The following is a 72089-nucleotide window of genomic DNA, read 5'->3' as shown; positions in this document are numbered from 1 at the left end:
CCTGATCAAGTAGCAATCTCCTTCTTTCTATCACATCCTCTACTCAACAGTAACAGCTCCACATTTTGTTTGTTTCTTCTTTTTCTCACCCTAACATCAGTCTTCTTTACTCTTCTTCGTCTCTAAATAAACTCCCTCCAAGCAAAGCGATCACTCGCATTTTCATCCACTATTACTACACTACTTGTAAGCCATTTCGAGTCAGGCCTGAAGGAACGCACCACGGTCACAACTCTATTGTGGAGGTAAGTTCAACTAATTTTTGTTTTTTATTTATTTTTATTTTTTATTTGGTATTTTACATTTTTTTTTTCTTTCTCCTCCTCTCATTTCTATTGTGTATGGATGATTATCCAACTTTCATCAATGTGTTCGTAAGGTTTATCACATGTTTTTTGATTTTTTTTATTCAAAAATCTCGTACATAGATGGAATTTTCAATTCGTTGTTTTTCCACGTGTTCCTAAAGTTTTGATTCGAAAATTTTGCATCTATGTATGAATATCAAACTCACTGATTTTGGTGCAAGTGGAAACTTAAAAGTCGAATTTCTTTTTATTTAATACATGTGATTTGACTCGGCTATTTAGATGCAAGTGGCGCACAAAATATCATTTTGATTTCATAAAATGGCTAATGAATTGATTTATCAATTTTTTCGCATGGACTCGAATTAATTTACCAATAGATTTATGGGTGCATATCTCAAGGACTTATTTGAAAATTTATAAATTGCATGTGTTTCGGAATTATCTATTCATATTTATATTTTCTATTTTTTGAAAATCCATATTCATAAATTTCTAAGTTAGAAATTTCACATTTTGATAATTTTTCAATTTAGGAATTTTGCACTTTTCTATTTGGAAATTTCATATTCATGGAAATTTATGATTTTCTAATTCGAAAATTTTACGTTCTTTTGGAAATTTTCAATTTTGAAAAATTCGTATTCGTAAATCTCTAATTTGAGAAATTGTTATATTGGTAATTTTCTATTTTGAAAAATTCATATTTATAAATTTCTAATTTGAGAACAAATTATATTTATAAATTTTTAATTTAGGAAATTTCTAACTTCTAATTTAAAAACTTCACAAGTTACCATTTTAGAAATTTCACAATCCTAATTTTTTAATTTGTAAAATTTTCATAAATTCTTATTTAGTTGATTTGGAAAGTATTTGTATATGTGAATTTTTAATTGAAAAATATTTTCATGTGAACTTTAGAACGTATGATATGATTTAGGTTTTTTTTTTTTTTAAATCATTTTGTGCGAAATTCAAGAAATCATGTAATGATTGAAAAATTTTGTCGTAAAATTTGTTTAACAAATCCGATATAATTTGGTGATGATTGAACCTTACCCATTTCTCTTATCCGTAGACCGATCTAGATCCATTTGGAGTTATTTTTTATTCTTAGACTTAAATTAGGTGGCGATTCTTATTTTTCAAAAAATCCGTAATTTACCAATTGGACTCTTTTAAACTATTTAGTGAAAAAGGGTTGAGACGATTTCAGTAGAAGACCTTGATGGATAGGAAACCTATTAAAAGAATTAATCTAAGCCCTCAACCTTCATCTATAAAAGGGATTGGCTAGCCCTATATTAGAATTTTGTTGGAAGGACACGAAACGTGAAAACGTTGAGATAAAAAAAGTGATATCCATCAATCACAAAAACTCAACCAATCCAAATAGAAAAAATGGAGAAGATGAGTCTAGAATAAAATACCAATCTGATTGAGGTTTCGCAAAACACAAGGAAATAGGAGATTAAAGGTAAGTAACGATAACTTGAACTAGATTTTTGTTCATAAATGATTGTTTGAGATATATATTTGATTGATTATATTAGGACAAAATAATAGTCATGTTGAGATTTGATGTATAAAATAATCAATAGTTTCATGATAGATCAATGAGTTAAAGAAAAATAAATTGTACGTATGTATGTGTGTTGTTCGGACTTGTAATAGATGTAAATATGAACAAATAATAAAAGAAATTTTGGTGAGTAAGATTCATTTCACAAGGACAATAGTGATTCAACTTTTCTTTCAAATTGAAATCAAAATAGATTTTTAAAATAGAATAGAAAATTTGCAACTAAGAAATCAATGAAATTGATGCAAGAATAGAGATTAAAACAAGGTAAAAAGCTAAAAAGATCAATTCAACATTCGCAAGCCATCTTAAAGGAAATTATTGAATGATTATAATTCTAACTCAATCCACCTAACAAATCATTGTTCGTAGATTGAGAGATAAATTAATTAACTTTAATAGATGACTAAAAAATTTAAATGTGAATCTTGAACTTAGAAGAGATTATCCAATTTATATCTCAAATTTATCACAAAGCATGATTAAATTTGAACTCATGTAAGCATGAATCATTAAAGCTAGAATAATATGGTACAAATTAGATGATCTCACCTTAAAAGACTTCACAAAGTACAATTAAAGTAGGAACAATAGAATTAATTCAACAATACTAAGATGAACTCGCTCCGACATCATTGACTTCTCTAAGGAGAGTCTAGTCGATCGTCATGAGGAGTAAGTTGCAACAAATGAAATAAAATAAATATGGTGGAGAAGAAAGTGAGATAATCAGTGTTGTACTTTCATTCCAAGCTTTATGATCTTACAATGGAGTTATAAATAGAAAGTAAAGAACCAACTCTTGAGTTCTCATTCTACAAGAATTCTTTCTCTCAAAGAAAAATCAGAAAATTACAGAGAAATTAAGAAAAAGAAGAGGGACCCCTTCCTTTGGGACAACCCTTCAATTTATAAATTTTCTATTCGAATTTTCAATCGAATTTTTGTTTAAGTTGATTCGAAAAGGGTCTTTAGTTTCAATGACCAAAGCATCTGGAATGTTCAACTCAAATCTCGATGCATAATTCCTTGAGATAATCATGACTCATTACGAATCTACCGCGGTACGGTGACGTGGTAGCTTTTGCTGTTGAGTTTTGGCTGGCTGCTCCCTCTTGGCTTATACATTGTAACAAAAATTATTACAAAAATATTTGATTTCGAACTTTGCCCTTTTTACCTACAAATAGTAAGAAAATCTATTAGTTTCAATTCACCCTATTGCAAGTTATCATGTATAAAAAGGGAATATGTCAAGATAATCAAGTTTAAAAAAAAAAAAAAGAATATTACCCTTTTTGTATAGTTGTCGAGGTGCGATGACAAAAATTGAATTGAGTAGTTGCTAAGATTAAAGCTACTGGAAAAAAAAAAAATGTATGTTAGATGCCATACTGAGCAACATCACAAAAGGAATATAAAAAAAATCCCAAAATAAGTCTAGGGGTCATGGGTCTATAAAGATTATTATATCGGCAATCCAATTTTAAAATTGAGATGCAATGCTGAAGAATAATCTCTGTTTTCAAAAATCTGAAAATTTTGTGGTGTCAATGAGGAGGGAAATTCATACCTGCAATTAAGAGGGTGGTATTTCAAACAAAAAAAAAAAAAAAGGAGATTCAAGGAGTTTAGTTCCTTGAAAATAGATCGGCTCTTAGATACACTAATACTGTCGTCTTCATTATCTTCTCATCTGTCAAGCAACTAGCCCAAACCTTGCTGCTGCCATTGATGTGGATAGTTAGTAAAAATTTTAAAAGAAAGAAGATGAAGAGAAGAAGAATTCTTCTTGAAAAAATCTGTTGTTGTTTGAAACAAAGTGAAAAAAAAAAAAAAGAGAGAGCTTCGTTGAATTAAAAAAAAAAAAATTCAATCGATCTACAGCAACTGCGTTTTTTTTTTAAGGAGAAGAGTTCTTCTTGAAAACGACTGCGGCTCTTTGAAGCGAAGTGAAAGAGCGGCAATGAACAAAAGATTTGTTCAATCGGATTCTATAGGTACCAAAATTTTGGTGCTCTGTTTTCTTTTAGAAGAGAAGAAAGTAAAATTAGTAGAGGAGAAACCCGAGACTCCTTCCCCAAATGTCGTTCAAAAAAAAAAAAAAAAAAGAGGAGAAGAGAAAAGGAAAGAATGGTGTACGTGTGTGCATCTGTGTATGCTGGAGGCAGTCCCTATTTTTCAAAAAAAAAAAAAATAGAGAGAGAGAGAGAGAGAGAGTAGAAGAATACCTGTAGGTGGCTGCAATTAGGATGTGAGTGGATATGCCTGTTGTGAAGATCACTCCAACGAAATAATAGCCAAAAAGAAGAAAAAAAAAAGAGGAGAATGAAATAAATAGGCAATAAGAAGTGGAATTGGAGAAGGAGTAGGAAAGAAGAGGTGAAAGAGGAGTGGGATTCTACGTGGCTGAACGCAGTAGAGGCGTGAAGAAGAAGGAGTACAGAGGCGTGAAAAAAAAAAAAAAGAGATAGTAAGCTAGGCTTACTAACTTAGTAAGCCATTTTTCTCACCTTTGGCCCAATACATCTAAAACCCAAATAATTGCCCACATTGAAAGTAGTTGAGGTGGCCCAATACATCTAAAGCCCAATCATTGCCCACATTGAAAGTAGTGGCCCAATACATCTAGCCCAAATCATTGCCCACATTGAAAGTAGTTGAGGTGAGAATACGTGCCTCTTTGTGATAGCTGGAATGGTAAAAAAAAAAAACAAAAAGTCAATACAGAAACATTTTAATGGGTTTTAAAAATAAGAACTCAAGGGCTTTGATTGCATACTTCTCCTGTACGTGGCATACCCAACCTTAGAGGATTAAGTAATTGGGTACAAATAACATTTTAATGGGCTTAAGCGAATCTAAGTCTAATTCTTATATGACACGTACCTACTACCAAAGCAATTTTCTAAGCCAAATTTGTGATGGGCCCTAACCTTCTACGTGTAGGTTCCGAACTCCAAACTATTTGTTTCAATGAGACTCCGTCATCATTCCTTACCAAATATATCCCATGAAAAAAAAGAAAAAAGATTGAGCTTCTCAATTGTCCAAACCGAACTACAAGTTCTTAAGCACATACGGTAGTTCTAAAGCAAAATTTCAAGGACACGTGGTTGGGGATGCTCTCCAAATTTTAGCTATCAACATAGTCAAGGATGTACCATCTTCAACTACGTTTTCAACAACACATCCTTGAGGAGGCATTTGTAGGCACCAAAATTTTGAGGAGGCCTTTACAAATTTTATAAATAAAAATTCCTAAATTTATTAATGGGCCTCAGATCCAAATTGAGTCCATTAACTGGGTACGTGCTCCCTACAAACTCGGGTTTTGGGCTTTCGCAGATAAAGCCCATAATCTAACAAATTCAAGTGATCCACACATTAAGTATTGGGCTTGACACCTAAACAAATGAGTTTGGCCCAATAATGATCCATAATATCCTTAAAATGGGATTTGGACAAATTTAGCCTTTTAAACAAATCAATTAATCCTCTTTAAATTGAGGTATAATTGGAAAGCTAAATTATTTTAAGTCTATAAATACAAGAGCCTCTCTCATTGAGAAGGGATCTGGATCACTTTCTCTCAGAAGACAGAAGCTCTCCCTCTAGAGAAGAAGAAGCTATCAAGCTCTCCTCCAGAGACAAAGCAAGGTTCTTCAGAGATCCGAACTCCGACTAAAGAGAAGATCAAGCATAAAGCCCTTCTCCGGAAGTCAAAAAAATATTCTCAACCGATAAAACGCGAAGCTCGGAGAGAAAAGATCTACAGAAGCCTCTACAGAAGATCAAGCACAAAGTAAAGACAACGTAAAAGCATCCTTCTCAGTCGATAAAGCGCGAAGCCCGGAGAGAAAAAAAAAAGCTACATACATCGTCACTATTTTGTATTTGACTGTTAATCAGAAGAAACACTGAGATCTGTATTCACATTTCATCAAAAATCAATAAAATCATTTGCGATCTTATTTCACGAATCTTGAGGTAGATCCGTAGAAATTTATTGTCGACACTCATTCTCTAAGAATTTTTTTTTCCACTATTCACAAACACCTTAATTAAGGTCAATAATCCATTATGAGATCTAAAATGAATTATATTTCTCATAATGGATTATAAGAATGGTTACGAAACGGCCCTAAAAGTTTGATTTAGTAATTTATGTTTTTGAAGTTCATTTATATGGAATGAAGTCAAATTTTACCAATAATTCATCAATTAAAAAAGTGGAATTGGTTAAGGGGGTTAACTTAATTAATCTTACATTTTACAAGTGGGTAAACTTAACATCACCAATTTCACGGGCATATGACTAAATTACCCTATTTTTTATTTAATTCCTTCAGATTTCTGGTGTATAAAAAATAGAGTGATGTTAAATGCACGTTGTTTTTGGTCAACGCCCTTGACGCCCTTTTCTCTCTCCTGCCCATAGTAAAAAAAAAAAAAAAAACAAACAAACTTTCTTCTTTGATCACCTTGTGAAATTCAAAAACATGACCAATGCAATGTAGTTGTGAAAGACAAAATTATATGAACTTTAAAAAAAAATTAAAAATAGTTAATTTTCACCGTTGAATTTTATTTTTAAATTTGAGTGCTCGGCGACTGTCCATTTTCAATACCTTGGATCAAGTTCGAAAAATAATTTTTTTTTTTAATGTGAATATTTTCATGAAATCTAAAAGACTGTATTGTTGGATTGTCAATGTAATCATTAATGTGGGCCCAACAATCTTTTTTAAGATTTGAAATCTAAAAAAATAAATATATAGGCAATGGGCAAGAGAGAGAAACTCTCTCTATTGCTTATGTCATTGCGCCACATGTCCAACATTTGTTGGGCTGTGAGCCAACACGTCATAGGGCATATGAAGCATTGGCCAAAAAACGGCGTCCATTTAACATTTCTCTAAAAAATATTATTATACAATGATACTAAAATTCCTTATTTTTGTTATCAAAATTCTAACTATTATTAACAAAAAAAAAAAAACACTAATGACAATGCAAAACCTTAGATTTCATTTTGTACCAGTTAAAATGTCACATTAGAGGGACTGTCTAGTGCCATCTTTTAAGGATGGGTCACGGGTGGTTGTATTAAATGACCATCACTAGAGATTTCCTAAAGAGAAGGGTACTGTAGGCCATACAACGGTTGCCGTGCTAAGTTTAAAATAGGTGGGAAAGATTCCAACAATCTGTGACAATTTGACTCTCGCAAGGGCCCTTTATTAGGTCACATGAATCACATTGGACCACTTTAACCTTTGATGTCTTATGGATCTACACATTGGTTAGTCTCTGCTATATAGCCTAAAATGTGCAGCTCTGAAGTCACTTTGTTGATATCTTTTAACTTTAGGACTTAAAATTAACTTGGCCATAGATTCCTACTCACTTTCTTGACTTGTCAACCTAAGGTGAAGCCGACGAAGACTTTGGACTACATAACAAGAGTCTTGTGAACTTGGGCTGTTCTCTCCCATTGATAAATTTGATTATTTGGTATTCTTTTTCTTATAAAATATTTGAATATCTTTGTTTTATTCTATATTTTACTTTTGTTATCATCATCATCTTCGTCATCTATGCATGTTCTAGATATTTTACATTTATTGCTGATTGGCAGGAGTTCTAGAAGATTAATTTAATATTATAATTAGTGACAGGGATTTGTTCCCTTTGATCCTTTCATTGAAATTCAATACTAACTTATTTATTACCCATTGAAAAGTTTTTGTGGAGTCAAGGCATGCAAGTCCCGTCCCAAAGAGTAAATTGTGCCACCAAATTGCATTAGGCCATCCATTTTGACGGTCTTACTTAATAACAAAAACAAAATAATCACTCTTATGGAAAAAAGGATTAATTCTTAAGAATTTCTCAATTGAAGAATGTCACAACCAACCACGCTTTGCATTCATTCAATGGTCCTTAAGACAACAGAATGCTAGCACCATCATTCCCTACACTTGGCATTGGCTCACGCAGTGTTGAATAGGGCAGCATGGTTGCTTAATTGCATGACTATGCCAATATTGGCCAGTTTTTTGACTTGTCTACTCTAATTTATTTATTTATTATTTTCAGTAATTACAAATTTGTGGAAATTTTAGGACTGGTTTGGAATCCAATTATCAAGAATAGGGATTAATTGATGTTGATTCTAATATGAACTTTTAAATTACCATTGTTAAAGGTTTATCCAAAAGATTTGGAAATGTGTTTGTCCATTTAATTCTATAAGAAATCAAATCTTGTGTTATTAGAAATGTGTTCATATTGACTTTTACTATTTCAATTAACTTTCTATTGGGTCTTCCTCTCTGCCTTTGATAGTTAAAGTTATTATCGACCTCCATTGAATGTGTTCAAACCATTTCAATCAAATTTTTTCTTAATTAATCATTTATTTGATTATAATTTGAACCTTTTATATCTTGTTCAGTGTTAGTTTCAGGCGGACAATTTGGATCTCAATTAATAATTTCTCATCCTACTATCACAGCTATTTTAACTTTTTTTGAAGCACATTTTAAAATGGAACCAATTAAAAAAGAAACAATAAAAATAAACAAAGGCCTTTCTTTGGTCAATTTGCATTTTAAAGTGGATATTTTTCTTATGAGCCATTTAGTGGGCCCAATCTCATACAAGTCACAAAGGATAAGGGCCCATACTCTCCAACGTATTGCTGACTCCAAAGTCAATGGCAACAAAGTAGGAACCTTCCAACGTATTGCTGAGTCCAAAGTCAATGGCAACAAAGAAGGAACCTTCTCTCTTTAAGAAGTAGGACCCTACGTTGTACATTTCAACATGTAATGTAGGTGGTTCGCACTACATGCTGTTGGACTTCCCCACTGCCCCATATGATTTATTAAAATAAAAGGCTAATTTATTCACCATAGTAGAATCAATTATATGTTCTTTATCGTCCAATTAATTGACTAATACCTATTCTATATTCAGGATCAGTTTGTATTTGAGCTATTGTCCCACATTACACCCAATGCCATTTGTCACACTATTTCTGATCAAAGGATCTTTAGGGAAGTTATGGGCCCACCATTCGATGGATTCTACACACAAAAAATTGATTAATTTGTGATATTTAGATGTTGATTTGCGAAATCCTTGATTGCTTTGTACTACCGATATTGTCCTATATTACTCCTTTTGTACGGGATGGGACGATTGAAGCTCCTCCTTCATACAAACCGACCATAACTCTCCTTCGTTGGAGTAGTTGCTCATTCTCAAAGACTTGAACATCTCTGTAAATTTTGTTGACCCAAAAATTGAATCGAATTAAGGTTGGTTTGGTTCTAGGATATATTTAATTCGATTTTGATTCAGGATTTGTATAACCGATCAAGTCCGAACCGTGTGCACCCAGGGGCGGAGCCAGGATTTTGCCCATGTGGGGGCAACCAAGAGTAGAAATTTTTTTGTGGGGACAAGGAAGAGTGAAAAAAAATAGTTGTGGGGGCAATTAAGATTGGAAAAAATATTTGTAAGGGTAATAGTGGCAGATTTTTTTTATCTGTTGTTAAAATCTGTTGCAATATCTCACTAATTCATAGACTTTGAAAATTCTAGTGGGGGCAAGTGCCCCCACAGCCCCCACTCTAAATCCGCCCTGTGCACCGCTATGGAAATATGGATTCATTCCCTTGAAAACATGGTAGAGTAGATATTTTAAATGCAAAGGTGGCTAGTAATATTGAATTTTTTTTATTTTTTATATTTGTTAGATTTTAAAAGTTGATCCAATATAAAAGGATCATGACTCATGGTTTTGCTTGTATTTTTTAAGTTAAATCACATGGAGTTTGGTTTGATGAAATTTTGTTGCATACATTAGTATTATTGTTGAATTCACAAATCTCAATGTTTTATTATTTAGCAACTTAACAAGTGGTATCAGAGAAAGGTTAATTACTTTAATAATTATTTTAAACAAGTCGTGCCTAAAGGAGGTTATTACCTTAATAACCTATTTATTGAGAACCGTACCAAACCTATAAGCATTCCACCCAATGGAACGTATGGATTGGGAGTGGATCGTCACAAGTCTCATAGCAACCATTATAAACATTCTCTGAAAGCAATGTGTAAGATGGTTTGCATACTTAAAAAGTTTTTATGGACTCGATAGGTTGTTAAACATTGGCCACCAAATTTGATCACGTAGTGAGTGGATAAGATTTCAAGATAAACCTGATTAATATGCATAAGTTAGAATATTTTTATAAAATATGTGTCCAACTTTTGTTGTAGCCTAGTACATATAAAAATTTCATTTAAAATAGGATTCTTAATTAATAAGCCAAATACATAAGGGTAAAATTGAAATTTATATTGCTATCCAATATGGAATCCCTAGAAAAATTAGTTTAGTGATTATCCTATTACGATCAGATGGGTAGTAATTAACCACATGCCACTAGCATTTTCGTGATCGAAAGAAATCTAGTGTGTCTTTTTCTCCCCACTTTTTCCATTTTGTGTGAATAAAGACTTTCATCACCACCGTATAGGAGAGTTGGGGTAGAATGCCTATTTTTCATAAATTGATATCGCAATCATTGTAACCTTTATCAACACCGAAAGTGAATCTAAATTTTTTCAATATTATTCCATTCATACTTTCTTTTGATTACGAATCCTGGATCCTTTGGCATATTTTGGTTTTCTTGAAATATTTCTATATATGATATATCAAAAAGTCATAGAGTCGTGATAATATAACCCCCCCCCCCTCTAACACACGCCCCCATCAGAGAATTGTAGATCATTTACCTTGGGATACACAAGAAAAAGATTTATGGTTATATGTATCCCGAGGCAAATGATCTACAATTTTGTGATGGGGGCGTGTGTCATAAGGGGCATCAGAAAATCATTACACTTTATCATGTAGATCTCCATGTGACTAACATTTTGTTGCGAGTGATAGAATTTATTACTTCTATAATTTGAAATAGTTCTGCTGAGTGTATAGTTTCTTTCACTCTTGGGTGTATCATACCCCAATCAAGTCTCATAACCCTCTATATTCATAGCTCTTCCCTTCTCCATCATATCAGTCTTTTCGTATGGTTGGTTGGTTAATATTGTATCAGAGCATTAAGTTTGTATAGGTCAAGATTCAATTTTTTTTATCCTTATGGGTTAGGAGGAGTGTTGAGTGTATATTTTCCTCCACTCTCGGGTGTGTTATACCCCAATTAAGCCCCATGATCCTCTTATATTTGTATTCATATTCATAATTCTCCCCCTCCAATAGATCGGTTTTTTGTAATAGTTGGTTGGTTAACAAGTAATTACCAAAGATGTTCAATATGAAAGATATGGAAGTCCTAGTACGTTCTAGGCATCAAAATTCATAGATATGGTTAGATATACAATCTCATACGCTTTAAATGGCCCATTACTCCAATGATGAGCATCATGCATAGAAATTAGCATCTATAAGGTAAAAAAACACCTTCTCAATCAATCAAATGGGAAGTCCAAAGAGAAGAAATCTACGCCAAAATATTTTTGTATTTGACGGTTACTTAGAGGAGAACACTTTGTCGATAGAGTGTACTGAGATCTGTATTATACTTTTCATCAAAATCATTAAAAATACATTTGTGATCTTGTTTCATGAATCTCAACGTAGGTTTCGAAATTTGTTGTTGAAAATTTTCTTGCACAGTCGATGGGATAATTTCAACCTCTCATCTTTCAATCAACTCCAAAAACACCAATAAATTATCATATGTGATCTTGTTTCATGAATCTCTAGATAGTTTGTAAAATTTGTTGTCGACACTAACATTTCCTTCAGTGTAAGGATTTTGGAAAAATTCTTAATTAAGAAGCCACCAATCCCATATTCGAGAGCAGACAATAAGTTTTAGCTTACTTCCCATGAATTTAAAATTTTTACATTCATAATAAGAAAGTTAAGATCTTGAAGTAGTCAGATGTTTACAATTAGGAAAATGTTAAAACGAGAGTTGGCTTTCAATTTTGAGGGTAGATGTAACAGTGAGAGGATGGAATTAAGTGCAAAATCATTTTCAAAATGTGGTGGTGGTGGTGGGTGGGGCCGGGGGGAAAGACATTTTCCCTCATAGTGATAGATTACTTTGGGCAAGAAAATATATTATTATATACCTGAAAATTACACTTTTCAAAGGAAATCATTTTGCAACCTATGGAAAAACCATTATAGTGTTTGTAAAGAAACTAAATTCTAAGAAAAATAAATTTTTCAAGAAGATGATTCTAAAATATGTTTGATTACACTTAGGGAACAGTGAAAGAGAGTTGGTTCTTAACTTTGAGGTAGAAGCGTCTATGATTTGATATCATTTGGATTTTCCTATCTTGACATAAGAGTTATTTTTTTAGGAGATTAGATTAAAGAATATTTTCCTAATAAAATTTAATCTGAAAGTTCATAGAATCCGAATTGACCAATCACAAGATGTTATATTGTCATGTACTGAAAGCATCTCCAAATTTACAAAAATACCCATTTTCCAACCCATGGAAAGACCATAAGAGTGTTTGTAAAGAAAATAAATTCTAAGAAAAATAAATTTTTCGACAAAATGATTATAAAATATGTTTGATTACACTTAGGAAAACGGTGAAAGTGAGTTGGCTCCTTTGAGGTAGAAGCATCCATGATTTGATATCATTTGGATTTTCCTATCTTGACATAAAAGTTATTTTCTTAGGATATTATATCAAAGAATATTTTCCTAAGAAAATTTAATCCGAAATTTCACAGAATTCGAATTGACCAATCACAGGACGTTGCATTATCTTATACTAAAAGCATCTCCAAATTTATAAAAATACTCATATTAGAAAAGTTTTCAATACACACAAAGTCCTACGATTGTTCAATTCTAGATTTTATGAAATCTCATATTGATTTTTCTTTGTACAAAAATATTTCTCGTCAACTTGAAATAATCTGCCTCAAGTTTTCTCACCCCACCAAAAAATCAATTCCCCAACAAAGAAGAAAAAGACTTTTCTATGTTCACCAGCAAATTGTACTTTCTTACCAAACTCATTTCTAGATGAATGTAGAATCAAATGCATGCAAATCACACTTTCTCATAAAACTGTTTCATCCAAAAGTCTAATACTCGTGGCTAATTTTCATAACATCTTCACTTCCTCTTCATTAATTAATATTAAAATAAACAATAGATGAACATAATATTAATGAGCTGAGTGGAAGCCCTCTTACATAGCCCAAAATTGAATATTATCATTACTTGAGATTTTTTGTCTTATCCACTGGAACGGATGGGTACCCTCAGTTTTTGGCTGCTCCAATCTGTTCCAATAATTTTAAAATCAAACCTAGAACTGAAAAAACATGATGGTTTCAGCTCTAAAAATCATAGGAACCGACCCATTAAGACTCCTAACCCAAACAAGTGTCAATTATACCAGAAAACATGCAACTCGGATGTATATGTATAGAAAAATTAAATATCTATTATTTCCCCAATTCCATTGTTGTCACGAAGAGTCCCGATCGAGATCCTTTTTTGAGTCACATAGACTACCGTATTGGCCAACAAATGACACCTTGACTCTTTAGGGTTCATGGTTTAAATTGAAGGCTTGGAAAATGAGCAACCTTTGAATCCTAACTTTAAAATGCACTTATCAATAATGAAAAAAAAAAAAAAAAAAACCTCTTTTTTTCAAAAATCTATTTTAGAGTTCTTAGAATTTTATGCTCTACATCCACATGTTACTTAATCATGCTTTTGGTGCCAGATGGACGTGCAGTTCATGTGGATAGATGTTTATTAGTTTTTTACATAATAAATATTTGTTTACCTAAGAAATGTTTGTCTTGAATTTAAGTGTTTTATTTAAAATAAATATTTTAGTAATTAATATTAACAACACTTTTATGAATATGTTAATAAAAATATACTCACAACAATTTTATAATATAAAGATCAATACATCCTTATCTTTTCTACTAAAAGAAAAAATAGACATAAGTATTATTGGAAAACATTCTCTGTACATATTGACCCAAATGAAAGGTAGCATCAATTTATTTCGACAACATGAAAGAGGTTTCCTTTCAAATTATTTGTTCCAATTGCAAGTTAAGGTCTACCTAAATAATATATTAAATTAATGATTATAAGAAACATGATTACATTCCCGTTGAAAAAACATGGTAAGGTAGATAACTATAAGTCAATACGGTGAGGATATTGAATTTTTTTATTTTTTATTTATGATTTTCTAGTAGACACCAATGAAAGTTGAGGTCATGGTAGGTCATTTTTAATTTTTAAATTGTTCTAACTTAAAAGGACCAATACTCATGGTGTATATTTTGTTAGGGTAAATTGCATTTTTTCCCCCTATAGTTTGGTATAAGTTCTTGTTGACCCCTCAACATTTTGATAATTGCACTTACCTCACCTTTCACTGACAGGCTTAAAATTCAGTTGTTATTTTACTATTTTACCCTATTATTTTATTTTTTTACTACAAAAAATAACTTTTAAAATGATAATTAAAAATGACCCCATCCAAGCATTCACATTCTTACATATGAACCCATTTTTTCACAAGAATATTTTTTTTTTTGTCGAGAAAAATAATATTTTAAAACGGGTAGAATGGTATTTATAAAAATAAGAACATTTTTTAAATGTGAGGCTGGTGGCAAGTAGATGGAAGGGGAGTTAAATGAGCTCTGTAAATAACTATAAGGGAGGTAAGTGCAATTATCAAAACTTTAGTGGTCAACATTAAATTATGTCAAACTAAGAGGGAAAAGTGTGATTTACCCTTTTTTTTTTAAGTTACATTACATGGAAGTGAGGTTGGAGAGAAATAAAATTTTGCTGCATGTATTAGTATTATTGTTGGATATATGTCAATATCTATGTTTTTTTCTCTTTAACAACTTAAAAAGTTTTATCAGAGGGGATTAATTACTTTAATAACCTCAAGAATTGTGTTTGACTTATAGTCATCCACGCAATGGAAGTTATGGAATGATGAATCGGTTGGTCGTCTATGTTTACGATGTTTTGGTACCAACAACCACTATAAGCATTGGTATAGAAATGGATTAGCCTGGAAGTTCTACGAAATGGTTTATTGAATCAAAACATCAATTTGTAGACTTTCATCGATCGCTAAACAATGATATATGAAATTTGATCGAGTAGTGAATTGATATAAGTTTTAAGACCAAATTAACATATACATAAACCTAGTTAGTGAGAGTTGACTTATCATATTATTATCTAAGAAATTTAGCATAAAAATTCCATAGGTTTATGGCAAATAGGCTCTAGATTTGAGGAATCATAGTGAATCTTTTACAACTACACACTCACTTGTTTGACTCCCAATCTATCGAAGATTTTCACCAAAGGAAATCAATTTCTCCTCTATTTCTATTATTTTTTAAAATTATTTTTATATTCTTATAATTTTGATATAGTTCTCGTTCATAGTTATCTAAATGAAAAATAGTAGCAATTTTAGTGTTTTGATTTCACAAAAATTTTAAGATTTTATTCATAAAATTTAACTAATGTCGAACCTCAATACTGAAATGAATTATAGATTGGTGTGTCTATCATATAATAATCTAGAAGCACACCTCCACTTTAACCCTTAAACTCTTTTAGGTATGAAACTTAACTCCATCTTTTCTTTCTTCTTCTTTTTTATTATATCATAAAAGAGAAAAAGTCATGAGGGTTTTTTAAATATTTTCTAAAGAAATAACCCTGGCCTTGTTTGATTGCACAAGAAAAATCAGTCTAATTTGAATAAATTAAAAAACAAGCTTACCAATCAGAAAGAAAAAAAGATAGACGGATTCCAAATGTGCCAAATATTATTTTTTTTCCCGACAAAAACTATTTCTAGATAGATGGAAAATCAAATTCCTGAAAAACAACTTACCCAAAAAAAAAAAATTGATTTTCCAAAGAGTCGTGCTGGAGTGACATTAGTGTTTCACACATTGGTGTGCACAAAACCTTAGATGCTTCTCACTTGTATCTCGATGAAAAGCATCTATGGTTCTGTGCACACATCCACGTCAGCAATGTGTGAAACGCTATCAATTTCAATTTTACTTCAGCATTTTCCTTTTTCAAATAGTCAAACATCGTGATTTCTAATTAGGACTTAAAATGGGACGGATTTTATCTGAAATCTGAGTGCACCAAATCCAAATTTAGCGGTATTGGTTTCATCAAGTATATCCAAATTAAAATATGGCTCGGATATGAGTTAACGTCCATTGATCCGAGTTGGATCCAAGTTAGATACGGATCCGTTCCTACATCCACCAATATCTGAATGATATATTATTTTGCAAGTTGTATTTTTATATATTTTTTAAGTTATTTTCTATCAATCAACAATAGTTGAGTGTAGTACACAAGGCATCTCTTCAAAATGAAGTGATTTTGAGTTTAAGTCACCATTTGACCATATTTTTTTTAATTTTATTTGAAATAACCTTGAATGGTTTGACATTATCCAATCTAAATCAATTAATTCAATCGGATCGGATCCAGATATGAATTTGATGAAAGTAAAATGGTTTGGATATAATTTTAGCTATTAGGATCTGAGTCGGATCCAAATCCAGATATGAATCCAAATAAAAATTTGAATATGAATATGGACATACTCATATCCAAACAGTATTTGACCCGTTTAAGCCTTATTTCTAGCCACCTCATCATGGATGCATGATCAAACATCCTAACCTAGTCACACAACCAACATACATAGCAATTTCCATAGCCTCTCCACTTCCTTGTCATTAATAAACAAAGGATTTTGTTGACATATGTCCAAAGGACGCACGTTAAAGTGCATTAAATATACCTTTGGATCTGATTTTTGTATCAAAATAGTTCTCAAAATTATTATTTTTTGACCTAGGTTTATATGTAGCCCAAGGTCATGATACCCAGATGATGTGGGACTATCTCTTACAAAAAAAAAAAAAATTATGTCCCTCATCCTCTTTCGAGGTTGTAATGATTTTTCTTAATTATCTTAATACTCCGTATTTTACCTGGTGAGATGAAAATGACTTGCTCGGCCGAAGCTATAATGCATTATCTTCTTTTTGTTTCTAGTCAAATATACAAAACGTCTTTTACATGACTCGTCCGATCATTCATTTGAGTCATCTTGATATTGTTCGTGTGAACGAGATGAGCCGAGAATTTTAGATTAAAGTATCCATGTAATCATTAGTTTAAAATAATTTCAAAGCATGGTAAATGTGGGCATGACAATGATGATGATTTGATCCCACTTTGTAGGGAGGGCCAGTTGGGACTTTGTTTATTTGCCGCATCTCCCCAACCAAACTTTCAACTTAATTTTTTTACTTTATAGTTGGATCATGAGATCATGATTGTTACTCCTACAGTCCTGCCTTCCCTTATCCATCTTATTTTTCCAACTAAATATCAAAGGCCATGATTTAATCAGGGAGATCCAAAGGTTCACAATTCCACTGGACCCACCACTAAAACAGTAAAACCTAAATGATGTTGATAGCCTTGGTATCATGAGATCGTGACTAACCACATTGTAAAAAAAGAAGAGTACTGTTTGATTTGATGGTGTGAACTCCATCATGAACATTGGTTTTAATGGGCCCACACACCAATCTTGATCAACCAAAAAAATTATACGTGTGGCTTTTATAGGGGTCCCACAGAAAACTTTAGTTTGTTGATTTTGAACTCAATCAAAAGCCATTGACTATAGATAACATAGCAGCACCTACCTACGCACAAGCATACACTACTATTAGGCAAGAAGTTGAACCGGTTGAACCTATGAACAAGTGAACCAATCCCCAAAACTGGTTCGACCACCCAATTGAACCGGAGATTTGATGAGCTGATAGCATAAAGGAACTCCTCAAGAAATAAATAAATATATATACATATAATCCAAGAGGAGTTTCAACTGATTGAGAAGCTCAGATCAATATTTTAAAATCGAACCGATGATTGGACACAAAATTTGCCGAATTGGTTGGTTCTCGGGTCGATCAATTTATATTTATTAAAAAATTAAATATATGAATTATTTTTTTAATTACTTTTATCTATTTTCATAAAAAACTAATATTTGCAAAAAACCAATGATTTTATTATAAAAAACAGTTCCCGTGAGAATACAGCATCTAATGTTTGACATTAATGTCTACAAAAGAGACGAGACTGACACCGATGTTAGTGTTATTATCGAAGATTTAGAAAAAATTGGTTGACCGAACGATTATTATTGCTGCTCCATATTCAATTGTGTTTGAAGTTATATGATGTTTGCATCACACCAACCGACTTGCAAACAACAACCACAAATCCACGCGGAGAAATTAAAACAAGAAATAACTCTGTAGAATATAGCAAATGTGGGAGTGGATCAACTTATAAGTTACTTACGATTCACACCAACATAATGTTTGACGATCCAATCGTATACTTATCCACAGTGTGGAGAGTGAAAACTATCTTTAGGACATATCAATTCATATATATATATTATACACAGTAGCGTTCTGCAGCCAACGTTAGGGAGTCGATGTTGGGAGTCAAAATTTATCCTATTTTCATAGAGATTATCCTCAAAAAAAAAAAAAAAAAAGAGTTGTGATAATCTGCTCTCCCCACGTAGCATACTCAAAATACTCTCTTGACGTGATATGTGTTAGAACCATAGATTTTATGCCTCGGGATACACATCTACACATCTCCATAAATATGTGCAATTGTATATCTTGAGGAAAAATCTATGGTTCTAAAACGTGTCACATCAGGAGAGTATTTTGAGGATACCACGTGGGGGAGTCAAAAAATCCTTACTCCGTTAAAAATGATTTATTAATCATCGGTAAAAGATCAACGATCCACAATTCTATACACTTTTGATGGGGATGGAAGTTTCAAATTGGGCTGATTTTTTTTCCTCGTTATAAAAATTATCCTCACAAAAAATCAGCCCATTCTGAAACTTCTAAATCATATAAGACAAACATATTATCTTCCTAACGTTGTTTGTTGTGCAGGACCCATATATATTGCTAATGTGTAATATAAGTAATAGATGTTACCAGTGATACTTTTCAAAAGTAATTTCTTTTTATTGGTTAAAAGTAAATAATTAGTGTCAACTATACAATGATATTTTTAAGGCTAATTTAGTTTTGCACCTCTACCACATTGGTGATATTGGACTTATCCCCTACAAAATACAAGATTAAGTTTACCCCTTATGGAAATTCAATGTTTATTTTTTTTTCAAATTATTATTATTATCAGTATGGGACTTATGAAGGGCCCATCTTTTTGACCTCCAATAAGATCAGTAAGACTAGGAACAGTTCATGAGGAGCATTCAACTGATTTACCTACAAAGCATTATTTGAAACACCTTTCCTTGTCAACCAGTTGCAGCTTTGTTTGATTCCCTCCAAGAAAACACAAATTTAATCCTTGTGAACCATTTTTCTTTTAATTCCTCGATTTCTTGTAGTAGATATATATGTTTTCATAATATAATTTTCTTCTCCACGGCATTGGATTACCACCAAAATTCAACGTTTTTTACTCTTGTGATGATTTAATAATGAAATTTTGGTTTTATTCAAATGTTTGATTTAGAAATTCAAGTTTTTGAAGGCCATTTTGAATGAAGTTAAACTTTTACCAATAATACATCAACAAAAAGCAACAGTGATTTTAGCTCATGGTGGTAAACTTAATCTTGCATTTTGCAAGGGGGTAAATCTAATACCACTAATTTTGTAAGGGGTACTACTAAATTACCCTATTTTTAGTTAATCCCTTGGAATTTGTGATGTATACAAAAAAAATATTATTATAAAATGACACTAAAATCTTCCTTTTTGTTATTAAAATTCAAATAATATTAACAACAACAAAAATATACTATTGACCATGTAAAACCTTAGATTTCATTTTGTATCAGTTAAAATGTTACATCAGAGAGGGTGTGGATAGTATCGTCTTTTAGGGATGGGTCACGGGTGGTTGTAATAAATCTCTATAATTATAAATTTTCAAAAGTGAACGCGCTATACTATAGACTTAGGGTGTCAACGGGTACCCCAATTACTTGATGTACCCGAAATCGATTAGTCGATTTTGGATTTATCAATATGAACCTGATCACTTTCTGGGCAGCTATTTCAAGGAAAATGTGAAGTCTTTAATGTTTATCTTTTCTCTACATGCACTTACATTCATTTTTTGTATTTGTATGCAATTTCAATGACAAATAAATGTTTCATACTCTAACTTTCTATAATTTTATTTTAAAAATGTTGATTTGCTTGAAGAATTTATTGATCATCTTAATTTTTAATTGAGGAATTGCAAGATAAATTGTTACATTTATAAATAATTGTCTATTTTATTGGATATTCATAAAAATAAAAATAAAAATCTCATTCAAAAGGCATAATCCATCTTAGTGGTTACCTGATAGGTAGCCGATGTGTATGGGGTATTTGTCGAGTCGATTCTGGTTCCAAGGATCTTATACCCGAAATTAGAACCAATGTTTTATTTAGGGTCCAAGTTCTGGGTATATGTGGAACCGACCCATTGACACCCCTAGTAGAGACTATAGAGAGGTTGTCGTGCTAGGGTTATAATAAGTAGAAAAGATTCCAAAATTCTTTGACAATTTGTCTCTCGCGTGGTCATTTCATTATAGCAACTCCAACAAAAATTGGCATATCTACTAGGCATTTTATTGCTCTTAGCCAGGTAACTTGCTTTAAGTGGTCACATGAATCACATAGGACCAGTTTGACTTTCATGTTTTACGAACTAACACGTATGGGTTAGTCTCTCATATATGGTCCAAAATGTGTAGCTCAAAAATCACTTTATTGATATCTTTTAACTTAAGAACTTAGGACTAACTTGGCCATAGGTTCATACTTATTTCTTGACTTGACAACTGAAGGTGAAGTGAGGGATTTGGACCACATAACAAGAATCTTGTGAACTTGGGCTGTTCTCTCCCTATTGATAAGTTTGATTATTTACTAAATTTTATAAAATATTTGTATATTTTTCTTTGTTATATTTTGTATTTTAGTTTCATTGTCGTCATCTACACGTCCTAAGTATGTTACACTACTCGTTAATTGGGATGACCTTCAAAGAGTTAGTTCAATGGTAAAATGACTAGAGTTTGCTCCCTTTGATCGTATATTTGAAATTGAGTTGAATAACTTTTGTGGGATAGGGGTATGCAGTTGTAGGGACTAATCTCATCTCAAAGGGTTATTCAATATGATTTTCCTGCTTTAATTTTAATAAATTAAAACAAAATAATCACTCAATCTTATGGAAAAAAAAAAAGGATTAATTCTCAAGAATTTCTCAATTGGACAATGTCAAACACTCTTTGTAATCATTCAATGTGTCCTTTGGACTACACTATGATAGCATGGCCACTCCCTACACTTGCATAGCTCTATGCCGTGTTGAATAGGGCAGCCTGAGTTGCTTACTTGCATGACTATGTCATTTGCTTGAACATACCATCGTTTTCTCAATAGGCCAGTTGTTTAACTTGACTATTCTAATTTATTTATTATATTTAGTAAATACAAATTTGGGAAAATTTTAGGGCCTATTTGGGAATCCAATTATCTAGAGTATGGACCAATCAAGGTTCATTAATTTTAATTTGAACTTTTGAATTATCATCATCGCCATCATCATCATCAAAACCTTATCCCAAATATTTATTGTGGATTAAATAATTCATGTTCGCCATTCAATTCTATCAGAATCTTTGTCATCTATCATTGAAAATATTTGCTTTCAGTATTACAATTAAAGTTCTTTTGAGTCTTTCCCTTTGTTTTTAATACCTTCAATTAAATATTCCTTTAATTAGAGTTATAATCGACCTCCGTTGAATGTGTTCAAATCATCTCAATCAATTATTTTTTTTCTTAATTAATCATTTATTCCGTTATAATTTGAACTTTTAAAATCTTGTTCAGTGCTACTCTCGAGCCTACATTTTTGGATTTCAATTAATTTCTCATCATACTACAATTCTATTTTATTTTATTTTGAAGCACATTTTAAAATAGAACCAATTAAAAATAGGAATAATAAAAAGGAAGAGAATTTTTATTGGCACCCTAACTTTAAAATAACACCCCAATTAAAAATAAAGAAAATAAGTAAATGATTGAGAATAAGTAAAAGTTGAGGTGCCAATAGAAGTTTATTCTTTTTTTTCCAAGTTTCTAAATTTTGGGTTTAAGATTTTATATGAACCTAATCATAATTATAAACAACAACTGAAATTGTTTGAATGAGTATTATAATGTTTTGTAACACTTAGAAAAGAATAAGGTGTTTTGGAATATTGAGATAATAATTTGAGCCAAACCTTCGTAATGTTTGAATGGTGCGTTTTAATCTTTAATTGGAGTGTGATAAACAATCTAAGAAATTGGGGTGTAATAAGTAAATGTTAGGATGCTGGCCAATAACAGCTCTCAAAATAAAATGGTGGCCTTTTTTTTTGTTTTTTGTTTAGAACTAACTCATAAATGCTTAATAAAAATCAATCTGGCTTTCAATGGTTCAATGTTATTAATTGGTTTAAATGAGCTATCGCCCGTATGTTAGAATGGATATTTTTCTTAGGAGCCCTGCGGTGGACCTGATCTCAAATAAGTCACAAAGGATAAGGACTCATACTCTTCAATTTTATGGCTGACCCCAAAGTCAATGGTGTCCTTTTCTGCTTTTAGGAAACAAAGTATACACCTTCTCTCTTAGGTCCCATTTGATATTATTGTCAATTTTTACTATCAGATTAGGTCCCATTTGATATTATTGTCAATTTTTACTATCAGATTTTGTGACTAAAAATAATTGTCAGAAATAACTATAAAAAATTAAAATATTAAAAAATTTGTTTCATAGAATCTTGTTAAAGTGTTGTGCTATTTATCAGAATTTGTAATTATTATTTAATACAACTGTTAGATTCTATTGTATTCTGGTAAAATGATTAGAATACATTTAATATTGATAATACAGTCAGAATGCACTTAAAATTATCAGAATACCCTAGTAATATATATATATATATATATATATATATATATATATAATTTATATTAAAAAAAATTTAAAAATAATTATTTTAATTAAATTAAATTTATAAATTTTATAATTCTATTGAATTGACTTTATGACCCTTTCATTATCAACATCCATATAACAATGATCACTATCAAAACCCATTTAATGAATAAAAAAAACATGTATTACATGGCATCCACATATTTAAATTTGATATACTAAACAAGTTAATATGAATTGAACATGAAATTAAGGCTAACTTCAATTTTATCAAAGAAATATTAATCAAATATACATAATACATTGTTTGTTTGCTATAAAGTTCATAAAAAATGATTAAATATATTAAATCGTGAATATATTACAGTGAAAGTCATTAATCGTGAATCTAAACCAATTTAAAGTTAATCCATTACAATTGGTACTATGAATCCATTACAATAAAAGCCGTTAACACCCAAATCGTGAAGCCATTACATCCAAACCTTTAAACCCTTAAAACTTTAAACAGAAAAGCGTGAAGTCATTAACACCCAAATTGTGAAGTCATTACAACCAAATCATTAAACCCAAATCGTGAAGTCATTACAACTAAACCATAACTTTATTAAACACGCAATCAAAGGAAAATAATAATCCCAAATCGAAAGAAATCGTAGATTGAACAAGATAAGGTAGGGTTTCGTCGTTTCATTCAAAACCAAAAAAATAATAATAATTATATTTTGAATCACCTTTGAATGATTCGCGATTGTCCCTGTGTTCTTCGTTGCTCGACATTCAAACGGTAACAATGGCAGTAGGGTTCTCATAGTTATAATGGCGACAATGTTCGAACTTGATAATGATAACAGTTTATTGTAGAGATGATGGGTTTATTTTGATTGTGAGATATTTGTTGTTTTTTGGTAATTAGTATTAGGGTATAAAGGTCATTTTACTTGAATTTAAAATTCGCCGTTCACTTCTCCCACAAACATAAATTGGAAAAGCTAAAATTTACCGTGACACAAAACCGTAGTTCAAAAGCCAAATTGGATTTTTTTATCAAACGCGTCACCTAATGGCAGTTGAAAAGCAAAAATTGCTTAAAAGCACGGTTGAAAATTGTTATCAAACAGCCTCTTAGTCTCTTCAAGAGCTAAGATCCTACCTTTAATACTTTATAGAGCTTCTATTGCCACGCTAACTTTTTCTAACGCCACCACAAGGTGCGTGTTTATTCTTTGGTGATTTACAAATGAATTGGGTTAGCGTTAGCTAAAGATGGTGTGGCCATAGAATCTCTCATATTTTAACATGTAATGTAGGTGGTTCCCACTTCACACTACACACTGTTAGGCTTCCCCAATGGCCCCCGCATGATTTATTAAAACAAAAAAAAGGGTAATTTATTCTCCATAGTAGAATCGATTATATGGTCTTGGATTAATAGACAAATACCTATATTTCCTGGATCAGTTTGTATTCGAGCTATTGTCCTATAATATATCCAATGCCACATGTCACACTGTTTTTAATCAATGGATCTTTATGGATGTTGGGCCCACCATTTAGTGGATTCTGCATGGAAAAAATTGATTGAATGGTGATGTTTACATGTTGATTTGAGAAATCCTGGATCAGTTTGTATTAGAGTTATTGTCCTATATTTCATCTTGATTACTCCATTTTTATATTTCAGCACAATTTTTGACCGATGAATCTTTATAGACGTTCAGCCCACCAATTGGTGGATTCTACACGAAAGAAATTTTTATTGGTTGGTGATGTTTAGATATTGAATTTGAGAAATCAAATGCCTATTATCATCAAATAAATTGTCTAATTGACCAATTAGAAGTCTAACAATAATGCTGATTTTTGTCCATAGGACCACTTGGAAGGTTGGCAAACAGTCATATTTTGATGGAAATCCATCATAAATTACATGCGGAATTCTGCTTAGATGATTAGTGGGAGTTCCAAGTAAAGACTTATTTTCAAGTCTCTCTTTCCATGTGTCATAAATATAAAATATTTTTATTTATATAATATCACTATTTTTGTTGGCTCGGTTAGTATAAAATAATTGAGAATAAGATCCTTATAAAGGATAAATGGGATTGAATTTATCCAAAAAAGTGCCAAGTGTCAACTATATATACCGGCAAGCCTGCAAGTTGGATTTATGGATCACAACAACATTTTCAAGAATGATGATGTAAAGTTTAAACATGATCGCGTGTCAGGAAGATGTAGATCACCAAATTTTAAGTTCTTTAAAACAATTAAAGAAAAAGACATCTTTCACGGTTGATTAATGCATTTTAAAATTGAAATTTCAGTGGTTAAACATTTTAAAAGTCTGAGCAATCAAATCCTAATCTAAATCATGACTCCTGAAGTGTTGAGGTGTCATTTGTGTCCAAAGTAAATTTATTATTACATAAAATATGGTTCCATTTCCTTAAAAACATGGTAGAGTAGAATTTTATATGCCAAGGTAGCTGGTAATGTTGAATTTTTTTTATTCATGAATATTTTTAGTAGACATTAATGAATGATGAGGTCAAGGTGGTGATGAGGACCATTTTTTTCATTTTTTTAATTTTAAAAATTGATCCAATTTAAAAGGATCATGACCCATGGTTTGGGTAGTATTTTTTTTTTATGTTACATCTCCTAGAAGTTAGGTTTAAGAAATGAAACTTTCTTGCATACTTTAGTATTATTATATGATCTGTCGGATCTCAAGGTTTTACTATTAAGCAACTTAACAAGTGGTATCAGAGAGAGATTAATTACTTTAATAACTATTTAAACAAGTGGCATCTGAGGGAGGTTAATTACTTTAATAACATGTTTATAGAGAACCATACTAAACCTATAAGCAGTCTAGCCAATGGAACGTATGGATTGATAGTGGGTCGTCCGAGTATACAATGTAGCAACCATTCGGAATACTCTCTCAAAGCAAATGGTAAAATGGTTTGCACACTTAAAAAGTCATTATATGGTCCCTCAAATGGATTGTTAAACATTGGCAACCGAATTTGAACGAGTAATGAGCGAATATGATTTGAAGATAAACCCGCCTGTATGCATATGTTACAATACTTATATAAATTATGTGTCATAATTTTTTTTTTTTGTAGCCAAGCACATATAGAAAATTTCATTTAAAATTGGATTATTAATAAGCCAAATACATATAAAGGTAAAATTGGAATTTGATAAAATGTTTAGTAACCACATGTCACTAGCATTTTCATTACGGAAATTGTGAGTCTTTTTCTCCACACTTCTAAAATTCTCCATAAATAAAGACTCCCATCACTTTTGTGTAGGAGAGTCGGGGTAGAACACTTATTTTCCATAAATTGATATTTCAATTTTTTACTGCCACTGCAACATTGAAAGTGAATCCAATTTTTTTCAATATTATGCCATTCATATTTTGTTTGATTACGAATCCTGGAACGTTTGGCAAATTTTGGTATTTCTTGAAAAATCTCTATATATGTTATATCTAAAGGTCATTAATGAGAGCTGATTTGTCATGTGAATATCATTTTGTTGCAAGCGATAGAATTTATTAGTTCTATAATTTAAAGTTTGGTTGAGTGTATAGTTTCCTCTACTCTCAAGTGTGCCATACCCCAGTTAAGTCCTGTAACCCTCTTATATATATTTATAGTTCTCCCCTTGTATCAAAGCGTTATATTCGTATGAGTCGCAAGTTCAATTTTTTCCACCCTTATGGGCGAAGGGAGAATGTCAAGATTGTAGATTTTCCTCCACTCATGGGTGTGTTATATCCCAATTAAACCCCATGACCCTCTTATATTCATAGTTCTCTCCCTCTAACAGATCGACAAAAGAATAAAAGTGGGAATCGGCATAAATTGTTGTCAAGACCATTCTTTAAATGTAAAAGGTGTGGATGTTCAATATGACAAATATGGTAAGTCCTAGTATGTTCTAGGCATCAAGATTCATAAAGAATGTTAGATATACAATCTCATACACTTTAAAAGGCCCGTTACCCCTTACTCCAATGATGAGCATCATATCTAACATTTCCTTCAATGTTAGGATTTTGAAAGGTTCTTAATTAAGAAGCCAACAATCCCATATTCAAGGGCAATCGACAAGGTTTTGGCTTACTTGCCATGAATTTAAAATTTTACATTCGTAATAGGAAAGTTATGATCTTGAACTAGGTGTTTAGGTTCGAAGCTCGCATGTGTAATAAGAGCTACTTCAAGGTGCATGTCCATGCTATTGCGTGGTTATATTATTCTCTTAAATCGAGAAACTTCATTAGAAAACCCTCCTTAGCGGATTTCATTCACATGTACAGCTTTAGTAGTGGAACTTGATCTAAATCAGGGAAAATTGCAAGCTACATTATCAGTCAAATTGGACATGACTTTTTAAAATAAAGTGACCACTCAACATTGTCGAGCATATCAAATTCCAAGCAAGTTTAGCTACCTCTGACCAAAAAAAAAAGAATTATTCTTAATCCTTAGTGGATAATTAGTCGTTTAAGTTATTTAGGGCTACACAACCACCTCACATATAAATCATATTTTAAGACTTGATTAAGAGGAGTAAATTAGAGGATGTTCCTCTAATATGATCTTAAAAGGTGATAATTGTCAATGAACAATCATTGAGAATGGTATAGATGATATGATAGTTGGTGAATCATGTTATCCTCAACACATATAAAAGAAGGATTGATAAATTTTGATTATGTATTTCTTTCTGATAAAAGCGAATACTACTAAATAAAAAAATTGACTTTAACATGAAAAGTCTGATTATAAGACATATATATCATAATGCAAAGCTGTGGATTTAAATAAAAATTACAATAAAAAATAATGCCGGACCCACACTAAAACCCAACCCGTTCCACTCCCCTAGTCCATAGGGGAGAATTATGAAACGTTGGCATTAGTTTCTTATAAGGTGGTCTAATTCTCATGGGCAATCAAAAGCACACCACCAACATTCCCCCCCACCTAATGGCCACTCATAACAGCATTTTCTAGGGGCATGGTTAAAAGTAGAAGTCTCTTGTTCTTTCTTTTCCGTTTTTTTCCATGTGGGAGTATGATTGGCAAGGCTTTCATTTTGAAGGGAATATGAATTCTTTGGGGAAAATGAATTCCACCATTTGATTACACTCATGAAAATGTCAACTTGAGAGTTGGTTTTCAGTTTTGGAGGCAGAGGTAATAGTGAGAGAATGGAGTTAAGTGGGAAAATTAGTTTCCACAGGGGTGGGGGGGGGACATGGTGGGAAAACATTTTCTCTTGAAGTGATAAATTACTTTGGGCAGGAAAAAAAATATTATTATAGAAGTCGAAGGAAATCATTTTCCAGCCCATGGGGAGACCCTAAGGGTGTTTATGCGGAGAAAATAATTTCAAAGAAAAATAACGTTTTCAAGAAAATGATCTTAAACTATGTGTTTCAATGTTTGATTACACTTAGGGAAACAATGAAAAAGAGTTTGTTTTTAGCTTTGGGGTGGAAGTGTCCATGATTTAATATTATTGAGATTTTCCTATTTTGACAAGAAAGTTATTTTCTTAGGAGACCAAATCAAAGAATGTTTTCCTAAGAAAAGTCAATCCGAAATTTCTGAGAATCTGAATTGACCAATCACAGTACGTTGCATGTACTTAAAGCATCTTCAATTTACAAAAATATCCATTCTACAGAAGTCTTTAATACACACAGAATCCTACAATTGGTCAATCCCGGATACTATGAAATCTCTGATTGATTTTTCTGTGTAAAAATATTTCACATTAACTTGAAAGAATTTGCCTCAAGTTTTCTCACCCACCTGAAAATCATTTCCCCAACAAATAAGAAAATGATTTTTCTATGTTTCGAGAGCAATTGTACTTTTTTGACAAATTCATTTTTAGATGAATGTAGAATCATATGCATGCAAATCACACTTTCTCGAAAAACTGTTTTATCCAAAAGTCTAATACACAGCTAATTTTGGTAACATCTCCATTCCTCTTCATTAATTAATATTAAATAAATAATAGAAATAATAAGTCTTGGACATAATAATTAGGGAGCTGAAGTGGGAAGCCCTCTTATAACATGGGTCAGAGCTCAATTGTGTTTTGTGCATTTCTGGTCGTGAATGGCAACCAAATGCTTAAGTAGTCGTGTCAAATCACACAACTATTCACTGTATGATATATTATTTTAATTTTTATGTTATTACATATTATAAGAATTTTTTTTTTCTGATCCGATAAGTATGTTTTTAATGAGATTAGTAACTCAATGACAGAACCCGGTCTATGATATCATCACCTAAAAACTTTACCAATTAAATGAAATGTATTTTCAAAAATGTAATTTTTAAAAATGAGATTGCTTTTCTATTTCTTTAAAAAAATTAAATTCCATTACTTTGTTTATGTGGAAAATATTTTGTTTTCTTTAAATGGAAAAGATGTATGCAGGTTGAGGATTTGAATTACAATAATGCTGAAGTGGGAGCTCATTTCGCAATATGAGGCTCCAAGCTTCTAGCTTGAGGTCACTCTAGCACGACTCTTTAAATTAAGTGGTGGAAAAGTGGGCCAGACTTTGGGAGCAACAATGTGGTAGGAGTTATCCATGGATCATGGCCAGATTGGATTGGAAAAAACTCATTTCTAAGGTGGTTTCAAATTTTGGTGGAAATGTAGGGGTGTAAAATAAATTTAAAAAAAAAAAACACCATGTGTCTTGTAACGAGGAGGGTTCCTTCAAAATTTTGAGGCAGCATGCCCACTTCAAAGTCGGACTTTATTGGATCGTTGATTTAGAATAAAACCATTAAAAATTAGATCAAATGTAGAACCGATTTAGTACTTATTTGATCGGATCCGGGGTGGATTGAAACTTTACAAGATCTCAATGTTTGGATCCAAATTCAATTTAATATACAGAAGATCAGTATATGCATTCTTTTTTTTTAATGAAAGGGTATTCGAACTCGTAGGTTCAACTAGCAAGACAAAGCAATTGGCCTCTTAGAACATCATATCTTACCCAAATCCCTCGGTACATGCAATGCCCCCGCCAACCACACATATATACTAGACAAGATAGGATAAATCATTGTGAGTGACCCACAAAATGGACTTAAACTCAAGATCTCTCTCTTTTTGGAGGTAAGTATATGTAATATAACTTGACAAAATACATGATTAAAATCAAGTTCATGTCGGGACATAGTTCGATCCAAGAGCCTAAATAAAGGAACTAATACACACATCTATGCCCAAGGTGAGTATATTACTGACTGAAATTTATACTACTTCCAAAATTATTTATCTACAATAATCTTTTAAAAAAAAAAAAAAAAAACCTATACTTTTACGTTCTAAAATTTTCTAATTAGTAATAATAATAATACAATAGTTAGAAACCATTATTTTAAATCAACAAATATTATGCATAGTGGTCAAGAACTCCTTCTTGCAAGGAGAGATCTTGAGTTCAAATTCCCTTCTTGACCACCTACATGGATTTATCCTGGCTTGCATGGTATATGTTATTTGTCGGGTATTGCATTTAATTAGGAAAAAAAAAACGTCATTAAAAAAAATTTATATAATTGAAGAGAGATTTTATTAACACACGAACTTTTACTAATGCCACCCAAATTCATATGTAAGTACCAAAGAATTTGACACATATTTGGGTGGTGTTAGCAAAAATTGGTGTGACACCCCTCAAAACAAATATGGTTGGGGATTCCCTACTTTTACTTATTATGCTCTAATTTCTTAAATTATTTATCACACTCTAATTAAATATTAAAATGCTATTGTCAAACATTATAAAGGTATGACTCCAATTATAATATAAACATTATAACACTCTTTCCAAATTTTCAAATAAGATTAAAATATATTCTTCAAACAGTATAAAGATTTGGCTCAAATTATAATCACAACATTTCAAAACATTATAAAACTTTTTTTTTTTTTTTTTTCACTATGCGTAAGTTGAATCCAAGAGAGGAAAACGCGCGTAAGTTGAATCCAAGAGAGAAAAATACGCGTAAGACCGCTGACTAAGGAGTATATGCTCCTAAAGATTCCAAAACTAAGACAGAGTTCGATGCAGTTAAATACGGAGGCACCCTCTCATATCTAACCCATCCATACCCACAAACACACACTCTCTCTCTCTCTCTCTCTCTCTCTCTCTCTCTCTCTCATTTTCTTTCATACAAGAACAGATACAGAAGGTGAGGTTAATGTAAGACTTTAATTATGTGATTTTTAAGATTTTTTTTTTTTTAAGATTCTCAAGCTTCCTTTGTTGTACTTCTTTCCTTACTTATGTAGAATGAATGTTTAGATCCTTTATTTGTTGTTATCTTTTAGGAGTTTGTGTTGCTGTAAGAGTTCTATATTTATTTTATTTATTTATTTTTTTTGCATGTTTTAAATGTTTGATTTACAATAACAGATCACATGTGGATGACACTTTAGAGAGCTTCTGTAGACGATCTTTGATCCTCTAAAGACAAAGGTAAGAAACCCTTTTTCTAATTCATCTTTTGATGATCTGTTCTTTTAGAAATTGAGTTTTCTTCTTTAGTGGGTTTGTTTAATTTCTTCTTTAAAGGTTTTACAACATTTCTTTTTTAATGGGTTCATCGAATTTTTTTTCTTTAATTGCTCCAAAACAGAGAGTTTTACTTTTCTTTAAGATTCCTTTTTAATTTGTTTGTTAATTTTTTTAGTGTTATTAGCTTCAACAATGCTAGAAGAAATTGCCATATTAATGGGCAAACTTTAATCTTTCCAAAAATAATTTTCAATTTTTATTGACAACCCATCTCTAATTCTCTAATAAGAAACTCTTGATTCATCTGGTAGTCTTAACTGTCTCTCTGTTACACTTAGCATAGAAAAAAATATATATATATATTTTTTTTTTCTCTATAAAATAAAGAGGGTTGCTATTGCCTCACCAATTGTTTGCAATTCTTTGTTGATTTACATAGGAATTGGTTTGGTAATAGCAGCTTTCAATAAAAATTGTCCTAATTAGTATCCTTACAGTCCCAAATAGAATATTAAAATTAGAGGAAAAAAATCATACTTTCTTGCAGTACATCCATGGAGGTGGTGTGTTACTGCTTTAATTTTATTTTATTTTATTATTTTTTTTTGTGATGGGAGTCTTTTGAAAGGAAAAAAAAAAAATTAAGAATTCAAAATGGGTTTTTTATTTCTTTTTATAACAATTCTGGAGGTCTTAGTTTACGCATCTCGATGTCTTTTTGACGGTGTATGAGCCTTAATAAGGCTTTTTTCCTCACTATGTTAGTCAGCATAAAAGTGTTAGTGATCCTTTTTTCCTCTTACATGATTGCATCTCCTTATTTTTTTCAAGACAAATTATTAGACTTTTTTGGCTGTTTTGGTTTGAATCTTATGGGAAGTCAATTTAGATGGTTAGGTCTCTTGTCATGTTTATTGTACATTTGTTATTGTTTTTGTTTTTGTTTTTATCTGTAGCAGTGGGTGTGCTGTTGTTTTCTGATTTTAATTTATAAGATTTTCTGCTTTTCCTGTCCTCATGGAGACTTTTCTGCCTTTTAGTCATTTGTTCTCACCTTTTAGATTTCTGGGTTTCTGTTCTCTTTTTTTTAATAATAGTTTTGAATCTTTTATTGTGTTAGAGAAGATCTGATCTGAGGCTCATACCATTAACCAAGAATTGTCCACCCACCTTTGTTCTAATCCATTAGATTATACAAGTTTAGAATAACACAAATCTCGAGGAAAATTTGTGATTGGTCAACACTTTTAATATATATATATATATATATATATATATATATTTTAAAGATCTTCTTCTTACTCTTACTGCAACTATGTGTGTCATTTTATGTTATTTAATGGCCTAGTTCAGTTGTTTAAAGGAGAAACTTGGAAATAAAGAAGGTTGACCTTAAAGTTTTTGTTGAAATAACTGAATTGCCCCTAGTGTTTGATGCAAAATTACAAATATCTGTATCATAGGTTTAATTCATCTCCTATTCTCTTAAAATGCTACCTGGCTACTCTACCCACTAGCCTGATGAAGGTTTGATCCACACCTAGGTGGGTTTACAAGACAAAGATCAATCTGACTGGTGATATATGATCAAATCATGGTTGATCCATAACCGATTTGATATCTTATCAGATTGCGTCATTTCAAAACTTCGATCCAAAACTTAATTTATTATATTGGATCCGATTGTAGTCTTGATCTGATGCATTAATGAAATTGTCAATCAGGATTTTTTTTTTTTTGAGTTGGGGGAGGCTTGTTAGGGTCAGGCAAGGAGTCTTGGGATGTTACAATTATTGTTCTTGTTCTTTTTATTTTAGTAGGGCTAGCCTGACTAACATCATCAGATTCCCGATTTTACTAAGGCTTTAAGGCACGCCACGTGGAGGGAAAACTCGTTATAGCTGATTTTCCCTTCACATGATGCGCCCCAGAGGTTACTGGGTCTAGCCAGTTTTCCCTTCTAGTGGTTTGCCCTAAAGCCTTGGTAAGCCTTTTAGCCATGCTAAAGTTTTCCTTATTATTTTGTGATCAATAATTTGTGATCTCTCCCCTAGGCCGATTTAAAGGACGCATAGAAGTACTAATAGAGAAGTAGCTAGCCATGGCTGGGGAAAATTTACAAGTGCTTAATGCACTCGACGTAGCAAAGACACAATGGTACCACTTCACGGCAATTGTGATAGCTGGTATGGGTTTCTTCACCGATGCCTATGATCTCTTCTGCATATCACTTGTTACCAAATTGCTCGGTCGCATATACTACCATGTAGAAGGAGCAGCCAAGCCGGGTACATTACCACCCAACGTATCGGCCGCCGTCAATGGTGTGGCACTATGTGGCACTCTAGCTGGCCAGCTCTTCTTTGGCTGGCTTGGTGACAAGATGGGTCGTAAGCGTGTCTATGGTATGACACTCATGATCATGGTTATCTGCTCAATCGCCTCAGGACTTTCCTTCGGGAAGGACGCGAAAGCTGTTATGGCAACCCTTTGTTTCTTTCGTTTCTGGCTTGGGTTCGGTATCGGAGGTGACTACCCGTTGTCCGCAACTATAATGTCCGAGTATGCAAACAAGAAGACCCGAGGTGCCTTCATTGCTGCCGTCTTTGCAATGCAAGGTTTTGGGATTTTGGCCGGTGGGATGTTTGCAATTATTACATCAGCCGCATTCAAGGCCAAATATGATGTCCCGCCTTACGAAGTCGACCCGATTGGCTCAACAGTCCCACAAGCTGATTACTTGTGGAGAATCATTCTTATGTTTGGTGCGTTCCCCGCTGCTCTCACGTACTATTGGCGTATGAAGATGCCCGAGACCGCTCGTTACACTGCCCTTGTTGCCAAGAATGCAAAACAAGCTGCATCCGACATGTCGAAAGTCTTACAAGTAGAAATCCAAGCGGAACAAGAGAAGGTCGAGCAAATTTCTCAAGGGAGTTCGAATTCGTTTGGTTTGTTTACTAAGGCGTTTCTTCATCGTCATGGGCTTCACTTGCTTGGAACCACAAGTACATGGTTCTTGCTTGACATTGCCTTTTATAGTCAGAATTTGTTCCAAAAAGACATCTTTAGCGCAATCGGTTGGATTCCTTCAGCAAAGTCCATGAATGCAATCGAAGAGGTGTATAAAATTGCAAGGGCACAAACACTTATTGCTCTTTGCAGTACCGTGCCAGGGTACTGGTTTACCGTAGCGTTCATCGATCGCATAGGAAGGTTTGCAATCCAATTGATGGGTTTCTTCTTCATGACAGTTTTCATGTTTGCTCTCGCCATCCCATACCACCATTGGACCCAAAAGGAGAACCGAATTGGATTCGTTATGATGTACGCTTTGACCTTCTTTTTTGCTAATTTTGGTCCCAATAGTACAACATTTGTTGTGCCAGCAGAGATCTTTCCTGCTAGGTTGCGTTCAACGTGTCATGGTATCTCAGCGGCTGCAGGGAAAGCAGGTGCAATTGTGGGTGCATTTGGGTTCTTGTATTTAGCACAAAACAAGGATAAATCGAAGACAGATGCTGGATATCCCCCGGGTATTGGGGTGAAGAACTCACTCATTGCTCTCGGTGTGATTAACTTCCTTGGGATGGTATTTACGTTCTTGGTGCCTGAATCGAATGGGAGATCATTGGAGGAGATTTCTGGGGAGAATGAGGAAGATGACGAGACAGAGATGCAAGCAGGTTACAATGGTACCAGAGCAGTTCCTGTTTAATTAGGATTAATTTCATGTTTTTAGTGAATTATTCCGAGAGTTCTCTTCATGTGTGACTGACAAAAGAAGATCTCTTGTTACTTCCTACTGTTTTTCGCTTTAGTTAATCTTCTATCATCTGTTTCAACTTGGAGACTACTGCAATTACAGAGTAAAAGTACAAATTTTCATACTTGTTTCTTCTCATTCTCACAATTATATATGATTGTGTTGTTTCAAGCTAAGCCTTGAAAACACCACCAAATAGAATCTTTTTCAGCTATGATCACATTACAGTATAAATTTCTTGTGGACACAACCCAACAGGGAGCCTAGTAGGGAAGGTTGAAGACAATCGAAGTTGGAAAATCATTGATGAGATCCATGGACGTATAGATGAAAGCCATGTGATACGAAACCAACTGATACACCAAAATACCTTTGTATTGGTGGTGTGAAAAAGTTATGCCGATATCTTTTTGGGTACGTAGCAACATAGAACTACATTCCACAGTGCTACCCATTTTTTTGGATCCCCAAATAGCTTTTTGCATTCCTGTGCCTTGCTCTTCAGCCTTCTTTTCTCCATCACTGTTCTGTTGAAAGAGAAATGTAAATGTGGATTGAGGTAGTTCTTCTAGCTTACTTATCGTTTAATTTGGGATTTTTTCAATCTTTGTTAACTTAGATGTTTTTGCATCTTTCATCCCAGACATTAGACAGGATTTCAATCTAACAGCTACCATACATTTCTCTTGAAGTAGCAATATTGGGACAGTTTTTATACTGTTAGGGTATTCTTCTTCCAAGGGATGGGAGAGACACGGAGAGTTGTAAAAAGGGTTTGAGAGGGCTTGGATTTGGAATTAAAATGAAGAGTATTTCTTTCTAGTACTTTTGATTCTACCCTAGGCTATAGACATTCCGTATTTCTGCACAACAATCTTTTTTCAATCCTAGTTATCTGGATTAAGGCTTTGTCGTGTGCCCAAAGGCACTGTCACAAGTGAGGGATATAAGGTCTTCAACACATGTGATAGCTCCAATTTTTCATCTAAACCACAATAATGGTCGTTCGATTGCCACTTGAAGGGACAGAAACAAAATTAAACCCTTTCGTTCTGTGAGTGGTATTCATAGAGCCCCTAAGGGCTTCCCAACACAAGCAACTCATACATGTTCCACAATCAGACCTTCCCAAGATCCTCATTATGCTAGTGTGTTTCTTAGAAGAGAGCACAGAGGTGACTGATGCTGTTAAGGGAGACATTATTGTCAACACTGAAGGAGAGAGAGACAAGCACCTTATGGCATTACCGTGATTCCCATGTAATTGCCATTCAAGTGGCACCCTTGACGTGACAACATTGTCTGCACTTCAGAGCCCTCCACAGACTTCATTTGTTCTATGGAAAATTCAAAGAAAAAAAGTGAAAGAAAGGTAGAGCAATTTTCTTGAAAAACAAATATACCCTGTAGCGATCACATTTCCAATATTAAAAATGTCCAAAGCAAGGAACCATAGTGCACCGATTTCATAAATATATTTCATAGTAAAATGACCAATACCCAGAACCAAACCCACCTTCATCTGAGAAGCATCATGACAATTGGAAAGCCCCCCACCCACCAAAGTTCATACAACCACCCCAATATATTATAAAGGGGCTTCCCATCAGCCTTCCCAGGTGTTGATTATTTAGCTATGATTAGATGAGTAAGTGATATTGTCAGAAACAGATAACTGCAAATAAATCGGTAAATAGCTGAAGCAATGAAGCACACACTTCCTTCTCCGTCGACCAAATCCTGCTACTGCTTATGCCATGGAAACTTTTGGATCAGAGAAAATGCTCAGTGGGCACGTTCTTTAATTACTTCAAGATCCATCTCTGTAGGGTCAGTGGCTTGAATCTCGTAATGGATGCCATCAAGCTCCCGTCGGAACCTCTCCTTGGAAGTCGCATAAAGCATCTTGGCTCGAATGCGAGATATTGCAGGAGACCTGAACAACATGCATTCCATAAATATCAATCGGCACAGATAAAAACAAGATGGTCAAACAAAATGGTTTTCATTAGCTACGGTCATCACAGATAGAAGAAATAGTGTGAGGAAAAGAAGTTTTGGAAATTTTCTATTTATCTTTTAACAACATATTCATTCCATGGATTGGTTGGCAATTTGCTACATCACAATCATCATCATCAAGGCCTTATCCAAAATATCTATGTTTGACGAGATGAATCTTGTTCCTCATTCCACTCTGTCTAGAACCACAACTTCTGTGTGAAAGTGTGTTTGTATTTACTTTCGTTATCTTCATCCATGTTCTTTTGGGTCTTCTTCTCACTCTTTTTGAAGCTTCAACTTGAACATTTCTTCTAACAAGGGCTTTAATTGGCCTTTGTTGAACATGCCATATTATCTCAATCAACTTTCTATCTTAGTTTATCATCTATTGGAGCTACTATGAGTTCATTTCTAGGATGGGCAGGTTAAAATGCCTAAACTGTTCTTAAATATTATTTGAGCAGGTATCTAAAATCCTTGCACATCTTATAAGGGGGAAAAAAATAGAAAATAAGAAAACAGTGAAGCAAATATCATCCCCATAACCTAACTTCAATACAAATATTTCCAAATAAAATTGTTCAGTCATGCAACTCGCACTATTCACTGGTTCCAATGCCAGACAGATACAGAATGCATTATGATTCTAACATGGGTGGAGCTATGATTTTTTCTACGAGGGGATAACTTAGACCCTTACAATCTTTTTCTGCAGCTGTTATCAGTTGCAGTAAGCATATAAATCAATAATTTTTAAAAATTCTTTAGGGGGCAGGTGCCACATTGCCCCCACTGTAAATCTGCCCTTGTTCTAACATCCGGGTTTTAGATGAAAAACTTATATAGTTCTAAAGGGAATAAACTTCCACACACACCAACAAAAACTAAAGAAGAAGAATTTCCTCCTTGTTATGGTATTTGCTAGGTAAAAGCAAAGCCAATTTTAATCAAGAGTACCTTTTGATTCTGGCTCATGTAGGAAAAACAAGAGCAATTTTTTTTTTTTTTTATCAGTAAAGATGAATGTATTGATAATAAATTATTGGCCATCAAACACCAATTCTAGCTTCTATATTAAATCAAGAATTGTTCAAGAAAAAAAAAGTACAATTAGAGGCTATAAAATGCTTGTTCAAACTGCCAATTATATCAATTTATAAATGAAAGGCATGCTTATTGTTATAATATAAAATATCAATAGTTGAAGGAAAACTTGCATTCTGGCGAGTGCTCAAGTGTGTTGGGAAAGTTATTTCCACAAATGCATTAGCTAAGAGCAAGTATGGGTAGTTCCAAGAAGGATGAAATGCTCAACTTAATAATGGTATATAGATCCTATTATTTTGAGTTTCTTTTTATCGGTTTTGATTACTATTATTTTAAGCTTTTAACCATAGTAATCACATATCAAAAAAAGCCAACTTATTTAATGAGATTCCAAAGTTTTTTGTGATTCAATTCAAAAACTAAATACATGTTACTATGAAAAACTAACAAGAGTGAATTAAAGAGGAAACGAACCATGCAATGAAAAATATCTTGCTCTTTTGACAATTTTCGGAGGTCACAAAATCAAAATCATAGACTGCATATCGGCAATCATTCTCTGGCAAAGACGCTGTGAAATCATCATAGTTCTCCGCTGGACCTCCAGTCTTCTCAACTACAACCTCATTTTTCTTTTCATCAATCTTAAACACTACATAGCGATGCACCTTCTTTCTCTTCAGTTCCAGAAATGTGTTCTTGCTTTGATCAGCTACTCCCATTCCAGAAGAAGCATGCGACTGCAAACCAAAAATTAAGGCATGATTACATCACTAATCGAGACTAAATAAAAAAGCTCAAATAAAAAAAAAAAACTCCAAATGATTCCTTATCGACCGAAATGAAATTTAAAAAAAAAAAAACAACAGGAAAATTCTTCAATTGGTAATCAAAAAATATATATATTCTTCAATTGAGAACAAAAAGGTTTGAACGTTTTCTGATTTGGATTCAGAAACTTTACATTACATATAACTAGAAATAACAATTTTTTTGTGTTAGAAAGACGAACTCTACCAAATTTGTGTATTAACTTAGAAAGAAAATACAGGATAAAATATATATATATATATATATATATATCTAATAGATCCACTGAAAGATTGCAAGATTTTAAAAATAGATAAATAAATCATATCTTACATTATCTCGTCACAGTTGAATGAAAAACTTCAACAAAAGACAGTAAATCCAAGAATCCTTCACATTTTATAGAAATTTGATAGAAAATGCAGCAAACAATCAAGATATTTTGTGAAGAATGAAAAGGAACATAAAATATGAAAAGGAACAACAAGAAAAAGCTTGTAAATAAGAGGTATGGGGGTTTAGGTATCAGGGGTTTTAGGATTTCCAATAGAGCTTTGCAAGGTAAATGGTTGTGGAGATTCGGGGTCAAAACTAATAGCCTATGGAGAAAGACGATTGGGGCCAAGTATGGGGAAAGTTGGAATGGTTGGGAAAGGGGAGGTCAAATTGCCATATGGGTGTAGTGTGTGAAAAGGCATTATGAAAGTAATGTCGGACTTCAAGAAGTGGGTGCGATTCAGAGTTGAAAACGGTGGGAGGGTCAGATTCTAGGAGGATTGGTGGTGCAAAGACTCAACCCTTTGTTATCGTTTCCCGTGCCTCTACAACCTTTCATTGAAAAAAGGAAATAGCTGTGCTACTTTCTTAACCTTGAAGGAAACAAAACCGCATTGGGCTTGGGTTTTAGGAGGGGTTTCAATGACTAGGAGATGCAAGACCTTCAAGATCTAATTGATCAAATTGATCAAGTTAATTGGGTGAACTCGGAAGACGACGCTAGGGAATGGATCCACACTAAAGGTTCTACCTTTACTGTGAGCTCCTTCGCTTGAGGTATCAATAATCCTATAGACTCCACCTTGCAATTCCCTTTTAAGTTCATTTGGGGTTCAAAAGCACCCTCAAAAGTCCATTTTTTTGCTTGGGCTGCCTCTCACGATAGACTTTCCGACTATAGACTTCCTTACCAAGGGAGGATTTGTGACCCCAAATTGTTATTTCCTGTGTTATGTGAATGGAGATTCAATTGACCATATCTTAATTCATTGTGAATATTCTTATCTCATTTGGTCACATTTTCTTCAATTGTTTAAAGTGTATTGGGTCATCCTAAAATCGGTTTTGTCTATGTTTGCAGGTTGGGATTCTTCATTGTTTTCGGGGAGAAAGAAAATCCTTTGCAATTTCCTTCCATTTGCAATGTCATGGGGGCTTTGGTTGGAGAGGAACAAGAGGATATTCAAACTGGTGGAGTCTTCTTCTAGATATATTGTGTTGGATGTTTTAGGGTTATTATTCTTTTGGTGTAAACTTTATCCCGACTTTAAAGGGGTATTTTTCAAGGAGTTTGTTTATTGCTAGGATACATTATGTGATTGTTGATCATTTGTTTTGGTTGGTCACCTCGACCGATCATTTTACTCTTATTTTATTAATGAATTTATACTTATAAAAAAAATGATGTTTGTCATTGATAATTCTCCATTGTCCTGATGCCATCAATATTTGGTGGTCTTTTTTATTTTTAGTTACATTAAAAAAATATATAAAAGTGTAATTTGGAAGGGAATCATAGTATTTCTTATGTTAAAGGGGAATGAATCCACATAATCATTCTCAGAATCAAACCTCTCCTTTTCCAGTGTTCTTTGATGTTCAACGTGCATGACGGGTTATTCTTTAATAATCAGGTTTTAAAGTAGGGTTTCAAGGATAACTTAATAGTTTGTGTCTGTTTATTTCATTTCTTGTATTATTGACTTGGCAGCTTATCTCGACCTCTGATGTTGTTTTTATCTGTATCTCTCTGTTTTCAATAATAAAATTTATTTTCCTATCAAAAAAATTTTAAATAAATAAAAAAAAAAAAAAATTGAAAGCCAACATAATCCAAATTACCACAAAAAATATATCAACCATCACAATCTGCGCTAATTTACCTAAGAGCATAGCATCCAATAGATCCAAAAAAAAAACTTTTTTTTTTCCATTTCATTCTACAAGAAATTCATCAAATTGATTTAGCCAGAATCAAACAAATAACTCATGTAGTGTTTTGATCGAATCTCATTCATCAAATTCAACCATAAATCAGGAAATTAAGCTTATCAAAGCCAACATAATCCAAATTACCACAAAAACTATAACCCCCATCATGATCTGCCCTAATTTTACCTAACATCATAGCATCCGATCCAAAAGAAACAAAAATCCTTTTCTTTCGTTTGATTCTCTGTTATTAGATGAAATTCATCCAATTATTTTCGTCGGAATCACTTAAATGCATGGAGTGTTTGATCGATGCCATTCATCAAATCCAACCATAAATCAGAATCAAAAGGAGAGACAGATCTATTATATCTAAAAGACCAAACAAAATCCTAAAAAATTCTCAGTAAATTAAAGCTTACCAAAGAAAAAAAAAAAAAAAACAAAGCAAAATAAGATCTCTGATCATGAAATAAATAATAAAAAAAACCAGAAACAGAGATGAGTGATGCTCACCATTCTGAAAGACATGGCTGCGAAATCAAAGAGAAACTGAAGACAAACAGAGAGGCACAGAGCAGCCGAAAGAACAATTGAGAATATATACTTGTTTGCTCTTTACAAGTAATACAAATTAATATTCCCTCCTTTTCTTTGTGAGTACTTTAGTGTTATCTCCTTTAAAAAATTGTTTAATTGGAAAGACTCCTCTTCCTCCTTTTAAGTTAACCAGTCAAGTACCATTTTTATGAATGAAGAATTTTATTTCTTTTTTTTTATTTCTTTTTTTTTAAGTTACTCGATTTTAAAGAGTCCCCCTACCCTTACAAAGGGTTCTTGGGCTCACCTCTTGGGATCCCAAAAACATGATCCGATGCTTGGGGGGTGTAGAGGACGTAATTCTATGAATTAAAATAAAATAAAAGAGAAAAATTCAGTTGAATTTCATTTTTTTAGTTTGGGAGTTATGTGGAAATTCGAGAGCTATTCATTTTCAAAACCTTAGATCTAGATTAAAAGAAATTGTTGTTTGAATTTTATTTTTATCTAAGTTTTTCGATAAAACTTAACGGGTTGTGGTGTTGGATTTTTAACATGATAATCCATTCGAGCAAAATAACACTTATTAAGGCTCAAAATCTTACCATGTTAGTAAGGAAAAGGTTTCATGTTTCGATACAATCAATCTTGCCTTGATCGAAGTTCTTCAAGCAAAAGGATATATACCTACAAAGACACTCTCTTAGCAAATGGCCAAAGTCCTAAGTTTGGCTTTAGTCTCCCCATTTACAGTTGTTGCATGAATGGTGGTATTCTTATGGAAAGAGAGAGAAGAAGTTTGAAATAATTCTTGATTTTTAAATTAAATATAACAAAAAAATATTACCTAAAATTAATAGTTAAGACATGCACAAAGTATTGTCTTAAAACAAAATTTGCCCTTGTTATGATACCACAATCTATAGGCGTTCGCTCTCCAAGATACAATAACCCATTTTTTAAGTACGAGATCAGAGAAAATTGTGTTAAATCGATCTCAAGGAAATGATTTTGCACCCCCCCCCCCTGCACGCACATCATATGTGCGCACAAGCATTAAGATTTTTGGATCAATGGATCCAAATCCCGATTGGAACCTCAAGTTTTCCTCTTACGCCCCTATGTGCATTCATATGCCCGCCCACTACTTTTATCAACTTTAAAATTATTAAAAGTACAATTATTTTAAAATTGCAAATCAACTTTTCTTCTAGTTGATGTGAGACTAAACTTAAACAAGACAAAATCAATACTAACAACTAAAACTTAAAGCATATAGCAAAAAAGTTGGGATTGATTTACCCTATGGTTTAAACACATTGAATATTAAGGATTTTCAAATTTAACCCTCTAAATTCCAACAACCCCTTACATGAATGCAGAAAACACTATATATATATATAGAGAGAGAGAGAGAGAGAGAGAGAGAGCATTTTTTGAACAACCATGTTTTAGTATAATTGTCTTTTGGACTTGAACCTGACCTAATATAAATCTATCAGATTTACTAGTCTGTCAGTAAACTTTAAGCCTTGAACTGACAATCTTTAGTGTAAACCAAAACAATAGACTATATACATAGGTTACTCAATCAACTATTAAGTTCTATCAATGAGTGTTTTAAAGAACTTAGCCCAAACTCTCATAGAATCAACCCAATTCTACACTAATTTAGGTGTGCCTATGAAAAGTACTCTATTATACTTCACTTTTATACGTATAGACAATATTAAGAAATTATACTTCAATCTTTCTTCTTTACAAGCAATACTAAACATTTCATAAGAACGGATTGAGAACAATATATTCCATTAATGCTTTCTTTTAAATCACATCCTGCTAGCTTTTTCATTGAACTTAGATCTTAGAATTTTCAATCAATTAGGTTGGGTTTCTATTGAAATAATTTTTAATTAACAAGCTTTGTGTTAGAAGATCCGTCAAATTTTTCTTAAACTTTACAAAGTTAATGGCAATAATCATATTAAAGAGTAGTTGTTTTACGAAGTTATATCTTCATTTAAATATGCCCTAATATGCCACTATATACATTATTTTTTGCCCTTGCAATGACAATTTATTTGTCACAGTGAATATATATAACAGATATTGGCTTAAGCAAAATAAGAATGTTAATAAGAAAATTTCTAAGCCACTCAGTTTTTTTTATCAGTTTTGTCCAATGTAATAAGCTCAAATTTCATGATAGAACGAGTTATGCATGTTTGCTTTGATGGATTTTCATGAGATTGATACATTTCCAAGTGTGAAAACATAGTCACTAATGAATTTCGATTTTTTCAAGTTTGATATCCAATTAACATCGTTGTATTCTTCCAATACGACAAGATATTTATTATAATGCAACATATAACTCATGATATACCTTAAGTATCTCATTAAAATTTCCTAGTGATCATGTTCTAGGTTGCTAATGTATGTACTTAATATATTTATTGAATACGCAATATCTGACCATGTACAATTCATAATATATATTAAACAACCAATAACTTAAGAATAATCTAATTGAGAAACACCTTTACCAACACTTTTTATCAATTTACAATTTAGATCAAAAGGTGTTTTTATCGAAATACAATTAAACTAATTAAAATGTTTCAAAACATTTTTAATATAATAAGATTGAGATAAACTAAATTCATTAACATTTTTAGAAATTTTTATTATAAAAAATTACATTAGCAAGACCTAAGTCTTTCATGTTAAAATTTCTAGACAATAATTTCTTAATTTAATTCACAACATTTATATCAAATCAAAAAATAAACATGTCATCTACGTATAGACAAATTACCACATAAGAATCAACTATAATTTTATAATAAATACACTAATCAGTTTCGTTGATTCTAAATCCATTTGATATCATTATATTATCAAATTTTTATGTCATTGTTTTGAAATTTGTTTTAAATCAAATACGAATTTAATTAATCTATAAACTTTATTTTCAAATTCAACCCTCTAAATTCCAACAATATTATCTTGGTAATTGTCAAGAGTGGTATATGGTTTCATCACTATTTATTAAGTTAGTTAATGGTTGGTGCTTCTACTTAATTATCGAGTTTGACTCTAAAAAACACTTCGGGCTCAACGCTTCGTATCATACTCGAAGTTGTGATAAAAATTTCCAACTTCCTATCTTGATATATGGAGGGAGACATGTGTCATTATTTGACACCTTTGAATTTCTAGTGGATCTATATTTGCTATTGAAACAATTGATCCCACACATGGGTTTTTTTGTATGTTATTATTTTGTACTAGTAGGTGGCATGTTCAAATGCACATGCATTACAAAAATTAAGTTTTGATACATTATTTAATTTAATTTTTTTTTTATAATTACTTTAAAAGATTACTTTAAAATTTCTAAATAAATCATCTATTTTATATCATATTTTTATCATTTAAGATATTACATGTTTTCTTTAATTTAAAACATTAATTAAAGTGCTTTTGTAAATAAAATAATAAAATGAATATTTTTGTAATTTTAGAAAGTTTCTTGCTAACTATTGTGGGGTGGCGTTAGTAAAAGTTGGTGTGGCAATAGCAGCTTTCTCATTTAATTGTCGAAGTGGTAAACAACTTTGACTAACGTTGAAGGGGTATCTTTAATTTAAAAAGTATAAAGGTGTATTAGGAATTCAACAAAGTTTTAGAGTAATAAATCAAAAATACAATACTTTGCCGAAAAAGGAGGGAAAAGTAAAAGAATCCTGATTGTCTGGGAAAAGAGAGTAGACAAGATGAGATGAGATTCTTTGGCGGTGCGGACTATCAACGCTTTGGTCCTTTCAACCATTGCGCGCACGTTAGCATCAAACAACTACAAAACAGAAAACTAAGAGTCCGACTAGCCTTACTAAGTTAGTAAGGATTTCACCCTTACTAAGGGTCCTTGGGCTTGGGCTCCGGCTCGGGCTCGAGTTGAGCTTGTAGCAACCAAAAACATGATCCGATGCTTGGTGTTGTAAAGGAAAAATATTCTATGAGCTTTGAAAAAAATAATTTCAAAGAAGTTATTTTTCACCATTGTATCTTAATTTTAAATTTGAGAGTTATGTGAAAGTTCGATAGCCGTCCATTTTCAAAATCTTGGATCAATTTCAAGAGAAATTTTTTTATCGTGAATCTAATTTTTTTCCCATTAAATCTAGAGGGCTGTGGTGTTGGATTTTGGCCAATGTGATAATCCATTTGAACAAAACGACACTTATTAAGGCTTAAAATTTTACTAAGTTAGGAAGGGAAGTGTCGGTGGCTACCTAATGGGTCGGTGGGAGTGGGACCCAATAATTTGTAACGTTCCCTAATTAAGATTAGAAGAAGACAAGTGAGTTATTAAAGTGTCCAACTGTGTGATGGAATCGGGATTAGACCACCTTTTATGGAATGGTGTTTAATTGTTTTTGTGTGTAGTTTGCTAATGAACACTTATGGCACTTATGGGGTGATCTTTGTCTCTAATTGCATTTTTTTAAAGAGTTGTGTTACGGGACTTTGTTTTTCACTGTGTTTCACACTATATTATAGAGGAGGTGCACACATAGCCGTAGATGCTTTTTCACTCATATCTCAAGGAAACACATTTATGACCACCATATCAAGAGTTTTTAAAGCATTTAAAGATTCTTTGACTTGTATGGATTAAAGTGTTCTTTTTTTCTTTTTTAAGTAATTTTTTTTTCTACAAATCATTCATTTTTGTTTCAGGACATTTGCTTTAACTTAAGAAAAATTATTTAGAGGACCCTAACATAGGAATTTATTTCTAATAAATCCCTAAGTTTTAGGACTTTTCTAAATAATCCATTTGATAAAACTTCTATTTATAATCAATCAATCAACCCCATTCCCCACATTTTCCGTTATTGAAATGTCGAAGCTGTCCTAACCATTTGAACTCACTATTTTCATTCAAAAAATTTGGATTTTTAGTATTCCAATCGAGTTTCGGAGATTCCATTATGATAGAAAGGAGTTGAAAAGGAAGAGAAAGTCATTTTCAAGTATTTTGAAGATATATGTAAAAAGTTAGAGTTCTTTAAATTATTTTACTTCATTTTTTGATGAAAAGCAATGAAGGATGGTTTCTTTTGGTTTGAAATCATCTCCACAAGTTGTTTTATGAAGTTTCTAGTCGATCTTTCCATGTATTTAAGTCGAAAAAATGAAAATGAGTTTGTTTTTACCAATGTTGCGCTCACCACTTTTTATTGTGAAGTTCAACATTTTTATTATCAAGTTTGACAATTTTTTTTAAAAAATTATCGAACTTAATAATAAAAAAAATGTCAAATTTGACAATAAAAAGTGGTGAGCTTGACAATAAATAAAAAGTGGTAAACTTGACATTGTATAAAAAAATTTGAATTTTTCATAATTTTTTGTGATAAATTAAAAAAAAAAAATCTAAAGGTTCAAAATTAAAAGTATATCATTTACATTCATCATACACGATAAAAAAATCGTTAGAAATGATTGGAATCATCGATAGAAAACTTAACTATGGGAAGAAGATGAAAAAGGGGTAGTTTGAGTATTTCAAAAACATTATTACTTGAGATAAGATTGACAAATCATTAAGAAATAAAAAATTTACTAAATGGAGTATCAAGCAACTACCCAAAACTCAGGGACTACTTAGAAAGAAATCCCTCCACCAAGATCTGTTAAGTAATTTTTTCTTTAACTTATCTTTGTTGTTCTCGATCTTTGCAAATATTTGTAACAGAGTTTCCGTGGAACTTTCTAATAAGAACTTGCTATAATCATCAGAAACATAGTAGTCCTTGCCATTGAAGCCCCAAAAATAATTATATAAAGAAAGGAAATCATGAAAAAGTCTAAATATTTTTTAAAGAAATAATCAATATTCAAATGATTGATTGGAAAATAGTGATAGGAAAATAATATAAAATTTATAGAAGTGATCATTACAATATTGTAGTAAGGATAATAATAGATGGGCTTCTATTGGCACCCCAACTTTTATTTATCACGCCCCAATTTCTTAAATTATTTGTCACATTCAAATTAAAGATCAAAACACACTCTCGAAACATTACAAAGTTTGGCTCAAGTTAAAATCTCAACATCACAAAACATTCTAACACTTGTTCAAACAATTCAAGTGGTTGTTTACAATTAAATTGGCTCATAAACCCCGAGGGGGTGGCTCAATGGCAATTTCGAGTCCAATAAACGGTGAGAGTCCGTAGGTTGTGTGTTCGATACCCAGTATAATATTTTCTTACGACTGCCCGCGAGGGCACTCCCCCACTTACCTGGTGTGTGTGATTTGTAGGTGTTGCACATGCCCTCCCCCATGTGTCGTAGTTTTGTCCCTAGCTCATCCGGTCCCCCTAGTTAAACATAAGTCTCGACACCCTCTTCATCAAAAAAATAAAAAAAATATTAGGCTTCATATAAAATCCTAAGCCCAAACAACAGAAATCTGGCGAGAGAGAGAGAGAGAGAGAGAGAGAGAGAGAGAGAGAGAACTTCTATTAGAACCTTGACTTTTACTTATTCTTAACCATTCACTTATTTCGTTCATTTTTAATTGGAGTGTAATAAATAAAAATTGGGGTTTCAATAACAACTTTATAATAATACAATTAATTGCTTTTAATATTGTAATGTTGATTCTTGCATTTAAATGAACAATTCTTTGTGAAACCTAAAAAGGTAGGAACTATCCCCAAAAATTACTAAAGCAAGTTCAAAATTCAAAAAATAAGATTCATAGTTTTGTTGTATTATTCTATTCTTATAAATCTCGTTAGTTACTCAAAAACATATATAATAACTGTAGACACCCCAAAATTGCACAATATACAAATCTAAAACCCATTGAATGGTGGTCATTCACAGTCAATTAACTTAATAAATGGTGACTACTCCATATCACATGACCAATCGAGTTCCATTTCGAGAATCCGGTTGCTACAATAACAATTAGACGAAATCCCAGATCAAAAGTTTTGACCTGTTTAAATTCAAAGTTCAAAGTTGGCATGATATCAATAATATTTCATCTGTTATAGTAATGTTACGATTATTATAATCAACTACTGCTAAGCATAGCGATCAGAGTCTCCCTCCAAAAAAGGAGAGGTCTTAAGTTCAAGTTCCCTCGTTGACTATCCACAGGGATTTATCCAACTCATCTAGTATGTGTGGGTCTTAGAGATTTAGGCGAGATATAATGGTATGTGTGGCTTTGGGATATTGTATGTATTTTGGGATTTAGGCATGATATGGTGCTTGTGCTCCCTTCCGAACACCCATAATAATAATAATAAACGATTCTATTGCCATACCAACTTTTGCTAACACCACCCCAAGTGCGTTCTTAGGGTAAATTACACTTTGATCCCCTATAGTTTGGCATAATTTCATTTTAACCTCTTAATGTTCTGATAATTGCACTTACCTCTTTATGATTATCTAAAGGGTTCACTTACCCCCTTTCCATCAAATTGTCGTCAAGCTAACTCTTCATTTCCTTGTATAAAGATCATTTTACCATTTTTTTAATATTATTCATTTTCATAAATAAAAATATGCCTATGAAAAAATGGGTTCAATAAATGCTTCGACAGGGGCATATTTATTCTTGTTTTAAAATTTATTTTTTTAATAAAAATAATATAAAATAAGAAGGTAAAACAGTAAAATAACATCTGAATTTTAACCCCGTTAGTGAAAGGAGAGGTAAACACAATTATCAAAACATTAGGGGGTCAAAATGAAATTATGCCAAACGAGGACATGTAATATGTAAACCGACTACACGTGACTCAAGCAGGATATGCACGTGTGAACAGTTTGAACTTTGAAACTTCAAAAAAAAAAACTTTCGAAAACCAGAAAGGGACTCATGTTTGCCCTAGAGTACCAGACAAGATTTTAAAAATCTATATTCTATAGAGGTGTTCTTAAGATTGTATAGTTTCTAAGAATTCGAAATTTGGCGCGAAAAATGGAGTCCGAAGGTAGCCGTTACTAAAACCCTAATGCTTGTTTCATTTTTTTTTTCTCTTTTTTATTTTTCCCGGGAGGGAAAAAAAAAAACGATTTTTAAAATAAAATTTGAATTTCTGTTACGTTTCAGGACAGAGAGGGTCGTCAAATCCTTCGGCCATGCTAGCAGCTCTAATGAAAAAGAGAGAGAAACTCCAGGAAGAGCTTCGAAACATCGAAAATCAGGTATTTTTTTTTTCCTAAAATTCAAATTCATGATTTTTCACTCAATTATTCCATTTTGTTGGATGATGAGAAAATGCAAGATTTTCTCATATGTGATTTTACGATTCGATTCAAATTCGGTACATTTTTCATCATGATTTGTTTGTTTGGTTATGTTACTGAATTTGTTAAAATGGGTCGGATCACCGCATCGAAATTATGTAATTAATTTTAAAAAATTGAGAAATTTACGAACAAATCGTGTTATAATTTATTAGAACAGAGTGGTTTTGCTAAATAATGTGATAACAGAAAATATTAATAATAATGGAAGTAGTAATTTACAAAAGGAGGGAAAATTGTTCTCAATGGAAAGTTTTGTAGAAAAAATAATCGTGAAAATTTCGGGGATTATAGAAATTGATTTTGTTAGGTTTCTTCCCCAAAACCCACCAACTTCAACCTCCCTAAAAACTCTATTCTCTTCTTGTGATTTGGAGGTTGAAGAGGAGTGGGGGAACATTGCTAATTAATTTGTTGATTTGCTGATTTAATTGGCTGGTCCCTTATTCAGAGAACTCTTTTAAATTTTCAAAAAAAAAAAAAAAAAAAAACATTGAATCTTGTGACAGTGGACCCACCCAACACCAAAATTACAAATCTCCAATTACATGTGAAGTTTTGGAATTAAGTATTTGCAAATGTAGAAAACCAACCATTAGAAAAATTATCTATATGTTCCTCCCAAGATATATGAAGAGTGTGTGAGATTTTTGTAATTTCCCTAGTATTGTTAATTGATGTAGAAAATACTTTTTCTTGGGCCTAACTTTGTTAAATCATCAATATATGATGCATTTTTGTTCATGATAATGTTATTTAATGATTCTAGAAATCTGGGATTTTTGGAATTTGAACTACGTTCATTATTGATTAATTTCAACTGGGCTTTGTATGTGCACATTTCTCCTTTTTTTTTTTTTTTTTAATATTTGGCTTGAATCCAGGTTTATGATCTAGAGACAAGCTACTTACAAGATTCTGGTCAATGTGGAAATGTATTGAAAGGTTTTGAATCGTTTCTTTCTTCATCAAAGAGTACAACTAAGTATGTAGCGTAGACTTTATCTTTTCGTAGTGAGAATAGTCGTGTATTCTCTTACCTTCTCTTTTGTATTCATTGGATAATTTTCACTAAAATTCGTCTATTTTTGAAGATCTGAATTCATAATATAAGATTATTAGAAATTTTTTATGATTATATGGTAATCTTATTTGTTTGTATTCTCAACCACTTCCATGATACAATAGTCATCCATGCCTACCAAACTCTATTTGTTTGTATTCTCAACCACTTCCATGATACAATAGTCATCCATGCCTACCAAACTCTATTTGTTCTTTGGGTCTCAATATGTATCAGGTTAAGGCTCTATGGTTGTTTCTTTGGTGCATAATTTAATTGTAAAACATTTCATTTTGGTAATCTATCATATTCTTTGTCGTAATAATGCAATAGTTTTAAGACCTTTACTCTTTCATGTCAACTGTTTTGACATATAACTTTTCTACTAAAGGCCTATTGCTGGTTGAATGCATCTTGATTACATTAATACTAGAATGTATTGATGCTTGAATACAAACCCATCAGCACCTAGTAGCTATATCCAAAGGACCAATAATTATACCTTCTTTACCACAACGATGTTCGAGATGCATGGTTGTCCCAAATATTAAGCCTTTCCAAGGTATTTTCTCTAAGCACCACTTTAGAAGATCGTTTAGGTTAAAAAGATCATATTTTCGAAAGCACAATATAAGAACAAGTTTTCTGGAGAGGCACTCCATAAGTTTTCTCAGAAGTGGTGCACCTGGAAGATGATGGTGGGGTATTGCATGGACCTGGGGGATTTGGGTGAGATATGGTGCTCTAAGAGGCCAGTTGCCTCACCCCTACTAGTTGGGCCCACGGGTCTGGTCACCCCCGTCATAATAAAAAACAAGGAGGCATTCTTTTGCCTTTGTTTTATTTACCTAATTTTTAATCCATGGACGCAACTGTTTGGGGAAGGTATAATCAAGTTTTGCTTATAGGGATGACCTGGACAAGGGCACTATTCACTTGGCAAGTCCAAAGCAAAGGATCGGCTATCTGATGGATGGTGTGTCAATTGGTCACGTCAATGTTCCAATTGAAAAGAAATCCCACATTACATACAAGATTTTTGGAACATGGCTCCAATTGTTCTTACTTCTTAATGCTATTTTCTTATTATTTTGTAATTAAATATGTAAGTCAGTTAAAAAAATGTGATTTATGTTAGAATTCTTCCCTAAATTTTTTCTATGAATTTCGACAAACATTATCTGTTTGCAACTCAAAGAAATATGCACATTCCAATTTGCATTGTCGTGGGATATTTGCTCAATATTATCTCCACCTCTTTGTTTCTTCTGTATGTTAGCGACTATTGCTCTTTGGGACTATTCATTGAGAGAGTTATGATGCTAAGTGTTGATTTTTTAGCTGAATTATCAAATATCAGTGACACAAACCTCTTTAACATTGTGCTTCAGCCTAAAGCGTTCCAGGAAGTTTCAACCCGAAGATAGACCGTTCTCATTGTCTTCAGTTACCTCACCGGCTGTATGTATCCTAGACTTAACATCCAATGATTGACCCTTAATAAAGTTGGAAGCATATTCATTTAATATGTGGTCTTGAAACATGAAATATGAAAAGATTTCTAGTCAAACTGTTAAGATATGGTTAAAATTGACACACTGTCACCAGGTCAAGATCTGAATCCAGACATATCAAAATTCGAAACTACTGGAAAGCGTCTTAATATATAGTTATAAATTTATTCTACATTTCTATGTGTGCATTGCATACATGTTATTTTGTTTCTTATGATTTATGTTCTACAATTTATATATAAATGATCCAACGTCCCTGACTAGACTCAAGAAACCAACTTACTCTATATGCCATTAAAGATTGGTTCCAATGCTTCAGAATGCACAATAAAACCAACTATTTTCTACAAATCGGCAAATACTGCAAATTTAACAGAAAGGAGGTATGCTAGTAGTAGAAAATAAAGTAATCTTGAATGTATACAAAGAAACAGTTATCATGGCAAGATGGCCAAGCAGTTCATGCTAGATAGCTGGAGACACTTTTATTATGACTATATGAATACTGGTGCAGCTATCATGGCCTATATCAACTAGATCCTTCAAAACCCCACAAACTACTCTTATTGACACGACATGCACCGACATATGATACTAGAGCCTACTATCCCAGTTCGGTCCAAGCTTTTGTGTGCGGTGGTGTGTTCTTGGTTGACATTGGAATATTTGTTTAGTTGTTATTCGATCTTTTGTTACCATCATTCTGATGTGTTGTACCCTGTGGGTGTTAGGAAGTCAATCTTTATGACGTTTTTATGCTTGAAGGTTTGTACTGGAATAAGTAGGAATTGGAACTGTTATATATATATGTACTAAAACCTATTTTCATACAGATTTTAATACATTTTCGTACTTTCTGAATATTATTGGGTACAATAAATAGGTTAATTCTGTTTCAAGTATCGATATACCAAAAACTGAAACCTACAATATGCAACGATTCTGGTTCAAATAGGTGGCCTCAATTAATCCCTATCCAGTACAGGTACCTTCTATTTATATATCAAAATATATAAAGAAAATAAAAATGAGAGATGAAAGAGATCTTACAGAAGAAACTTCATAACCTTATGACTTATATTATACTACAAGGCATCCTGGTCACCATATGTTTTGAACCAGACATCTACTCTAAGAATCAGAGAACACCCTCTCATGTTCATATATTTCTCCTCAGATCAAAAAGGATATATGTTGAGTTTAGTCCCACACCGGACACTCTTTGCTTTGTCTCTCTCCTTATAAGCTCTTGGGCCTCTCCACTCATTGCAAATTGGTTTTGAGCTGGACCCCCAAATTTATCATGGTATCAGAGCGGGCCTTTCTCTCCTCCACATCACCTAGTTCATATCTCCACGTGCTTTGACCCAGTCTGGCCCACATGTGCGGGGGTGTGTTGAGTTTAATCTGACACCAGACACTCATTGCCTTGTTTCTCTCCTTATAAGCTCCTGGGCCTCTCCACTCATTGTCAATTGGTTTTGAGTTGGGCCCCCCAAATTTATTATGGTATTAGAGCGGGCCTTTCTCTCCTCCACGTCACTCAATTCATATCTCCACATGCTTTGGTCTAGTACGGCCCACACGTGCAGGGATGTGTTTAGTTTAGTCCCACATCGGACACTCATTGTCTTGTCTCTCTCCTTAGAAGCTCATGGGCCTCTCCACTCATTGCCAATTGGTTTTGAGTTCCAAATTTATCAATATAGAACTTACCAATCATTATGCTTGCAACAAGTAACTGTTCTATTAGGAAAAAAAATAAAATTGCATGCAATGATTTGTATTACAATACATTGGGGTAGCTTTTTATTTGTTCCTTTTATTTAAAGCTGAGTCGTGGGATAGGTTTTCATGTCTGAGTATGTCTTACACCATTCTTTCATTCATTTGCAGGTCAAGGAACATATGGTTGGACGAGAGGGTGAGTGTCTTATAGCCAACTCCGTAAATGTTTATATATATAACACCATGGGTCGAAGCCTCTGCAAATGGATTTTGTTAGGCCTAGAATCTGATTTTTTCTTAATTTTTTTTATTCCTTTTTTCGTGTTTATGGCAGATGGAAGGTTAGATTATGGACAAGGTCGGTCAAAGGGCGGAGGCATACCTGCAAATGGACAGTAAGCATACTTACATTTATTCATGAAGTATACAATTTGAAACATCAAGCTTTCTAAGAAAAAAAAAATTGAGAGAAGCCTTCTGAACACTATTTGAGACTCATAATTGAATTCGCTCTCCAGAGGAAAACCAAGGAAAGGAGTAAGAACAGCACCAAGAGATGGAAAGAGAATTAGGCCATCGAGTGAACCGGATCTCGACGATGAAGATGATCCTGACTTGATTTTTAGATAACCATTGAAGTTATGATGATTTAATATTATAGTTTTCAATATTAGTCTGACTTAATTTTAGAGTTGAAGCAGAACGCCGGAATGTATTATTTCTTTAACCCATTTCAATCTCAAAAATTATAATTTTTTTGTCATGTAAAAGAAATGTTTATTATGAAAATGACAATGCACAAGTTGTGAAATAGTCATCCTCAAGAATTGTTGTTTGTTTGCAGTACCTTTTTGTACTTTGGCAATAATAATAATAATACACCACCTTTTACTAATGCCACACCAATGCTTATGTAAAGCACCAAAGAATTGCACACAGTTGGTGTGGCAATAGTAACTCTGTAATAATAATCATCAATACGACGATACCCATATGACCAAGATGGCTATTCTTTCATTTTTTTTGCCTTCCATTATTTATTTCTAAAAACTGATTATGTAAATAATTTTGGTTGGCAGTCTGTGAGGAAGGAGAACTAGTTTGCCTATCAAAATAAAATGAGGGTGGGACTAGTTTGGTGTCCTAAGTCATTTGATACGTAACTTTTCTATTTTCAAAAGAGAACTTAGATTTGCCTAACAACAAAAATGAATAAATAAATAATTTGGATTCAATTAGGAAAATTTTTCAAATTAATCTTGATTTTTTTTTTCAAAATCTAATAATTGGTAGTCATCAATCAAATTAAATGCCTATGTATAGAGTCCCATAAGTAAATAAATTGGCCTATAATGACTATAAACACATTATTTACAAATGAACCAAATGATCACTCAATAATCTAAGTCCAATTCTCGGTAAAATCGGAAACTAAGAGCAGATTTGAGATGTTTTTGCTATTATGGGTTTATGTCTTTTATGGAAATCCAAAAGTGTAGTGTCAACTTAGTGTGTGTTTGGTAACACTTTTGAAGTTTGAATGGTGGTGGTCTACTTTTAAGATTTAAACTTCAGAAGCTCTATTACTGTTTGTTTTGATTCAGATTTTAGAATTAAAAACTAAAATTCAGAAGTTTTTATTTAGCGATGGGAGGATACTGGATGAAACTTCTGAATTCTGAATTTATTTTTTATTCCTAAAATACCCTCCTTCAAACATTGATTTCTATCACTTATATCTTCTTTATATAAACTCTAAAATCCTTATTTTTAATTTTTCTACATCTCCTTCCTCTATAACATTGCTGTCAAGGTTTATCTTTTTTATTTCGTTTCGTGTTCGAAAATCGTATATTTTCATCCGAAATTAACACAATAAGATCTCTCTATCTTTGATCTACCATTTTCATCTATGAATGAACATCTCTTTTTCTTCTAACATCATATATTTTATAATTCTGTTTGTAATCAGAAACTTTTAAAAATAACAAACAAACAATTTTTCCATAATCAAATTTCAGAAAATAGAAACTAGACTTTAGAAACATACCTTTAGGCCATGTTTGGTAATACTTTTGAAGTTTGAAATTTGAAAATCAGACTTCAAAAATTTCATCCAGCATCCTTCATCATTGGTTCAAAATTTTTGAATTTTGATTTTAAAATCTAAATTCTGAAACGAAACAAACATAAATAAAACTTCTGAAGTCTGAATTTTAAAGGTGGATGACCTCCATTCAAACTTCAGAAGTGTTACCAAACACACACTAAATACCGATTCCAATGCTACCATTATCATTGTCTAGAAGCTAAAATCTCCCACCAAAAGCTGTGCCAAATGTTACCTTAATTGTAGATCACAGGTTCTAATTCATCAAAAGAGGTCACTGTAAAATGTAAATTAAACAACAACAAAAATAAAAAATAAAAAATAAAAAATTGAAGTGGCTGAGTCAATCCCTCCCAAACATGTTAATGGAAAATATATATTAAAATTTTAAAATAATTAATTTTTGGTTAAAAAATGGATTAATAAGTACTACAACCACACAACTTCATTTCAAAATAATTATAAACGTTTAAATTATTTAAAAAAGAAAAAAAAAAACTGATTTGAGTTTATAGATTCAATCAGTCGAGTTTTCCAATCAAATTTCTCAAAAGGTTGCCTGGTGAACTCGTACCGAGTTCCAAAATCATTTCTCCCCCCAAAAACTAGCTTTCTAGAGATCAGTAATTATTTTCTGGCAATACACATGTTTCCTAGGGATTCGTTCAATTCTTATGTTAAATATAAACCCCGTTGGTTTCGAAGACCCTCTCTCGCTCTTCTGTTATCTTCTTCTCCCCATTGTCGTCTCTCTCTCTATGAACATGCTGGTAATAAACCCTAATTTTCCTCCATTAAAGCCATGTCTAAAGTAGTCTGTAATTTCTGCAATTTTCACAATTTCTCTAATGAAATTCTTCTCATTTTCCCCCCAATATCTTTCTCTCTCTATATTTATAGGCAAAGATAACGATGCAGAAGAAAGAACCAGACAAAGAAGGACCTCAACGTCCTTCTTTTTGGATCGAAACAGTTGAAACTGTCTCACGCGAGTACCACTTCAATCCAAATGGCAATCTCTCTGTAATTTTCTCTCTCTCTTTTTTTTTTTTTTTTTTTTTTCTCTCTTTGGTTTCCTTTTTTTTTATTCCCAGATTTATTGTTCTTTATTTGTGAAATTGAGATGATACGTAATTTCAATCCGATTTTGTCTGGTTGAATCTACTTCTTTGAATATTTAAGCTCTCAATCACCTCATCCCCACTGTTTGAGTTTCAACACACGAATAAGATGGTGAGTTACTTATTATAAGTAAATAAGACATGTAATGAGGAATCCACTACATATAGTTTACAGTCCTACCCAAAAAGGAAATTTATACGGATTTTGGGGGAGTAGCTCGAGTACATTGGGTCTGTGGGAGTTCCCATTGTAGATTAGATCTTGTAGATGGTGCTTGTTGGGAACAATTTCATCTTCTTTCCCTCTTTGTGTGATTTAAAATGAGTAAAAGAAATTACAAGCAATATAATAAAGCACAAACATTCAACCTCAAGATATACTGAAAATTATGAGGGTGCCAACTAGCTTAGTTGGTAAAGTCTTTGGGTGACGACACCGGAGACCTGGTTTCAAAATCGCATTAGCACTGAGTAATTGGACTTATTAAAAAGAGGCTATTGATACTAGAAATTAAAAAAGATATTGAAAATTACATGGAAACCCTTTCAAAGAGAAGGGAAAAACAATGGGACCAAAGTTTGGATGATCTTCCACTGTCAACAATAATGGGGTTACATAGATCCTCTCTTGGCAATACTAGAGGATACAATCATCGAGAGAAAAATCACTCTTGGCTTACAATGGGTATTGTTTTCACCAATAAGATAGATTTCAATCAATGAGAACAACAAACTAATAATTGGAATTTGATTCCAAATACCTCTAAAACTTGAAATTTTGAGATGTCAAGCAAGTGTCTTGACTCTTGAACTTGTGAGTGAAGCCTTCACAAACCCGAAGACGTTCTGCCAAAATCTCAAGTGAAATCGATTAGAAATGTGCTAGAAAATGGCAACAATAGGGATTGATTTTTCTTCTTGCTTCTTGTGTGTATGTTGCTATGAAGAAGGTGTGTTCTAGAAGCAACCAATCCTAAAAAAAAGACCTCTCTTTCCTTGGTACGTTGGAGAGAGAAGGAGAGAGAGCGAGCATTAATTGGCTCAACTACCACCACTCACAAGCCAAAAAAACATTGAGAGAATGATAGGCTCTCTCCTCTCAACATAGCGTGGGACCCACCACATAATGAAGAGGCATCCCAGCATTGCATTGCACAGTTAGCCAGCAGCAATGTTGCCAATGGTATGCCACGAGGAAACAATGACCCTTTTCAAAGGTGACTGTATCCAAAATACAACATTGCCTGGGAGTCTACGATGAGATGAAGGTTTGGAGGCCATAAGGAGAACTCATGGGTGTAGCTGCCACATAGGTGCGGATGCCACAATGATTTTTTCAAGTTAGAAGAATAGATGTAGAAAAATCACTAGGAGTTTGAGGGCTGTTTCCAACTTCATATAAATAAATTGGTTGATGGATCTTGTTCTTGCTGACAATAGTTACAACGTGAATATTGAAAAAATTTGTATTTATAGCTAGAGGGAAGGCCAATTTCTCTTATATGGCCTAGGAGGCAATCTGATGCCAGCTCTAGACCATACTCAGTTGTCGCGTTTTTGTGCAGATTATTTGTAAGTGGCTCTCTTCATTTGGATTTGCATTTATGTTGGAATCTCCTAATTTTGTAAAGCTTCTTTTGATCAATTTTTTAATTTTTTGTAAGTATGACCAATCAAAAAAAAAAATTGTTATAGAGCTAAGTTTCTTGCATTAAGTGGGAGTATTTTTGTCAGTCAAGGAAGCTAAAAAATCATGAAGGGAAAACTTAAAAGTGAAACAAGGAGGTTTTTGGTTTTATGGATTGTCTCTCCTCCAAGATATATATGCTATCGATTGTAAGGAAAGATAGGGGTCATTTTTCTGGTGGTGAATGAGTTCCTTAAAATTGTCAGGCTTAATCAATACTTAAATGTTGGGTATTTGGATATCGCCATAAAGTTAATATGTTTGATGTTGAATTCTTTTAACTACATTATTAAAAAATTCACCACCATGGTCTACAATTTCAATATCATTTTATTTTATATTAATTATCTATCTACGTAGGTACACTATGGTATAATTATATGTAATTGTATGCAACTTCTACGAATAATATACCTCTCTTATTTTATGTGAAATTTTCATTTCATAGTGGCTAACATGACGTGTCATGAAGTTTTTATGTTGTCTTTTATTTTTTCTTCTAGTGTAAAATTGTCTTGTAAATTGATAAACCATGAGGCTTCTTTTTTTTAGAATATTTTTTACTTACCAAAAAAAAAAAAAAAAACTATGAAGCTTTGGCAAGGGAATTTGAAAACTTGTGCTTTTATTAGCACAAAATTAATGTAATCACGTGTTCGCAAAAATGAATATATATATATATTGCTTCATGCATGTCACCCATATCTGTGTAAGGGATCACATGGTTTGCAAACATCCTTTTTAGAATGTAAAAGAAGAAACTAAAGTAAGAGAGAAAATATTTATTAGTTATCAAAAATATCCTGTACTTATACTCCATATGACATGTGTCCAAATTAGAGTGTGCATAACCTTTTGGGGGATCAGATTGATTGTAATCTCTTATAATATTGTTCCCATCTGAATGATTAGCGTGACTATGGTGATACTTTTTTGGCGTTTTGTGTACACTCTCTGAACTAGTGTATCTAATTGTTAAAAATGACTAATGGGGTGGGTGCACATGCCAACATTGTTTATGAGGAAAAAATTTGCTTGTTTAACTATGCTTTCCTTCAAACCAATTGGACTGGAGCTTTCAACTACATGTGTAGGTGAAGGTGCTTGATGACTCAAGGCTGGTAGTCCATAGAATGGTCGATTCCTTTCTGAATACATTCTTCCCATCAGGATATCCTTACAGGTAATCTCCTTGATATTCTATTGGTGGGTGCTGCTAATTTGGCATGAATATGGAATATGTACAAGTTGGTTGTACGATTCCACTGTAGTTATGGTTTTGTACTTGTGGTGCAGTGTGAATGAGGGGTACCTGAGATACACTCAATTCCGAGCTCTACAACATTTTACTAGTGCCGCAATGTCAGTACTATCAACTCAGGTCTTATTCTGTTTCCTATATAGCATCTGCAAATCAACATAAAGGAAAGTTTTTGGATTTAGCATCTAAAATTATTTCATTTTGTTTATAACTCAAGGAAAAGCTCTACTAATATGCATGATGGTCGTCCTCGTCAACTTCAAAATAATAACTTTCATGGCTTTTCTTTCTTTTTCCAAATGATGCCGACATACCTACAACTCTAATTTGAGGATTTTATGTTTACATGGGATACAATTTCTATACCTCTGGCTAGCATTTTGTTTCACTTATATAACAGTCACCTCAACGTATACTTTTACCCATATTAGTGAAAGGCTTTCAACTTTGCTAATGCATTTCCAATTTAATATGTCTCGAATTATGGCATTCGTGTGAAAACTTTATATATTTAATTTGTATGGCTTTGTAGCTTGCACTTGGACTGACTCCCCCGATGTGGGTAATGGCTTCTCGATATTCTTACTCCTGTGCAGTCACTGCTGTTTGCTGCAGGCTTGCGACCTACCCCTGCACAAGCTACTGCTGTCAGTTGGGTAAGAACTCATAAATTGGATCACAAAGCATTTTATGTCAAGCCAAGGATATTTCTTTCGGGGATCTTATTGTTTACTTGGCTGAAATGCAGATTTTAAAGGATGGGATGCAACATGTTGGAAAACTCATATGTAGCAACTTGGGTGCGAGAATGGATTCAGAGCCAAAGCGTTGGAGGATACTGGGTTTGTGTTTTGGGTTGGCAACATTCTTTTCCCTTTGAATCCCTGCTTCCCCTTTTCTCTCTTTTGCATCCTTGTATTGAGTGTTTAATGAATCACAATTGAAAATATTTTATCAATTGGAATGATATCATCTTGGCCTCTGAGGGGAAAGGTATCTAAATTCAAATATTGCTTATTCATTGCAGCTGATGTCCTCTATGACTTGGGTACTGGATTGGAAGTTCTTTCTCCATTATGTCCACATCTTTTCCTCGAAGTGGCTGGACTTGGAAATTTTGCAAAGGTACCTGTGTTTTTTTATTTGGTTGGGATTAAAATAGATAGTGCATTAGTTGTGATCCTTTTTTTTTTTTTTGGTTTTTTTGTTCCATGTACTAACAATAAAACTGTTCTGAGTAGCTTTAAGTTGGGCATTCCACCATTCTTTTTTATGTGTCAGTTTCATTCCGTAGATACCTTTACAATCTGTGTGAAATTACAGGGAATGGCAGTTGTTGCAGCAAGGGCAACCAGGTTGCCAATATATTCTTCTTTTGCCAAAGAAGGCAATCTCAGTGACTTATTTGCAAAAGGGGAGGCGATCTCAACTCTGTTTAATGTTGTGGGGATAGGAGCAGGCATTCAGTTGGCATCCACAATTTGTTCGTCAGTACAGGGAAAGGTGCAATATGTTATTTTCACTATGTAGTTTAAGAATTTCTTGTACGTGGACATTCCTCATTTTGTCTTCCTTTATTTTTCAAATGTAAATTGAGATTTACTCTTCGAGGTGAGGATTCCCCAAAATGCACCGACGCTTGCTAAAAGTGTCATTTGGCATATGCATCATGCTTTCTACCTTGTGTTAAGAATAATGCCTCATGGTGCATATGTTGATGACTGTCATTTCAGTTGTGCTTTTTCTTGTCGAGCCTTAATAATTTTAATTTGTTAATTTTTTTTTCCACCTCTTCGACTCATGTAAATAAGAGTTATTCCATTCACATTCTCTGTTCTTTCTCCCAATGGCAGGACCGTTTGAATACCATGTTTTCCCTTCCAACCATACACACTGAGTTTTCCTATTATAGTGGTCCTCAACTCTAAAACCAGTGCATTCTGTAAATTACTGATACATGGCAAGTTGATATGGAAGAAGGGTTTAATTGGACAGACTAAATTTTCAACTACGGCCCTGCTTGATATGCTGCAAATCATTTGCCAAAGCAAATAATTGTTTCAAATCAATTTTACTGGTTTTTTGTACACAATGCAAATGATTTGCATTGCAAAAAATTTGCATGGATCACCTAAATTCTTAAGGAATTTCAGCAAATGATTTACGGAAAAAAAGTACAACAAATCATTTGCAAAATCAGGATGATGTGAACCCCACTAGGGTGTCTGATCCAATTAGGAGATTGGGTCTTGTTTGTTTCCTGTGTTGAAGCGGCAGGATTTAGGTTAGGTTTGGTTTGTATTGGATCTTTACCATTAATGCTACACAAACATTCTAAAATTGGGTTAGGTAAGTCTGGGTCATGTTCTCATGGTTGGGAACTTGGGATGCATTATTTGTTACGGGTCCCAGTCAGATCTGAACCTGGATCCAGGTCACCATGTGAAAAGTCAGATTCAAATCTAGATAATTTGGATCCAATCAAGATCAATCCATTCCATGTCTTTCCTTGCCCATGCTTCCTCATTTAAAACACTGATATACAAGTATTATCCAATAATATGCTGAAGCAAGCAAGAGACTGGTCTTATGCATAGCCATAGCCTAATTGAAATAGAATGTTTTGATTTCTTTTTAAGCTATTTGGTTCATGTGTTCCACCCATGTTTTAATCCAAATGCTAAATTTATTTCTTTATTCCTGTTTTTTGATGTTGTTAATATACTGCTTCTGTAGACTAATATACTTCAATTATCTCAATATATTTTTCCATTACCCTTGTATATCAACTATAATATTTGTATTTGTATATCTGTTTTTTGATATATCCGATTATCAGATGTGTTGGTCCTGTTTTTTTTGTGTCCAAAATCAGCCTGCATGTTGGGTTTATCTGTGTTGACCTGTCTGAGACTGTTTGACAACAGAAAACTGGGTCCATGCATAGGTTGTAACTTGTAAGGGAGTCAACTTATATAAATCAGAAGTTATACATAGATATTTGAACCCAACTGAGCTAAGTTGACTCTGCCAATTTCATAGTCAATTATCAAGTTCGGAAGTAGAACAGACAGTCAAATTTTCTTGTACAATGCATAATAACGTTTAGACATGTCAGGTGGAAGATGCTTGTAGTTCTCACAAATATAGTTGTAAGTACATGGTTTCACAAGAACGAGAAGAATTTTTTGCTTTGTTTCTGTTGCAACAGTTCAAATCCTCATACTATGGTTGCAGATTACACAAGTGTCAAGTACTCCTTTTAAGAGAAGTATTAAGTGCTTTAGTTCTATTTCAACAGTTAATATCCTCAGAATCACCATTTTTTTTATTGTAGAAGGCTTCATTGTAATTGTTTCTTTTTTAATACTAGTGCAGCACATCCGCTTAGAACTCATTCCATCTACTTTTTTTTTATTGTCTTTTCTTATTTCCCCCAAAATAGTCGTCATTAATGCCACTGTTCACCCATTTAAAAGGTGCTTTTGGATTCTGTCTAGATTCATCTGTTCAATCTTTTCAAGCAATCACAGATTCTATGGGTCATGTCATCTACTTTGTAGACTATATGAGACATGGACCGTCCCAACGGTTGTGATTATTTTTAACTCTTGTAGATGGTAGTTGGCCCGCTGCTTTCTGTGATACATATTTACAGTGTTGTTGAAGAAATGCGAGCAGCTCCGGTCAACACCTTGAATCCACAACGGACAGCCATGGTTGTGGCCGATTTTGTCAAGGTGTGAACTATTCTCTCTTAATCTTCTCCCGAATATTTTTCTTCTTTCTTATACTTTCTTTGTTAAAACCCATTGCAGTCCGGGAAAATATCAAGTCCCACTGACTTAAGATACAGAGAAGATCTCCTCTTCCCCGGGCGAGTCATCGAAGATGCTGGAAGTGTGAAGGTGGGCAGGGCTCTGCATAAGGTTATTAAGCCTTCGAAACTTCGTGAACTAAGAAAAATATTTCCCCGAGGAGAAATTTCTCATAAGTCGTGGAAGTAAATGGACTGACATGATGTTGGAGCACAATGCAACAGGGGAAGATGCATTGAGGGGATGGCTTGTCGCTGCATATGCTGCAAACATGGAGAAGTCCGGATATGGGTCGACTGAAAGTGTCTTAAGAGACGCTTACGACAAAATGGATAGAACGTTCCCTTCTTTTTTGTCCGAACTGAAGATGAGAGGGTGGCACACTGATCGTTTTCTTGATGGAACGGGAAGCCGTTTTGCACAATAATGCAATTTCTAGTTTTAGCAAAATTGTAGGATATTTTAAGAAATTATTGGTTAAGAAGATTACTGTGTTTTGTGGGTTATGGTTAGACTGGTTTCATAACTAGTCTTGGGATATTCATTTGAAAGAGAAATAGAAAAATAAAAAATGAAAGAAAAAAAGATGAGAATTTTGTTTTTGTAAAGAAATCTTAATAATGCTAACATGACTGTTTTATCTTGCGTTATCTATATATTGCCAAAATGTGGCTTGGGTGTGGGGCTGTCAATGGATATAGCACTATTTGAATCCTAAAAAATATCTGATATTCCAATTCGAATCCGACATACTTTAAATCAATATTCGAATTTGATTATCTTATCGGATATCTGATAACATCCTAGTCGAATTTAATATTATATTATATCTAATTGGATTCGAATTGGATATTATTGGAGTGGATATCTCAATATCCGAATCTGTAGCCAATAAAGATTGGAATATAAAATTTTATCTGAATTCAAATGTGAAATCCAAAATTTTCGATTATTTGAATTGGATTTGGATAATCGAATATCCATTGATAGGCTGATTTGGTTGCAGATTGTATGTTCTGCAATAAATTTTTTTTTTTTTTAAGGATTTTAAATCAACAGAAAATACTTTTGAGAAAATCTTAAATCAACATCATTCAAATCCAAACAGAATTTCTAACCCTAGAGATCATCCTTCCAAAAAAATCAGTCAATTCCAAAACTTTTAACTCATATAGGACAAAATGTTGGCTCTCTAAGCGTTGGTTGTTGAACGTTACCCTGGCCAAAATAAATGGGAGTATTGGGTTAAGTCGTGGGTGAGGAGACTCATCTCACGACTTTGAGGAAAACACCCAGGTCGCTAAACTACTGCTCTATCCCCATAAGTGGTAAAACTTGAATATTTTTATAATCGGGATTGTAATCAGCCTTCATCAAACATGTCCAAATCAATTCAATTAGCCCACATGTATTAAGTCATCCTTGAATTTTAAAAATTGCCCTCATTAGGCTGTTTGTGTCATGTAGTGGAGAGCCTATGAGCCGCTATGAGGAAAATGTCGGTGAGAAAAAAAAAATTATCAATAAATTCAGTCATCTTCCTCTTGGTTAAGGGTGGATTTATTTAAACACACAAAAATGGCCAATTATAGTTACTTGCTTGTTATACCCACCTTAACTTTAAAATAACTATCTATACACACCTAATAAATGTACCTTAACCGAATTTTTTTATTTCACTCACCTAAAGGTATCGAACCATTTTCCTTATTCTTCTTCTTCTCCCCTCTCTCTCTCATTTATTATTATTCTTCTTTACATCTAGAAATGTTTTAATGAGGATTTTAAGCTTTGATCTTAGGTAGTATTTGTTTGTACTATTTTTCAGTACTTATTGTTGAAAAAAAAATTTCAGCACTTTTTGTCAAAATAGCGTATTTGTTTACTCCATATTTTCAGTGTTTATTGCTGAAAATAAGTGAAAAAAATTCAGTACTATTTGGATGCTGAAAAAAAAGTGCTGAAGCGGTAAGTACTTTGCTTTTTTCGATACGGACAAGTATACCCTTCGTTTTGTAGGCATGGACAAGTATGCCTTTATACTTAAAAGGATATTACCTCTTATATGCCATGAATAAGTATATAAACACCCCCACAAATTAATAAATCCATATTATGGCCAAATTGTTTTTATCTTATATGAGTTAAAAGTTTTGGAATGAGTTGATTTTTTGTGAGGATGATCTCTATAATGAGGAGATCATCATCACCAAAAATCAGCCCATCACGAAATTTCTAACCCCATCAAAACAAATTCAAGAATCATAAATCGTCCATTTTTTTTTTTGAAACTAGTTTTGACATAGTTAGAAGTTTTGGAATGGGCTGATTTTTAATGAGTATGATCTCTAGACCATATAGATCATCCTCACCAAAAATTGGTTCATTTCAAAAACTTTAACCTATATGAGACAAAAAAAATTGGCTATGGTGTGGATTGCCCTTATTAATTCATGGGGTGCTTTTATAATTACACATTCTTCATTTACATCGAAATTATTCATCCAAAATTAAGTTCTTTCAATGTTGATTTCAAATTTTGGTGACTTATATGACATTATTGTTTTTTATTTGAAATTTATTATTTATAAATTGAAATTTTGAGTATTACTTATTATTTAAAAATGAATTGTATTTTAATTTTATAAGAAATAATATATTTTATTGTATTTAATAAGAAATAGGCATTTGAAACGTGTAAATAATGTATAATATGATTATAAGAGTAAAAAAGATAATTTACCAATTTCAGTAATTTGTAACAAATATGATTCTGCATCTAAACAAACAACTTTTTCACACTTAAATTTAGTACTTATAAGTTTCAGCGCTTAATGCTATTCAACACTTATTTTTTTCAATTTAACAAACAACACTTACTCATTTTTCTTACTCTAACACTTTCAATCGAGTCAAAACCGTTACATGAGAAAGTTATGCTCGGTAGGTACTTATCGAATTGATTTTGTAATATTCTATAGGTACCTACTGAATTTGCTAGAACGCGTTTATCCTAAACCTACCGAACAAAATTTTTCAAAAAATCTTCGAATTCTTCGATTCAAAATTGTCATTTTAAAATTTTAAAAGTGATTTTTTCCATCTTCCTCGATGATTAAATACAAAAAAGTAAAAGAAATAAGATAACTTGAAAAAAAAAAAAAAAATCTTAAAACCTAATCTACATTGATTCAACCTCTCACATAACCTAGAAAAAAAGAACAATGAAGGTAGAAAAAGGAAGTGAATTTTTGATATATATATATTTTTGAGAGATGGTGAGGTGTGCAATATATCAAAATAAGGTAAAAAGGTAATTTGAATTTTTTTTAAATCACTTAATTGGATATAAATGATATTTTTGATGTGTGCAAATAGACCGACTCCTTAGTTAATAGTCTATTGGAATTAGGACTACGAATGGGGTCAAATTTTGATCCGATTGCAGCCCTAATAGTTACTATTTGTACATTTAACTTTTCTTTTTAAAAATAAAAATAAAAATAGAAAGAAAAGGTAATATGGAAAGTCTTTAAAACATAAAGAAAGTCTCTACAACGATGACTAATGACCCAATCGTGGGGGTTGAAAATGATTGGTTTTCCTGTTTAAATAGGTAAAAAATGAAGTGGGAGAAATTAAAAATCAAAAGAATGAGAGGAAATCAGTCATTTCGACTTAAAGTCTTAAAGTAACATCTCATAATAGGTACCATTAATAAATAAGGAAGAAACTCAAAAGGGGTTTTCTTAGATTCATGCATCTCTCTATGGTAAAAATTCACATTTTTTTTCATTTGACTTACTTGATCAACTCTTCTCATGAAAAACTAATCTCTTCAAAGCAACTATTCCCTTAAAAACAAGATGTAGGGGGGTTTAATTATATTGTATTTTTCATGTCAATTTAAACTCTGTCTTCTTCCGCAAAAATTTTGAAATCTTCTATTGCCACATCAAAAGAGGATTGTTTTGTTGAAACATTTTGAGATGAAACTTTGAGTCATAATCACTACTAATTTTCTCAATATTTTCTTCATCCGATCCTCGTTAGAACGTGTTTGGAAGCAAAAAATGGACCCTTTGGTCCTTATATCACAAAAGTGATAATTTAAAATCCATCTCTTCATATTTTAATATATAAATAAATAAATAAATCATTCATCATCATCATCATCATCGACGTCATGTTTTTCTTATCCCAATTAAAGCAATAATCTCATTCATACTTAATCTTTGTGAAAGTTAGAAAGCCATCCTTTCATATTTTTTTAATCTAAAGAGACATGCCTAACATCCCGCTTTAATGCATGAGGGCGGTGTGTCAAAATTTTCTATCATGGAAAAATTGAGGATGATGTTGCCTATAGAATCAGAGTAGGGGCACACTTTTGAAGTGTTATGTCATTGTCGGCATCGGTCACATTAAAAAGAAAACTTCTTGACAAAACAATAACGTCATAAATGAACGCATTTGCAAAAAAAAAAATAATAATAATAATAAATCCAATAGACAAAAAACCAAGAGAAAGTTGATTGAAATGATTTGAACATTTCCATCCAAGATTGATTACATATCTAGTACAGAAGAGATCATATCAAAGTTTAAATTTCTAAAATGAGCAATAGAAAGACCCTAAAGAATATAGATTGAGATGGTGAAAGTAGGTATAAATGCTCTCTAAATAAAATACATTGCTCTTGACACTGGACTTGAGGATCATAATTAGTTTAGCTGACCCTAAACTAATGATGATGATGACGACGATGAATGGAATGAAAACTACCCATTTCTCCTAGTGAGGCCATAATCTTGCACTATAGATAAGGCAAGGCAATTATTAAAAGATTAGTTAGTGTAAGAAGATTGCTTATATGATACCAAATCTATTGATCCACTGTGTGTGTCAAAGTGCTCTAATAGATATCCATGCTTAGCTAACTTTTCAAAGTGTGACGGATGATCTTCATCTTAATCAAGAAAGTGAAGTATTTTATCCTAAAATTTAAACGTGTGTGAGATTACTTGTGGGGGCCAAATCCAGTGTCGGTGAAGTCGAGGATTGTGTGATTTGATTCTTTTTTATTTATTTATTTAAACGCATAAAGTTTTGTATTTGTTCCACTACTTCATGGCTGCTAAGGCTTCAATCCACTAATTACCTCCTATCAGTTTTTAATACCTTTTCTTCATTTGATAAAGTGTAATGATTTTCTGATGCCCCCACCTGACTCACGTTCCAATCACAAGATCATAGATCACTTGCCTCGGGATATGCATAATCATATATCTTTTTTATGTATCCCAAGGCAAATGATCTACTGTTTTGTGATGGGGGCGTAGGGGGGTGTGTGTATCAGAGGGAGGGAGGCATCATATTATCACTATTCTTTGATAAAGGAAGTCTTACTCAGGGTTTTTAAAATTATTGAGTCGACTCAAAACTTGGCCCATTCGACTTGTCCCAAATGAATTTCAAGTCGTCTCAGTATTGATATTCATTTGAACCAACTCACCAAGTTAACACAGAAACTTGTGTTTTTATACGTAGGATCAGGTTCTCGTGACTTGTAGAAAATTACTCATCTAAAGAAACAAGTATATGTACATAATACCAAGCATGTAAGGACAACATCCAATGGTCGGAATTTTATGCGTATCTAATACTACAAATTCAAATGATAGTTTTCTCGAGAATAATTTTCAATCATTGGATTTTGTGTATATACATAGGTATATTTTTTTTTTGTATATAGTCTTTGTGTTTAACTTTTTAACATGATAGACATGTATCCAATAATAATTGAAATCCGAATCAAAATTTTTATTTTATTTTTTGGGGGAGATAAACGTGTTTTAGTAATTCCCGACTTTATAAATAGAAACCTCTAGGATTGTAAAAATTGAGAGAAAAATTAATAATTGTCGTTTTAATCTGTGGACGTAGGGATATTGTCGAATCATATAAATTCTTGTGTTTATGCAATTTTTGTCATCTTTGCCATTTGATATTTTTTTTCTCCTTTCTCTAAAGACACTTTGCTGATGACCTAATTACTTTGGAGGAAGATTTGGGTCCGCATGTCCCACTACAATCTAATCCTGGCGTTAGAATTTGAATAAAATCTAGAGAGATTTTCCGTGCAGACCTATCTGTTACAATTTTATTACAAAAACTCCCTTACTTTATCAAATTTGTCACTCAGATATTGTCCTTACTTTATGAATCAGACTAGCGTGACTAATTTTGTAAGATTTCAAATCTTACTAAAGGTTGTTGAGCCCACATGAATGATCAAATGGGAAATCCTACCCCACACAGTCTTCTATATTTCATGGAAAAACTCATATTCAAAAGAAAAAATTAAGGAAAAAAAAAAACATTTTGAGCTTGATCGAATCTGTTGAAAATGGAGGGCCACCGAACTCTCAAATTTTAAACTAAAATCAACGATGATACTTAATATTTTTTAGAATTTTATTTTTCAAAGTTCTTAGACTTTTTTTCTTCATAACTCTGTGTCAATCGATCATGTTTTTGAATGCCAAAAATTGATGTGAGCTTTGTTGAGTAACAAATTAATAGCCTGAATTTCAATTCTGTGACGAGCATCACCACTCCGAGGTTTGTTGGGTGACAAACATGATAAAGCAATGTTCCCGTTGAGTTATCAAAATTTCAAGAGAGTTTTTGTAACAAAATGCAACAGTTGGGTCTGTCAGGTAAATCTCCCTAAGATCTATAATTGGGAGATCGTATTATCTCACATGAGTTCATAGAGAAGCATGGTTTTAAAACTCAGTTTCGCATGTCTTGTCCAAGTCAGATACCAAATTGTCTTGGATGAGTTTAAAATATCTCGTTCAAAATTTTGAAAAATGAACATGGGGTTTTAAGTCTCATCAAAAAAATTAACTTGTCCATCCGTCTCGTCCATGCCTGATACCAAGACGACTTGAGCAATACGACTTGGTCTTGGACGAGTATTGAAACCATGACAGTAGCCCTTGGACCTACATTAGGTTTTTTTATTCTCCTTCTTTCTTTTGGAGTGGAAAACTCAGCCGTACACTTTATGTGACAATGACAAGGATACACCTCTTGAGGTTGACATAATCTAGATGCAAAGACACCAACTTAGGCTTGACGACTTTAATCCAAAGGCGTATACCTCTTTATCAACCTTTGTCTTGTAAAATATCTTACAAATTTAAAGCAGCTTTAATATATATTAGCCTCCAAATTTTAGTTTTCAAAAATAATCTTAAAATATATTTATTAATGACAAATTTTACAAAATATTATCAAATTTTTACAAAATTCCCAGTCCGGTTAACTATTCA

The 72089-nt window shown here is 32.7% G+C and overlaps 4 protein-coding genes and 1 long non-coding RNA gene across 7 annotated transcripts; 3 read left to right on the top strand and 2 right to left on the bottom strand.

Annotated features, from left to right (window-relative positions):
- Nucleotides 1-2614: 2614 nt before the first annotated feature.
- On the bottom strand, nt 2615-4311 carry LOC147383000 (uncharacterized). Of its 2 annotated transcripts, none has more exons than XR_015173977.1 (4): nt 4125-4311; nt 3467-3618; nt 3187-3253; nt 2615-3073 (listed from the first exon to the last, which is right to left on the bottom strand). It is a non-coding gene; the product is annotated as an uncharacterized LOC147383000 (long non-coding RNA). The 2 variants fall into 2 exon arrangements; XR_015173976.1 differs by having other exon boundaries at nt 3467-3615; nt 4125-4309.
- A 26989-nt stretch (nt 4312-31300) lies between these two features.
- Nucleotides 31301-35609, top strand: LOC147382999 (inorganic phosphate transporter 1-4). Of its 2 annotated transcripts, none has more exons than XM_086429427.1 (3): nt 31301-31393; nt 31618-31680; nt 33774-35609. In XM_086429427.1, exon 3 carries the CDS (start codon nt 33821-33823, stop codon nt 35435-35437), a length of 1617 nt encoding a protein of 538 aa, XP_086285553.1. In that variant the 5' UTR covers nt 31301-31393; nt 31618-31680; nt 33774-33820; the 3' UTR covers nt 35438-35609. The 2 variants fall into 2 exon arrangements, with proteins under 2 accessions (XP_086285553.1, XP_086285554.1); XM_086429428.1 differs by having other exon boundaries at nt 31311-31404.
- A 1238-nt stretch (nt 35610-36847) lies between these two features.
- Nucleotides 36848-42228, bottom strand: LOC147382998 (actin-depolymerizing factor-like). The gene is made up of 3 exons (XM_086429429.1): nt 42071-42228; nt 39011-39276; nt 36848-37421 (listed from the first exon to the last, which is right to left on the bottom strand). The coding sequence occupies exons 1-3, from the start codon at nt 42083-42085 to the stop codon at nt 37271-37273; spliced, it is 432 nt and encodes a 143-aa protein (XP_086285555.1). The 5' UTR covers nt 42086-42228; the 3' UTR covers nt 36848-37270.
- Nucleotides 42229-49988: 7760 nt separating this feature from the next.
- Nucleotides 49989-55559, top strand: LOC147382997 (histone acetyltransferase subunit NuA4-domain protein). Its single transcript, XM_086427065.1, has 7 exons — nt 49989-50127; nt 50247-50341; nt 51328-51428; nt 52898-52967; nt 54917-54944; nt 55083-55143; nt 55267-55559. Exons 1-7 carry the CDS (start codon nt 50115-50117, stop codon nt 55376-55378), a joined length of 480 nt encoding a protein of 159 aa, XP_086283191.1. The 5' UTR covers nt 49989-50114; the 3' UTR covers nt 55379-55559.
- A 1926-nt stretch (nt 55560-57485) lies between these two features.
- On the top strand, nt 57486-65397 carry RUS2 (root UVB sensitive protein (Protein of unknown function, DUF647)). Its single transcript, XM_086428186.1, is given in 11 exon segments — nt 57486-57628; nt 57759-57881; nt 60761-60849; nt 60963-61047; nt 61524-61583; nt 61676-61769; nt 61955-62052; nt 62251-62430; nt 64545-64667; nt 64746-64895; nt 64897-65397. Coding segments are annotated over 11 exon segments (1374 nt in total). The 5' UTR covers nt 57486-57532; the 3' UTR covers nt 65173-65397.
- The last annotated feature ends 6692 nt before the right edge of the window (nt 65398-72089 follow it).

This window comes from Akebia trifoliata, chromosome 16 (genome assembly GCF_017979445.1).
Source record: "Akebia trifoliata isolate Shusen 1 chromosome 16, ASM1797944v1, whole genome shotgun sequence".
Taxonomy (NCBI): Eukaryota; Viridiplantae; Streptophyta; class Magnoliopsida; order Ranunculales; family Lardizabalaceae; genus Akebia; species Akebia trifoliata.
The sequence above is the reverse complement of the archived record's forward strand: the minus strand, read 5'-3'. Positions and strand labels throughout refer to the sequence as shown.

Bases quoted from the DNA above. Each gene is read 5' to 3' on its own strand.
- LOC147382999 (XM_086429427.1), top strand. From the start codon at position 33,821: ATGGCTGGGGAAAATTTACAAGTGCTTAATGCACTCGACGTAGCAAAG.
- LOC147382998 (XM_086429429.1), bottom strand. The intron at 37,422-39,010 runs GTTCGTTTCCTC...CATGTTGTTCAG, and splicing joins AAGATATTTTTCATTGCATG to GTCTCCTGCAATATCTCGCA.
- LOC147382997 (XM_086427065.1), top strand. The intron at 51,429-52,897 runs GTATGTAGCGTA...ATTGTGCTTCAG, and splicing joins TCATCAAAGAGTACAACTAA to CCTAAAGCGTTCCAGGAAGT. The intron at 52,968-54,916 runs GTATGTATCCTA...ATTCATTTGCAG, and splicing joins CTTCAGTTACCTCACCGGCT to GTCAAGGAACATATGGTTGG.